The 72089-nt window shown below is 42.3% G+C and overlaps 1 protein-coding gene and 1 long non-coding RNA gene across 2 annotated transcripts; one reads left to right on the top strand and one right to left on the bottom strand.

The window, feature by feature from the left end:
- Positions 1 to 19695: 19695 nt before the first annotated feature.
- Positions 19696 to 31230, bottom strand: LOC141139383 (uncharacterized). The gene is made up of 2 exons (XR_012243758.1): positions 25998 to 31230; positions 19696 to 20363 (listed from the first exon to the last, which is right to left on the bottom strand). It is a non-coding gene; the product is annotated as an uncharacterized lncRNA (long non-coding RNA).
- Positions 31231 to 33061: 1831 nt separating this feature from the next.
- Positions 33062 to 44988, top strand: XBP1 (X-box binding protein 1). The gene is given in 6 exon segments (XM_073625404.1): positions 33062 to 33380; positions 37728 to 37824; positions 40097 to 40225; positions 41877 to 41954; positions 41957 to 42040; positions 43408 to 44988. Coding segments are annotated over 6 exon segments (1308 nt in total). The 5' UTR covers positions 33062 to 33087; the 3' UTR covers positions 44035 to 44988.
- Positions 44989 to 72089: the final 27101 nt, after the last annotated feature.

The raw sequence follows: 72089 nt of genomic DNA, 5'->3' as shown, positions 1-72089 counted from the left end.
TATGAAGCATCAGCGGACTCAATAACGGCGGGCGAAGGTTACAGGGAGTCAGAGGAGGGATGACATAGTGACAGGAGCACAGTTGGGCAGTTCCAAAAGTACCCACAGGGGAACATCTATTGAGGCATGAAGCAGGGATAATTGGGCGATCTGAGCGGCGACGTAATATTTGGCGATGCTAGGAACCCCAAGCCCCCCCTGTGGTCTATGCATCATAAGGGTCGTTCTGGAGATCCTAGGGCATTTGTTAGCATAAATGAACCAGAAAATTATATTCTGGAGCAGGCGTAGAAAGTCTGACGGGACCCGCACCGGAAGAGTGCGAAAAAAATATAAAAGTTTGGGCAGAATAGTCATTTTTACGGAATTAATCCGGCCTATCCAAGTGTGGGAACTGCCAAGACTGCATAAGTGCTGACAAGGAGCGAAATAATGGATAATAGTTAGATGTGAAGAGAGAGGAATAAGAGGGGGTCAACCTAATACCAAGGTAGTCAATGTGGGAGGACGCCCAGTGGAAAGGGAAGTGGCTTCAAACATAAATCCAGATAAAGAGTGTATATAAGGGTGCTCTGAATAGCAGGGCCAGGTAGATAATTTCTATATTGAGCAGAGGTATTCAGATGATGAGGTCTTCAAACACTTAGGGCAGCACTCAAAGAGGGGAGCAATCTCAGGTAAAAGACAAATAGAAGAAAAGGAACCTCTAAGTGCAGAATTAAAACTTTTAATATCCCCAAAAAGGATTAAAAACACTTACAGGATATAAGAATGAAGGGAGCATTTCACATGTTTTTAAGTCAGGTGATCCGGCATCAGGAAGGTCCCAGTGTGTTATAGGTTTCCAGGAGTGTCAATATGCAGCAGCAGAAGATGCCAGGGTGACCAGCAGATGGAAGCCACAATCGGTTTGCAGTCCACGCTGGTTGTTGTCCCCTCCCACTGACGTTATTTCCGGGATTCACGTTCCACGCTGACTCTGACAGCGAGATTCCTCCACCAGTGCTTCCAGAGCTTGTGGCTTCAATCTGCTGGCGAGGCGCCTTTTCTTCTGTTTATCTGAAGGGGAAGTGGGGCTGTAAGCGAGTAACCAGTTCCGGAGGTAAGGTGACATTAGGGACGACCATTTTATCTAAGTTAATGCGTAGGCCAGAGATCGATGGGAAACATGACAGAGTTCGCTGCATGTTGGGAAGGGTGGCAAGGGGGTTGGTCAAGGTAAAGAGGGCATCATCTGCGAATAAGTTAAGCTTATATTCGTGACCTGTGTAAGGGACGCCCAAGACGTCCTGTTCGGCCCATAGGGTCATCGCCAGAGGTTCTAGCTCTAGGATGAAGAAAGCTGGGGACAGAGGGCATCCCTGTGTCGTACCTCTGAAGATCGAGAACGGGGATGAGAAAAACCCTGCGTATTCCACCGAGGCAGAAGGGGACCAATACAAGGCCTGGATCCAGGTTAAGATGGAATAAGCAAATATTTTCAGGTATTAATGTGCACATTTTTTAACAACATATCCATAATGGTAGTTACCAGATATACAGTATCACAGAAAAAGAACCATTCAAATACAAGGATAATGACGAGATGGCACCCATAGTGCAATCAAAAAGCAACCGAATGCTAGATGTAGTGTAATGCACATCAGGCAGGACGGTGAACAGAACATTTATATGATTAAGTACCTAGACTAGCGGTCAACCACCCTGCATAACCTTGTACAATTAACCAATTAACAATGTAGAAAACCAAGGAGCAAGTAACTCCAAAAATGAGCATGTTGTAAAAAAGAAAACTAAGAAGGAAGAAGTGGGAATAGAGGAGAGCAAAGGCGATTGGGGTATCTCCACCCCCATCTCAGTCATCAACAGTAGTTTTTTTTATTTTATATAATTTTTTACATTTTCTTTTTATAATATTACTTTTTATTATTTTTTTAGGAGCTCTTTTGGGGGCATTGGTGAAAAATCAGGGGTCTAAACAGACCCCTGATGTCTCACTTTTGAGACCAAGAAAGGGACCGAGGACAGAGATTCCCCAGTCCCTTTCTCTACAGAGTGCTGTGGGGGATCCAAAGACTTGATTGTTCTAATGATTGGTATAATTAACCCTTTCACTCCACTGCTCTAGCAGTGTTATGGCAGTGCAAGGACTAAGGATCAGTTCACACTATTGCGTTGTAGTAACACATGATAAGGCACCTAACGTTAATCCGTGTTCTGAGGTGCCATTTGTGAAAGCCACCTTAACGCACCTGCACTGCAGTGTGCCACACCAAACAACAAAACCCTGTTGTGGGTTTTTGGAAAAGGTTAAGGAGTGGTTGTTGCCATAATTAGGTAGATTAACAGCCCAATAAAATTAACGCAGTGCACAATAATACACAATGTAATGTGCGTTAACAGCAATGCAATACCACACAATTTCCTCCATTGAGAATAAACCTGAAAGTGCTCAGCTAGAATATACTTGGCATTGCAACTGTCAAAATACTAGCTGCAACATTAGGTAAACGACAGATCGGAGACTGTCTATCTCCAATCTGCATGGGGTACATGGCAGGAGGTGACATCAGGTGACCCTGGTGCCCTAATAGAGAGTACCTGTCACTACTATCACATGGAGGCTGATAACTGATTGTTAGTAAATTAAACATTTGTTTAAACAAAAATACAATATAATACAAAAAAAAAAATTAGAAGCCCCAGTCCCAACGCACATATATATGCGGTTAGGTTTCACGTAGGTTGGCATTAAAAAATACCTACACAAGGATAACACTTCAACAGCTACTCCATTAATGCCACAGAATGTTGGTTATGGGTGATGTGCATTTCAAATGGGTATTGATGCTCCTGCAATTTATCTTGTCTGTTGTGCTTGAGCCATGCACCATATACGTTACCTCTATTTTTGTTTTGTATTTTTCTTATTTTAAGTTGTGTTTCATTTTGTTTTTCTTGATATATGGCAGTTGCCTGTGTGGGCTTACGGTATCTGCAATAGTTTTGTGTTGGTAAAATAAGTGTTTAAAAAAAAAATCATACCTACACAAGTTTAACTCTGAATTAATGGGATGGAACAGATTTTTTTATTGCATTCTCTATATACAATTCTAGCTATCTTAGTTTTTAGCTTTTTCGCAAATAAAAGGAATTTTGAGCGTTGAAAATTTAAATCTTTTAAATAGTCATAGTTTCATGTTTTCGATTTAACTTGTTAGCAAAAGCTAACAATTAACATTATTCAAGGCTGGTGAATTATAGCTATTGTACTGGTAAATGCCTAATATCTAGCAATCCAAAATACAGTATCTCACAAAAGTGAGTACACCCCTCACATTTTTGTAAATATTTTATATTATCTTTTCATGTGAGTGTACAGCTTGTATAACAGTGTGAATTTACTGTCCCCTCAAAATAACTAAACACACAGCCATTAATTTCTAAACCGCTGGCAACAAATGTGAGTACACCCCTAAGTGAAAATGTCCAGATTGGGCCCAATTAGCAATTTTTCCTCCCCGGTGTCATGTGACTCGTTGTGTTACAAGGTCTCCGATGTGAATGGAGAGCAGGTGTGTTAAATTTGGTGTTATCGCTCTCACTCTCTCATACTGGTCACTGGAAGTTCAACATGGCACCTCATGGCAAAGAACTCTCTGAGGATCTGAAAAAAAGAACTGTTGCTCTACATAAAGATGTTCTAGGCTATAAGAAGATTGCTAAGACCCTGAAACTGAGCTGCAGCATGGTGGCCAAGACCATACAGCGGTTTAACAGGACAGGTTCCACTCAGAACAGGCCTTGCCATGGTCAACCAAAGAAGATGTGTGCACATGGTCAGCGTCATATCCAAAGGTTGTCTTTGGAAAATAGACGGATGAGTGCTGCCAGCATTGCTGCAGAAGTTGAAGGGTTGGGGGGTCAGCCAGTCGGGGGTCAGACCATACGCCGCACACTGAACTAAATTGGTCTGCATGGCTGTCGTCCCAGGAGGAAGCCTCTTCTAAAGATGATGCACAAGAAAGCCTGCAAACAGTTTGCTGAAGACAAGCAGACTAAGGACATAGATTACTGGAACCATGTCCTGTGGTCTGATGAGACCAAGATAAACTTATTTGGTTCAGATAGTGTCAAGCGTGTGTGGTGGCAATCAGGTGAGGAGTACAAAGACAAGTGTGTCTTGCCTACAGTCAAGCATGGTGGTGGGAGTGTCATGGTCCGGAGCTGCATGAGTTCTGCTACCACTGGGGAGCTACAGTTCATTGAGGGAACCATGAATGCCAACATGTACTGTGACATACTGAAGTAGAGCATGATCTCTTCCCCTGGGCCACAGGGCAGTATTCCAACATGATAATGACCCCAAACACACCTCCAAGATGACCACTGACCACAGGTGATGGACTGGCAAGAATGTCTCCAGACCTAAACCCTATTGGGCATCTGTGGGGCATCCTCAAACGGAAGGTGAAGGAGCGCAAGGTCTCTAACATCCACCAGCTCCGTGATGTCATCATGGAGGAGTGGAAGAGGACTCCAGTGGCAACCTGTGAAGGTCTGGTGAACTCCATGCCGAAGAGGGTTAAAGCAGTGCTGGAAAATAATGGTGGCCACACAAAATATTGACACTTTGTGCCCAATTTGGACATTTTCACTTAGGGGTGTACTAACTTTTGCTGCCAGCGGTTTAGACATTAATGGCTGTGTGTTGAGTTATTTTGAGGGGACAGCAAATTTACACTATTATACAAGCTGTACACACACTACATTACATTATAAGCAAAGTGTAATTTCTTCAGTGTTGTCACATGAAAAGATATAATAAAATATTTACAAAAATGTGAGGGGTGTACTCACTTTTGTGAGATACTGTATATACACGACAAACATGCTAAGCAACCATACGATGATGATGTCTGTATCAAAATATATTCCCTGTAATAAATTGGAGAAAATCTTTAAAACTAGACATGAAGGTTTTAAGGCAATCATATACCGGTATTAGTCATATACACTGTAGGGTTATTTTTTCACAATCTTAAATTCTACCTGGTAGACATATGCTGGTAAGTTAGAATATATATCGTACAAACATGCCATAGACCAAAGATTAGATAAAAGAACCCCAGCAGGGGTTCTTGTGATGACCTGCGAGAGGCAGCCCTATTGAAAGCAATGGGAGGCTGTTGGCTCCCGAAACTAATTGTGCCAATTCGAATGTAATCACTCATGCAGTGATCACATGCGAGTGATCGACCCTGGACACACCCTAAGGGTACATTCACACAGGCAATTGGCATACCGCATCATTTCCAGAGGCAAGAATCTGCAAATTCCCTCATTTGGGATGACAGGTGTGTGATAATTGTGACCGCTCAGCCCCTAAAATACGACAGCCTGACAGCGACAGCTATTCTTGACTGTTTGCACAGCCAGCGATTACCTGCAGTGATTGTGGCTGGATGCATTTTGCACACACCGCAGTTTCTTGCCACTGGAAATCACAGGGAGTGTTAATCAATGGCGTGAATGGACCCTAAGTCATCAAGGCAACAATACATTTAAAGTGGTTGTAAACCCCAAACATGAAATAAGGATCACGTTGTGCCTTTAAGCACAGATTGGCATGACTGTGGGGGGAGCAGACTGGCCATTATGTCCTATGGAGAGAGGCATGGGGGGGTCATAGCTGTGAGCCCGCCAAAGCCAATGGAAATTACTCCATAGTCACTCCTTGGACCAACGTGCAAAAGGTCACTTGTTTTGTATGATTTGTCATTCACTTTTGTATAGGCATCTGTACGTGTACATGTTTTCTGCTTGAATGTAATTTATTTTGATGAAAACAAAAAAAACTAAAAGTTAAATAAAAAATTACTTTTCCATTTGTCTTCTAATTTTCACATGTATGCTTTGGGGGGGGGGTCCTTGCATGTACACTGTAATTGTATTTTCACCTATAGTAGGCATTATTGTCACAGCAAGAGGTGTCCCTTGGCTGATTGAGATGGCAGTAAAAAGTCTGGCAGAGTGGCCCAGCTTGGAAGTTATTGATGAGAGCTAGAATCTGCACAAAAACTAGTCGGCTTATCGGTCCCAATAACACCAGGGGGAGCGAAAAATGTTGTCTTTTTAGATATGTCAGTTATGTGGTAACATTTATTGCAGACTGAAACTCAGTTAAGCTTCTGAACCAGAATAAGTGGTTGGGGGCAAGATTTTGCTTCATGCATAAATACGTTTTATGTGTTTTTGGTAGAATAGAGTGATTTTTGGTAAAATCTCACATCAGCCAAAAAGGGATTGTTTATTTTCGGTTTTGGTATGTTTTGGACACACAGCACCCCATATTGACAGAAAAACACAGAATTGTTGACATTTTTGCAGATTTATTAAAAAAGAAAAACTGAAATATCACATGGTCCTAAGTATTCAGACCCTTTGCTGTGACACTCATATATTTAACTCAGGTGCTGTCCGTTTCTTCTGATCATCCTTGAGTTGGTTCTACACCTCCATTTGAGTCCAGCTGTGTTTGATTATACTGATTGGAGCAAATGAGAATCATGAGGTCAAATGAACTGCCTGAAGAGCTCAGAGACAGAATTGTGGCAAGGCACAGATCTGGCCAAGGTTACAAAAAAATTTCTGTTGCACTTAAGGTTCCTAAGAGCACAGTGGCCTCCATAATCCTTAAAGGGAAGACCGCTTGGGACGACCAGAAACCTTTCTAGAGCTGGCCGTCCGGCCAAACTGAGCTATCGGGGGAGAAGAGCCTTGGTGAGAGAGGTAAAGAAGAACCCAAAGATCACTGTGGCTGAGTTCCAGAGATGCAGTCGGGAGATGGGAGAAAGCTGTAGAAAGTCAACCATCACTGCAGCCCTCCACCAGTCTGGGCTTTATGGCAGAGTGGCCAGACGGAAGCCTCTCCTCAGTGCAAGACACATGAAAGCCCGCATGGAGTTTGCTAAAAAACACCTGAAGGACTCCAAGATGGTGAGAAATAAGATTCTCTGGTCTGATGAGACCAAGATAGAACTTTTTGGCCTTAATTCTAAGCGGTATGTGTGGTGAAAACCAGGCACTGCTCATCACCTGTCCAAACAGTCCCAACAGTGAAGCATGGTGGTGGAAGCATCATGCTGTGGGGGTGTTTTTCAGCTGCAGGGACAGGACGACTGGTTGCAATGGAGGGAAAGATGAATGCGGCCAAGTGAAGGGATATCCTGGATGAAAACCTTCTCCAGAGTGCTCAGTGGATAGGCCTATCCACTGCCAGAACTCTCCCTTGGTGGAAGCCCTCCCCCTGAAGTGTACCCGGAAGCCTTGGATGACCCGTGACGTCACACCCGTCCTCCGTGCGCTCCACGCTGGCCCCAGCTTCTCCCTGATGGCCATAGGAAGAACCCCTGGCCGAAAACCTTCCATCCACAGCTCTACACCTCTGTAACACCATCCGGATTGGGACTCGAGGAATCCATCACGGACCATCCACGCACAGATGAGCTTTTTACCCATATCTCTCTTGTAAGTGTTTACCATATGATGTGTCATTAAAAGTACATACTAATACTGCACTCAGGTGGCGCTTCCCTTCTTTACCCCCTTATTTCTAAACTCCGTCTGATTTTTCAACAGCTAAGGTCCGATGAAGCCCACACACGATCGAATTGTCCGGCGGATTTGTTCCGTCGGACCTTTGCTGTTGAAATGTCCGCTCGTGTGTACACGGCATTAGTGTCACTTTTGTCTGCTGCTTTGTTCTTCTGCTATCAGCATGAGTCACTTCTGACAAGTTTTCCCGACAACAAGAGAAAAAAGGTGACAGGGGAGGGATCTCCAACTGATTGACAGTCTCCAGCTCTGTTCCTGTGTGCTGTGTGAAGAGGGGTGTGTCCCTTCCCTCCAATCAGCTTTCAGAACTCTCCTCACTGAGCTCTGCAGAGGGTAACTTTGGCTGCCCGACCCTTTTTTCAGAGCTGAGAGGTCTTGTTTAAATCCCAGGCTTTGAATGACTGTAGAGGACAGATGATAACAGATAAACAAGTACACCTTATGAAGGAGGATTTGTTTAATGCCTATGTATTAACTGAGGCTAGTCACATAACTGGGTATATGTAAGGGTTTACAACTTTAAGCTTTAACAGTTAAACCTGGAAGCTGATTGGTTTCTATGCATAGCTGCACAAGATTTTGCACCCTCCAGCTTTAGTAAATCAACCCCAGTGCCTAATAAATCTCTATTCCACAAAGGGCCCCACTCTTCTGTGTCCCACACTATGCACGCTCAGAACTTAAAGTGAAATGTACTGCATATTTCTCCTTGTTTAAAGACACTGCATGTGTAGAAAAATATTTGTCGATCCGCCAGTTATGCACTCAGTTTTTAAATCATATTGTGTGCTGATAACACACTTTTTTTATGGGCTGAGCATTGTCAGCCCTGCCCAATGTCTTTTATTATTATTATTATTATTATTATTATACAGGTTTGATATAGCGCCAACAGTTTGAGCAGATCTTTACAACATGAGGGCAGACATTACAGTTACATTACAATTTGGTACAAGAGGAATCAGAGGGCCCTGCTCGTTAGAGCTTACAATCTAAAAAGGAAGGGTCAATTGATACAAAAGGTAATAGCTGTGGGGGGATGAGCTGATGGAGGAAGTAAAACAGTGTTAGAAGCAGGATAGGCTTCTTTGAAGAGAAGGGTTTTCAGGGATTGCCTAAAGATGGATAGATTAGGGGACAGTCGGACAGATTGGGTTAGGGAGTTCCAAAGGATGGGAGAAGCTCTGGAGGCGAGCATGGGAGTAGGTGACAAGGGAGCTAGAGAGCAGGAGGTCTTGGGATGACTGAAGAGAGCGGCTTGGTTGGTATTTTGGGACTAGGTTAGTGATGTAGCTGGGGGCAGAGTTATGGATAGCTTTGTAAATTATTATTAGTACTTTGAACTTTATTTGTTGGGTGAGTGGAAGCCAGTGGAGGGATTGGCAGAGAGGGGTGGAGAACACTGAACAGTTGGTAAGGTGGATGAGTCTTGCAGCAGCATTTATTATGGACTAAAGGGGGGATAGTCTATGTAAAGATAATCCAATGAGGAGGGCATAGGTGTGCGCAGGAGGTGATAATTCCCCCCCACCGCCCAGGCTTCCCCACGTGTTTCACCCCACCGCAGTGCTGCTGGCTTTCTTCCTTTCCTTTCCCCTCTTGGCCGACTGCTGCGGGGGATATTTTAGGGTAGAGAGTGGAGGAAGGGGCTAATCAATGTCCTTTACCTGCCCTTTCCTTTTCTAAATGAACACACTCACTCACTGTGTTCAATAATAACTGAAGCATATTTAACAGTTTACTATGCTTCAGTTTGTGAATGAACAGGAAGCTGCTCAGCACAGAGCACTTCCTATTCATTCACTGTCCAGTGCAGCTGAGGCAGAAGAGAAAGACGTGTGTTTGAGCTTTGGGGTGCACACCCTAATGCAATGGGCTACGCACACCTATGGAGGAGGGAGTTGCAGTAGTCGAGGCGAGAGATGAACAGTGAGTGAATTAGAAGCTTGGTGGTGTCATTAGTTAAAAAGGGGCGTATTCTGGAAATGTTGCGGAGGCTAAGGCGGCATGATTTGGACAGAGATTGTATGTGGGCCTGAAAGGACAGTTCGGAGTCTTTTGCTAAACTACTTTACCACTACCACTGTGATTTCTACAACTTTAGGCCAATCATTCTGTAGTCCAATATAACAGTTAGGAGGGCTTTGAGATAACACAGAACAGTGATAATAATGCCACCAAGACAGGAAGAGAGGTTATTCTTTAACAAGACAAGCAATAAAAACACTCTGTTCAGAAGGGGGTGGATAGAACTCCTATCAACTTTTTATTGCTGCCCTGTTGGTGATTTTCTCTCCATCACAATGTTATTGATCACAATGTTATGCATATCTGTCCGACTGGATAAGTATATCACAATCTGCACTTTGAGGAACAGGCAGCTTACAGGTACTCAAATTCTAGGCTGGAAAAAAATGTTCTCCGCCATCAATATAGAAGCCCACACTTTTTTTTCTTTTAATCTGTATACATACTTTATTTGCTGTCTTTGGTTAGGTCATGTGATGTCACAGGTTCTCTTCCTCCATTGGGTCCTGAATGCTGTAGAGAGCAGTACCATGTAATCAAGTCGTCAAGCCGGCTGCCCACAGGAGAGTTGATCTTTATTTTACATTTTTCTAGTGACTTATTTTTAATGTAATTTGAGCTTTAAATTTCATATATGAAATACTTGTGTCGTTTGTTATAATGAAAAAATAACTATTTTATGCTGGTGTTGGAGCAAAAATTCAAAGACAAAGCCATATCATTCCTCCCTGTCCTCTGTGATGAATGAAGCCGGAAGCGAAGAGGATTTCATCACTTCCGGAATCGGTTCTGTGTTTATCTGGCAGGTACTGGCCAGGGAAGCAGCGGATCAAACCAATCTGAGTTTCATCAGCTGCCTTGGAGGGCAAAAGAGAAATCAGGGGTCTAACAGATCTTTCAATAAAGAGTACCTATGTTGTTCATCCCTTGTGAGAGCAATAAAGTTTTCTGAAAAAAAAAATGTAAATAAATATTTAAAAAAAAATAATTAAAGTCCCACTGTGCTGACATACAAATGCAAATGTACATGTAGGTCCTGCACCCATATGTAAACAGAGGTTGCACCACACATTTGAGGTAACACTGCAAACATCAGTATGAGAGCAATAGTTCTAACACCAGAACTCTCGCTTAAAGGCAAACTTCACCCTTAGAATATGTTACATGTTCCACCCGTATTTAGGATGGAACATGTACCATGGCCACAACAATCATTCACAGAGTACTGTGAGAGAATGAGCTAGAAGTACTGTCGACCACTGCAGCCGACGGCTTGTAGTTCTCAATGAACTGTAAGGGCACTGGCAAGGGCTCTCATAGTTCATTGATTCTTCCTGCAATTCAGCAACTGCATGCCCGTATCCGAGGTATGGACAGACAGTGTACTGAGAGTCTGCAGGATCCTGGGATTGCACCCGTGATCTGCTGATTGTGGGTGCAATGCTCTACAAGCTCCAGTGTAAAAAAATCAGCCTTTATCATTATTATACAGGATTTATATAGCGCCAGTCACTTTACAATAGGAGGGCAGATAGTACAGTTACAATACAATTCAATACAGGAAGAATCAGAGGGCCCTACTCGTTAGAGCTTTCCATACCTGGGAACTTTTGGTAATTTGGATACCTGAGACTGGGGGGTGGAGTAGGTAGTGGAAATTGCCATGCCAAATTCTGGGTTTGGTAATATTGTGCTGAAAGTGGGAGGGGCTTAAAGGATAGTTCTCCAGAGTCTACAGACCACTCCAACGACACTGACAGTGCACCTGGCTTCTACCTATCCACCATTCCACACTTATAATGTTATCTGGAGGTGACAGCCAGGTGCACTAGAATGATTGATAGAGGGGAGCCAGGTGCATTGTGTGTACACCATTCCAGTGACACGGACAGTGCATCTTGGTTGACACCTATCTACCCCCTACTATTTTGGTTAAATTTCTAGTGTATCTGCCTAGCACCAAGCAAGTGACCCATTTTCCTTGGTCCCTTGCTGGCCAGACCAGACCCTCCACTTGCCCACTACAACCACCCCCTGGACTACAGTGGGCTGAGATCTTACCATGTTGCTGGCTCGGCCCACGCTTACCTTGACCAGTAAGGCCTCATTCACACCTTCGCTCCGCGTGAATGTGTGTGTTTTTTGTGCACTTTTGAGCAACACACATAGGATAGTACCTGTGCCTGCAATGTTTGTAAACATACAGGCAGCAAGCATGATGTCATTCTTGTGAGCCACGTATGCTGCACTGCAATGAGGGGAAGCCAGAGGAGAATACAGGTGGCTGGGGGTCTCTGGGAGCATGCCCACCAGCAGCTCTTAAGCTCCAATTACATTTGTGTAGTGCCATTGATTGGTAATGGCATCCCAAATGCGGCCAGCAGTTTTATGTTGTTGCGTTTGGCAAAAAGCATGCTTCTTTGGGACGATTCTCCCACACAGGGCAGCCCATTCAAATGACTCACAGTGCAGCATCACTCAGACTGTGCATTCTGCAGATGTTGAGATTCTGGTAATGACACAGCAACTGGATCAAAATTCCAGCATTGCCATTACTCTGCCATGCTTAAAACAAGACATTAAGCACTCATTCAGCATCTTTTCATTTGTTCTATACCTCACATAAGTTCTCCTTGATCCAAAACCCTGAAACGTAGACTCATTCATCCATAATGCTCTTTTTCAATCATTAACCATCCAATGTCTGTGTTTTTTTTGTTTTTTTTTTTACCCCTTTTAGCTTTTTTCTTTTTGTTTTAGTTATGACTTTCTTTGAAACTCTGCTCCAATGCTAGTATACAAGAGACATCTTTTCATGATAAAAAATGACATAAGTATTTGGTATGTGAAATTTAAAGCCCAAATGACATTAAGAATAAATCACTACAAAAATGTGAAAAATAAAGATCAGCTTTGGCTACAATACAGACCTCCTCCAGGATGCAGACACACCACTGTGATCCGGTATACATCCTCTTCAGGCTTATCTACTTGCTGTCTGGACCAGTTTTGAGGTTTTCCACTTCCAAAATAAAATCTGCATTTTTTGCTAGAAATTACTTAGAGCCCCAAAACATCATATATTATCTGAAAGCAGAGGTCCTGGAAATTAATTTTTTTTTTTTGTCAGATAATTTTTTTGCAGCCACCTATCAATAGCAATCTTTAAGGAAAAACACAGTTAAATGCATTTTAATGTACACAAACACAATATAATACCCCACATTTTGATAAAATATAAAAGATGATGTTGTGTCGAGTAAATAGATACCAAACATGTCAAGATTTAAAATTTTGTAGACTCTTAAAATGGCAACACAGTGCTGTACCCAAAAATCTCTATAGGCGACACCTTAAAAGCTTTTACAGGTTATTAGTGTAGCCTCCCTGGCGGTTTTCCTGAGTGTGGCTCGGGGTTAAAATTCAGGACCATTAGCGGTAACCCCGAGCCACACTCGGGATTACATCGCAGGATCCTGGTGTGGCTTTACTTACCTTGTCCCCGGGATCCTGCGATATCCCCCGCTGTGTCTGCGGGCTCCGTCCTCCTGCGAAGCCTCTCCGTGCCAGGCTCCATTCCCTGCGAGCGGCGCGACGCACGGGGGCGGAGCCTGGCGGCAAATTCAAAAAAGTGTAAAATGATAACACATACAGTACTGTAATCTTACAGATTACAGTACTGTATGAAATTATTTCACATCCCTTTTGTCCCCAGTGCTTTGTCCTATGCCCTGCATGCAGTTTTATGTTATATATACTGTTCTTTCTGCCTGGAAACTGGAGATTGTCCATAGCAACCAAAAAGTGTCCCTTTACATCAAAAGTGGCTTTAGACCAGCTAGAAAACAGCGATAGTAAATTAGAACACTTGCAGAATTGAGCGATAGTGAATCGTGGGGAAATTTATTTTATTATTAATTTTTTTTTTTTTTTTTTTTTTTTTAATTATTTATTTTTATTTATTATATTATAATTTATGTTTTTGTGTTTCAAACTTTATCATACCCGGGATATCTACTAGACTCTTGTTTGGACAGATTTAAGTGTGTTATTGTTAAGAATTACAGACCTACAATATAAAACGCCAAATTTCCATGCAAAATAATTCTACCGCTTTCAGCACCTAAAATCCGAAATAATCATACCGCCAGGGAGGTTAAAGTTAAAGGATACGTTCACATTTTATAAAAAAAAAAATAATAAATGCACATCTTTTTGGAAATAAAAAAATGTACATTTATTATTTAGTGTTGGTAAGGTGGAAGATTTACTGTTGTACACAGAGTGGACAGAATAATGAACCAGAAAGGTTTCCACTTTATTTTACAATTTCATGCACTCCCTGTGGTCAACACATATAATTAGTTAATTAGCTAGTTTTCTTCTATAGCAGTACAACAATGTAAAGCAAGCATCTAAGCTATGCAAAGCCTATTTGGTGGAAAAAATGGAAGCATATCTACTGTCTGATGGACTGACTAATGCAATCTGCAGATCTCAATTCATTTAAGCTCTGTGCAGTAATTCCACTAAAGGATTCTTTAGGCACAAAATCTTTGGCACCCAAAGCAACACCCTTCTTCTTTAGGGACAGGAAGAAAAAACCTAGGCTTAAGACGATTTCACAAAAAAACTGGTTAAACCACTCATACCTGCTAGCTTTCCATTAAGTAATAAAAAGTTTAAGGAAGAAGGAAGTTGGACATGAACTGGGTGTAATCCTTCTTAGTGCTTGAACATACTTTGCATATGTTACAACGCACCTTCACCTATTTACCTGTCTAATGTATATCTACATAACTATCTGAAAGGGAAAGAAAATACAGCTTTTACTTAACAGCTGTTTAATAAAGAATAGCAAAATCATTACTTTTTCTTTTGCCCTATTTTGCTGTAAGATTTTTCCCTTATATTACAAGTTGGATAAACAAGAATAGTCCATTCTCTGGCTCAACATCACAAACAATAAACTGAGCATATAAAAATATATAAATCTTGCGAGTTACTCTATCTAGAGCAACCTGAGACTGCAATCAGCGTCAGGTATAAAGTAACCTGAGGTTACAACCTAGCGTCAGGTGGGGTATAACAATTCCTGTGAAACAAAGTGCAAATTCACAGCTGCTAAGCATTGATCACAATCCCATAATCTGTGAAAACATATATACAAAAAACAAAAAAATGCAGCGCTGTGTGATACTGAACCTTACAAATGCATAAATAGTGCCATAAACAATGAAAATCAATATTGCTAAAAAATGTAACTGTGAATATAAAAATATATATTTTTGTGTAACAAGCAAGCTCTAAGTGAAAAATTGTAGTATTATTCCTTAATATCAAGTGTCCAAAAAAACAAAAACAAAAAAAAAACAAAAAAAAAAAGAAATATTTTTTCAAATTTACATCAATCCACAGAGACAAAAGTGCAAATCAGGGTATTATACGTATTACTGGGTATTATACATATTAATGTCCAAAAGGTGACTCTAGTGATGATAATCCTGATCAGAAGAGGGTGACTTCACACATGTGCTCCCTCCCTTTTTGAATGCGCTCACCTCCAACAGTGTGACTGCACACTTAAGTTTGGTCCACATAAGCAGTTGAACCACTCCTGGGCTCTGGAAGTGAAACTGGTTCAGCAGGATCCCACAGGAAAATCCAGAGAAGTTGTCCTCAATTTAAAACAAGAAAGAGGCTGGATAGTGCATTATCACTAGTTTAAAAATGTATTTAGAAAACATAACATCAGGGTACTCACATATTTTAGGTGCTTCCAGTGCACCAAACTATAAAAGCATTAAGCATAGGATTCCTCTCCAAACGACTTCCAAACTTGTATGTGTCAGCAGCTTGTACAAACAAGCATGTATCCAAGCTCCTCCACTGTCCTGGCCCCTTCTCTGCATGTGGCGACACAGGGCTAATCACGTGTCTTCCTCAGGGGGATCTGAGATCCCCCTGAGGAAGACCTCAGATCCCCCTGAGGAAGACATGTGATTAGCCCTGTGTCGTCACATGTAGGGAAGGGACCAGGACAGTGGAGGAGCTCGGATACATGTTTGTTTGTACAAGATGCTGACACATACAAGTTTGGAAGTTGTTTATTGGAAGATTATGTCTAATATGGACTGTAATTTGTCCAGCACAGTGGACTTGTGGTAGCACATCTGCCTTGCAGCACTAGGGTAATCAGTTTGAAATAGTAAACCAAAATACTGTGCTCAAACTCTCAAATAATAATACAGATTAGAATGGGACTATTAGGAATAATAATCAGCCCAGTAATAAGGCAAAGCTGCTGCCCAGAACTGAACCTGTTATTAGATAAACTAGCAAGATAATGTTAACATCTGCTAATGTGTGTAGTAGTTGAACAACCACATCAAACATTAAAAAAATTTCCTCCTCATTTGTCCCTCATTTTGGTCTGATCTATATAGTTGTATACAAAATGCACTTTTTATCTTTCAAAAAGTGTTTCCCAGCGCTAAACCTTTCATCCTTTTTCTAAATTGCTGCATTTGTAAGTTTCAAAAGCCAGTAAAAAGGAATAGTAATAGTAAAAAAAAAAAAAAAGACACTCGTGGGTTTAACTAATTTTTTTGTATAATTCTCCTTTAACCACTTCTGGACCGCCTTCCGCACATTTACTGCTCTTACAGGTGGGAGGTTGCGCTGGCCTGACTACCTCGGTTGAGGGTCTATGAGTGAGTGGTGGTAGGAGCGTGTTGGAGAAGTTCGCTCCTGGTGAATCAGGCCCATCTTGGCAGAAAAGGTGGCGGTGAGTCCTTTTGAGGGGTTTGAGCTGCCACCTCTGGGTACGACCTTGAGGTTGTTTCCATGTGTACTTGTGAGGTAAAAGGAGCGCCCAGTATCCAATTAGAAGTGGAACACAGGTGAATATGTAGTTGTTTTATTGAAAGTCGTAAAGCATGATAAAACCAACGTGTTTTGGGGGAACAAAGACTCCCCCTTCTTCAGGGCTGCTGCTGTATGTTATGATGAATGGGGAAATACCCACACTGGTGTGCCTGTGACACTGAAATCGGGAGAACCGTAGAATACAGACATTCTCCCGATTTCAGTGTCACAGACACACCAGTGTGGGTATTTTCCCATTCATCATAACAGGGGAGAACATAGAGATCTCGTGTTCCTGCTAAGCAGGCACATGGATCTCTGTGTTCTCCCTGTCAAAGCAATCCCCACACAGTTATTAAGCACCCCCTAGCTACACACGTGACCCTTTCATTGCCCCTGGTGTTAACCCCTTCCCTGCCAGTATCATTAGTACAGTAACAGTGCATATTTTAAGCACTGATCAATGTATTTGTGTCACTAGTCCCCAAAAAAGTGTCAAAAGTGTCCGTTAGGTGTCTGATTTGTCTGCCGCAATGTCGCAGTCCCGCTAAAAATCGCTGATCTCAGCCATTACTAGTAAAAATGAAATAAAAATTCCATAAAAATATCTCATCATTTTTAGACGCTATAACTATTGTGCAAACCAATCAATATACACTTATTGAGATTTTTTTACCAAAAATATGTAGCATAATACATATTGGCTTAAATTGATGAAGAAATTTGATTTTTTTATTGGATATGTATTATAGCAGAAAGTAAAATTATACTGTATATATATATATTTTTTTTTTTAAATTGTCTATCTTTTTTTGTTGATAGGTGGTATGTAGTAAATACAATGTGAAATAAAGGTTTGAATACGCTATAAATAATAAACATTATCTACATCAGTTCGTGTTTAAACTAGCATATCTTCAATGTAATCAACAGACCTAAATTCAATAATCCATGCTATAGGTATATTACTTTAGCAATTTCACGAGCAAGGCATTTAACTATTAATGTGCTCTGATGTTATGTTAAACTAGATAACTACTTTTTTCCTGGAACCATTAAATCTCCTAAAAAGAGTGACCTACTGATGCATGTTGCACACCCATGTTCATGGAGGTTTTCATTACCTTCAGCCAATTAGCAGCTTTCCTGGTTTCTGATCCATGTCATTATAGTGCAACTTTGTTATTAAATCAGATTAACCAGTATGCAAATGGATAACCGGATTAACCAACAAGGACTAGTCTTTCTCATCTCTTACCTGCCATTTAGGCCAGACAACAGGCTCTATTATTAACCACAGTATGATTTTTTTTTTTTAATACTTAAGGATTTCTGTCAAACCTACTGTGCTAATCTGATCACTTTATTAAATATATACATAAATTAACTTTTTTGGTGTGGAAAGAAGACAGTAAATAACTTTTAAAGATGCCCATAGACTTTACATGACAGTATTCTGCTCTTATTTCAGAAGGATTGGATGGCAACTTAATTTCTGCTGGGCTTGGGATCCTTGAGACAAAATTGTCTGAAGTTCCCAGGGGAAAGAATGATAAGACAGGTTACCATAAATGCTCCCAAACTTTCAAAGGCCTTTACTGTGCACTTTTCTGTGGAGAAGGCCATGTACGGTGCCTGGCAGCATTCTGAAAGAAGTTCTCCTTCCCCCTAAACAGTTTGATCAACAATATCTGATAGAAGAGGGGCTTTGTAAAAAGATTCCTTCTGTGTATACTGCTACATCCTGCTTTAACAAGTCTCCTAAGTTTCTGGTAAAGGACATTATAGTATTTTAGAACCAGGTGTACAAGAGACCTAAATCTCTTTTTTTTTATGCTGGCCATAGATTATGCAATTTCCTTTCCTTCAACCACGGGTTGAACGAAAGAAAATAGCTTGATTTCCCATCAACAAAGGCAGTGTTGACTGTCAGGGACATTACCTTGGCTGATCTTGCAAGTGGTCTTGTGGTTTTCTTTGTCGCAATCACCTCTGCTAGGTGGGTGTTAGAACTGGCAGCCATGTCAGGAAACATTCATAATGTTAAACAAGATAAGTTTGTTTTGAGACCTAAAGCGCGTACACACAAGCAGAATGTCCGTCAGAAAAAGTCCAACGGAAGCTTTTCATCGTCTATTCCGATCGTGTGTGGGCTTCATCTGACTTTTTTTTTTTTATTCGAAAATTCTGATGGACCTAGAAATAGAACATGTTCTAAATATTTCCGACGGAACCAATTCCTATCGGGAAAACCGCTCGTCTGTATGCTGTTTCGACGGACCAAAAACGACGCTTGCTCTGAAGCAAGTACGAGACGGAAGCTATTGGTTACTGGCTATTGAACTTCCTTTTTCTAGTCCCGTCGTAAGTGTTGTATGTCACCGCGTTCTGGACAGTCGGACTTTGGATTGACCGTGTGTAGGCAAGACCGCTTGAATGGAATTCTGTTGGAGTTCCTTCAGAGAAACCTTCGGAGTTTATTCCAACGGCAAAACTGGTCGTGTGTACGTGGCATAAGTCCTCATTTTTGCCAAAGGTGGTCTCTTCTTTTCACCTCAACTAGAACATCGCCCTGCTGTCCCTTTGCTTGGATCCGAAGTATCCTAAGGAGGTTCCTCTCCATCGTTTGAACGTTGACCATGTTGGGTGAGTTTACCTCTTGGCCACATCTACTTTAAGGCAGCAGGAGGCACTGGAAAATAGGATTTTTTACTTACCTGTCAAATTTGTTTCTGGAGCCGTGTACACACGATCGGATTTTCCGAAGGAAATTTTGTGGTGACAGGCTGTTGGAAGAAAATCCGACCGTTTGTATGCTCCATCGGACAATTGTTGTCGGATTTTCTGCGGACAAATGTTGGATTGCAGGCTTTAAAATTTTCCGTGTACAAATGTCTGTTGTCGGATTTTCCGAGCGTGTGTACACAAGTCCGTTGGACAAAAGTCCAAACTACAAACATGCATGCTCGGAAGCAAGGACAAGCCAGAATCGTTCTGTCTTGTAAACTAGCGTTCGTAATGGAGAACTGACATTCGTGACGTGGCAATTATGAAATCTCGAAATGCAGCGGACAAGTCTCTTCTTCTTTAATGGGATAATAATGAAGCTGCTTTGCTGGTGATACTGATAGAGTTATTGCAAACGTATTTTAAAAGGCTTTTATTTTCTAGTGATATCAAGAATAATATTATTATGCTTTTTTTTTTTTTTTTTTTTTTTTTTTGGGCGAGTTACCCCAACACCATTATCCTGTTGTTTTTAAGATCAAAGATACAACTATGTTGGTGTCCCTTGTCAATTTTACATTGTATTTTTTTTCACTGTAAATGCCTACTCCCAAACTGTCATTTAAAGTAAAACACATAGCTAAGTATTATTCTCCACATTTTTTTTTATTGTGCATTAAAAAAAGGAAACAAATACAGTTAGACATGCTATCTGCCAATAGAACTTAACCAAAAAGTGCATTCTATGCATCCAAAAATATAGAAAATATACCAAATCAAATCATTATTCAACCAAAAAATAAAATAAAAGCCTAATGCATGTGTCCTGCTTCTTAATATAGGGGGTCACCAATGCCAAGAGTTGGTGAAAGCAGGGGTCCGTCATCCGGAGATAATTACGAAAATCATCCGGATTATTCTCCTGGAGCTCCCACAGCAAAGGCATATAACATAATTGGTCACGATTAATAAAGCAACCAATTTTTGGTCCAAGAAATCCTCCTCCTCCTGTTCCTGGACTGGATTTGGGTCAAAGCAATAACTCCAAGGCCAATAATAAATAACACGTTATCTCCTCCGATTCCGCAACATGGCTGGTTGACGAACGGCCGTTCAGAAAAGAACTGAAAAGCCAAAAAAAGGAAAAGCGCAAACTGAAAAGTGCTAAATGAAAAGCGCGAAATGAAAAGTGCGAATCAACACTCACCAAACTTCTACTAACATGAAATTAGCAGAAGGAGCCCAAAGGGTGGCGCTAAAGAGCTGAAAAAACACGTAGTATGTCACCTCCGGAAGGTTTTACCCCCCTTCATGACCAGGGCAATTTTTGCTATTCAGCTACTTTAACTGCCAATTTCACAGTCAAGAAACACTGTACCCAAAATTACATTTATATATTTTTTTTACATAAATATAGCTTTCTTTTGGTGGTATTTGATTGCCACTTTTTATTATATGAATGAAAAAACACAGAAAATTTTGAAAAAAAAACCCAATATTTTTTGTTATAAAAACATTTCCAATAAAAAAAAAAAAATCAAAAAAATGTATTTCTTTATAAATTTAAGCCAAAATGTATTCTGCTACATGTCTTTGGTAAAAAAAAATCCCAGAAAGTGTATATTAATTGGTTTGTGTGAAAGTTAATGGATCTGCAAATGATCATATATATATACTGGAATTTATGCAGCTATGATGCTATGCTAGTAATGTCAGTGATCAGCAACATACTGTGATAGTGTGGCGGCTAAACTAACTGACTGCCACAGACATCATTAGCGACACTAATACAGTGATATAATAATATCAGATATAATACTGTACAATGTAATAATGACACTGGCAGGAAGGGGTTAATATCAAGGGGCAATCAAAGGGCTAACTGTGTGCCTAACATGTGTAATATGTGCTGCTTTACTAACAGATCTGGCTCTCAACTTTGCAGGGAGAAAAAACAGCCAGATCGCTGATCTGTATACAGAGCCCTCTATGTATGTAAACACAGGACTCTGTGCTGTGATTGCTTACAGGACCTGTTGACAAAATCCCACTGTGGCCAGTGACAGTGTGGGCTAGCAGGGGGTGTGCACATGCACACTAATAACCTGAAACAGTCTGGATGATGTACATGTATATAATCCGGCCTGCCTGTGCTGCCCTGCCGCTGTAAATGTACTATGGGTGGGCGGGAACTGGTTAAAAAACTGAGGATTTCTGAGAGTGGGAGGGGTTCTATGGGGGTCCTTACAGTTCTGCTTTGCCAGTGTTCAGTCACTTGAAGATAGCAGCATATAACCCAGTCATTTAAGACTGGTCTGAACTATATGCCAAGAAACGACATACTTACCTGAGCCCAATCTTCCTCCAGCGATGTTCATGAGAGCCTCGGCTCTCCGGGGACTTTCCCACCTCATTAGCTAAGACAGCAGCAGAAGCTATTGGCGGCTCTGTGTGTGAATGGACACGCAGAGCCGTGGCTCCAAAGCGAGACTGCTTGAGTGCCCCCATTGCAAGCTGCTTTCGCTGGGGGCACTTGGCAGGAGGGAGGGGCCAGGAGCGCCAGCGGGGGGAGCCGAGAAGAGGAGGATCGGGGACGCTCTGTGCAAAAACACCGCACAGAGTAGGTAAGTATAACATGTTTGTTATTTTTAACAAAAAATACTTTATTATCACTTTAATATGAGGCATAATTATACTTTTCCTCCACTCTGTGTCCAGGGCCAATCGTCAGGCCAGAACACCATCATATAGGGGCATGCCCAATGCTAACCACATACCAATTTACAGAAAGTTTGAGCAGCTCTGAGAAGATACCCAGTGTATAGCCCCAAGTTATTTTTTGGTACACAATCACTTTTCCATGTTATCACACATCTTTAAACAGCCATTGGGACACAGAACTGTCTCTGCTGAATGATGCAAGACCTCAGCAACATTTCACAAACAGGAAAGAGAATACAATCTCTAACTACTAAAAGTAACACATTTTATGCTTAACAGTTGTCAGAAACTTCTTATTTTATGAGTCATAAACAATAGGTAGAATTACTGTTTCTGCACCAACAATCTGAAGCTCATTGAAAAGCATCAATAAAATCCTGCACGTACGCTGTGTAAAAAAGTACTACAAACTTCTGACACATTTTTAAAGTGGACCTGCCACTTATGTACAACAGCATTACATATAATTAAACACGTGGCCACCCTACAGAAAATGTTTTTTACAAGTGATGATTTCTACATCATTTCCGATTATTAGTTGGCCTAACACCTGTCACAATGCTCTTCTAACATGTTAAGGCTCATGTACACAGGACGTTTTACAACCTCCCCTGAACAATTTAACTTGACAGATAGTAAACAACGTTTAAAAAAAAAAATCAATCTTTCCATGTTTACATACCGCTTTGCGTTTAGGAGCGTTTTTTTTCAAATAGTCAAAAATGTATCTCCATTAAAAATGCCTGTAAATGAAACGCAGTTAAATGCTTGTTATCACGTTTACACACGTTTACAAGCTGTTACAGGCATTTAGCATTTCAAATGCCTCTAAACATCCGTCCTGAACGCATTTTTTTGCTTTCCAAAAAATGCTTCTAAACTCAACTGCCTAGAAACGACTATAAACGACTCTGTGTACATGTACTGATAAGATAACATAGAGGAAAGTTCATGGGCAGCTGAAAAAAACGTCCGACTGCTCCTAAACGTCCGTTTACCAGCAGCAATGTACATGAAGCCTTAAGGATCTTTGCATATGTAACAAAGTCCCGAGGCCCCTGAAGCCCAATGGTGACCTCCAGATTTAAGGACAGCTGACATCCTTCAGTGTAGAGTGGGTTACAAGACATGGTGGGTGTAATGCAAGATGAACAGGTGAGCGCCAGACACTTTTTGAATGCAAAGAGATTTATTGTCTCTTAAACAGAACTGTGGGAGAGAGGATTAGGGCCGGGACACCCTTAGGTAGATGCAATGTTAATTGGCAGACTCCCAGACTTCTATAGGTAGACAGCTATACAGGTGAAGGCCTCCAGCTGGACATGACTTCTGTATAGGTAGGACAGCTGTCTCCTATGGCAACAATCTTGTAGCTGTTACTAATGGTAAATGTATTCAACTTCTGCAATATGAACAGTTCTCTTTACCCCACACTCACTCGCTGTGGGTCTTCGCTCAACGAGCTCCCAGTCTCTCTCACTGGACTCCAGATCCAATAGAGCTCTTTCACTGTAGAACTCAGTATCTTCCCCAAGCGTCACCCCCCGCTTCACTGCTGGGTCCCTGGCTTGGTACTCACAGATACTTCTCAAGCTTCACCCCTGCTGACACGTTAGGCCCCTGGCTTGGCACACCACAAGCGTCACCTCTGCTACTGGCCTCAGCTCACTCACTGTGGTCTCCGGTAGCAAGGTGGATGGTCTCTTTGTGGCAACAGCTTCCCCTCTACCTCTGACCACGACAGGTTCCCTGGCCGGCGGAACCGTTACTTCTGGTTGGACTACAAGCCCGCAGTCCCAACCCGGGCTGAGACACCCCATTCATTTCTAATCTGTCCTTGCAATGCCCTTGTCTTATCTAATATCGCAAGATACCCAACCACCTAGTGACAGAAAAGAGAAGTGCAGCAATTCCAGAATTAGGGTGAAATCAATTGACCTCCTATCAATTGGCCAAGGCAACTATCACTTGGCAAATAAATTTAATAGCAACCCTGCCTAAACATCAGGGTGCTACACATACATACTTATGACTGTATGTGTGACATACTCCATATTCAGTCAAAAGGGGAAGACAAACTGTTGCAGGTCCCAGTGTAGCACAGTTGGTACAAGGATAGGTAGGTAGACCGGGTGGTCAGCTGGCCACACATCTTTGACATGCAGAGGCTACTTTCCCTAAGTTATGCCTACACTTACAGTACTGTGCAAATGTTTTAGGCAGGTGTGAAGAAATGCTGTAAAGTAAGAATGCATTTTAAAAAATATATATTTGTATAATATAAGTGAGCAGACAAAAGAAAAATCTAAATCAAATCAATATTTGTTGTGACTACCCTTTGGCTTCCAACCAGGATGAATTCTTCTAGGTACAGGTAGGCTGCTCCAAAAGTCTTGGAGAATTAACTACAGAACTTCTGTGGATGTAGGCTGCCTCAAATCCTTCTGTCTCTTCATGTAATCCCAAACAGACACAATGATGTTGAGATCGGGGCTTTGTGAGAACCAAACCATCACTTCCAGGACTCCTTGTTCCTCTTTATGCTGAAGATAGTTTATAATGACATTGGCTGTATGTTTTGGGTCATTGTCTTGCTGCAGAATAAATTTGGGGCCAATCACACGCCTTCCTGATAGAATGGCATAATGGATAAATATCTGCCTGTATTTGTTAGTATTGAGGACACCACTGATTGGGCAACGCTGAGGATCGTAGAAGCAATGGTCGGTGAAGGAAACTTAATACAGCAGATGAAACACACATCATACTTACTTCCCTTCCGCATCGGAAGATGTCCAGCAGTGCCATCAGCTCAGAACTGGTGGAAACCAGTGAGACCCAGGTTCACTCATCTACTATCTGGAGAGGTCTGGCCTCAAGTGGTTCTTAATGGAAGAATTGCTGCCAAAAAGCCATACATCTGACATGGAAACAAGGCTAAGTGACTCCACTATGCATGAAAACATAGGAAATGGGGTGCAAAAAAATGGCAGCAGGTGCTCTGGACTGATGAGTCACAATTTGAAACATTTGGCCGTAGCAGGAGGTAGTTTGTTCGCTGAAGGGCTGGAGAGCGATACAATAATGGGTGTCTGTAGGCAACAGTGAAGCATGGTGGAAGTTCCTTGCAAGTTTGGGGCTGCATTTCTGCAAATGGAGTTGGAGATAGGTCAGGATCAATGTTGTCCTCAATGCTGAGAAATAGGCAGATACTTATCGATCAGGGAGTCGTGTGATTGGCCCCAAATGTATTCTGCAGCAGGACGATGACCCCAAACATACAGTCAATGTAATTAAGAACTATCTTCAGCGTAAAGAAGAACTGGGAGTCCTGGAATTGATAGTTTGCCCACCACATCTCTAAATCATCATCGACTCTTTCTGGGATTACAGGAAGAGACAGAAGGATTTGAGGCAGCCTACATCCACAGAAGATCTGTGCTTAGTTCTTCAAGATATTTGGAACAACCTACTTGCTGAGTTCCTTTAAAAACTGTGTACACAAGCACTGTGTGTACCTAAAAGAATTGATGCTGGTTGGAAACCAAAAGTGTAGTCACACCAAATATTAATTTGATTTGGATTTCTTTTCTCTTCATTTACTTTCCATTTTGTTAAGTGATAAATATAAACTATTAACAACTCTACTTCTGAAAGTATTCTTAATTTACAGCATTTTTTCACATCTGCCTAAACAATTTGCACAGTACTGTACATGCCCATATTCTATGAGTAATGGAGCCCAAAGCCTCAGATCAATTTTTGACACTTGATGCACTAGCCAACAAACATGGTACTTGTTGTTATGACATTGCCATCATCTAGACAGCAATAAATATAACAATACTAGGGAATACCAGTGAGAGGTTCCCTTTCACTTCCTGTTGGGTCTCCAGGAAAGAGGTGATGTAAAATCTCCCCATTGGGACACAGATAGCAAGATACCTTAACCATGCTATTCAAAAAAAGTTTTGGCTTTTCACATACTTTTCAAAAATACAGGTTGACCAGGACCACTTTTATGTGCATATACTTACTTGCAGAAGTGGTGTTTTCCCAAATCATTAAACCTTTTCGTAGTGCTAATAAAGTATCCAACATTACATTCAAGACTCATCTGCTAGTATTTCTGATCATCCACACGCACCTCACATGGAAAGACAAAACACAAATTATCACAAATCAAGCTTACAAAGTCATAATACATTTTATGGTATTATCTTTTTTTTTTTTTTTTTTTATGCATGTTAAGAAAACTTCACTGTACAGTGCATAGAAAACTTCCTTCTACTCATTTGCTGCTAGAAATCACTGCCTTATGCTTATCTGCTATATTTCCTGTCACCCCTATATAGATTTATAAGAATTGTATAACATCCATCATAAGGCAGCAGTTGGAGGCATCTGCTCTTGAGTTTGAATAATGAAGATGGCATTCCAGTACCCATAGGCAGTAATATTCCACCAGATTAGATACCAATCCTCCAGTCAGTCTGTACACCTTATCCCCCCACCAAACTGTCCAATAAGAAATTATCAGCAATCAGTTTCCTTGGATACTTTTAGTGAATCAGTATTGATTTCTCTGATATAAGCAGGTGCCAGAAATGGTCTAATATGCAAGTTTCTATGCACTAATCTATACATGTGAATTGAAAGATCCATAGAAGCCTACGCAATGTATGTGTCCTTTGTGTAGGCAAAAATAATGTTGTATTAATTGCTAATGGTAGCACCCTTCTCAATACAGCACCTTCAAAAGGTAAACACATGTATGCACATTAGATTTAATTAAACACTTGTATGGGAGGAGTGGGCTTTGAAAACAATGGCACTGTCTGTATTGATTGAAGGAATTTACTTTGATTTGGGTGTCATAGCCTTGGGCATGTCCCCTTATCTCCTTGTTCCTCATGCCATGAGTATGTTGTATAAGCAGTGTGCAAAAAGTAATAATAATACATTTAAAGTAACAATAATACATTGTCAAAGAGTTCAAATTTGCTAATCAATCCATCTGATTCCATTGCTGCTTCATTCAACATGAAGAAGAAACTTCTTTATGTGTGCAGGCGGTCCCCGTATTACAAAGATGATAGGGTCTATAGGTTTGTTCTTAAGTTGAATTTGTTTTGTAACTCAGAACAGGTACATTTTTTAAGTGTAGCTCCAGCCCAAAAAACTATTTTTAAGCTTTTTGGAAAGCATAGGGAAGGGTTAACACCCCTGTAACGTTTGTTTTAATGTCTGCGCCCCGTTCAGAAGATTTCACCTCACTTTCTGTCGCAATGACAATTGGATTTTGAAAATGTTGGGTTGTTGTGGAAACAAGCCTTGGTGATAAAGCAACAGTGGAAATACCTTTTTCCCATAATAACTCTTATAGGAGAGAATTTCCCTTCCTATGGGGTAGATTTTCTCTCACTTCCTGTTGTCACCCTCTGTTTGTAAGTAGGAGTCGTTTGTAAGTTGGATGTTTGTAACTAAGGGACCACCTATAAATGGAATCCTATTCTGCCTATACATGATAAATAATCATAGTTTTAAGGTCACTTTCACATGGGGCAGATTCCGTTCCGATCAGCTCACTGATCTCCTCCTGATTGTAGCACAACGGGCAGATGACACATCCATGTCCACTCAGTTTCTGCACCAGACTGCTGTCTGTTTACACGTGACTACCCTCCAAACTGATCCACCTAAATGGAATAAGACGAATGGCCTTCTGTTTTTCTTTTTTTAGTGGACTGGATTGGACCCGGAGGTAGGCAAGTGTAAACGGACACAAGTCTGTTTATACCCGCCTGTCTTTAGGCATGCATGGCCCTTCTGATCAGGTCCACCTGAAAGACTGACAGATGGACTTGATTGGATCGCCCATGTCAAAGGGACCTAATTGTTTCCAATTTATTTACTTATAAACATCTGCGGGACACAACAAGAAAAAGATCAGGTCAAATTTTACTGTAATTGTCATCATATTGTCCCTTTTTGATAACAGTAATTGCTTTAAACTAGAAATGATGGCTTTGTGTAATTCTTTTCTGTAAAGCCACATTCGCACAGGGTGTACATAAACTTACATCCGTAGAGGGTGGTGTTTGTGATGCACAGGTGTTCCTTGCATCCCCATGCAGTCAGTCTCATTGCTGTCAATTGGGGCGCAGCAGCTGCACCAACACAGCCACTGCTCCCAATGTGACATCAATAGGTGTGTGTTGGGGGCGGGGGGTCCGAAATGCATCCAGGACGCATACAATTACACATGTCCTATGTGAACAAGGCCTTAGATGCAATTCTTTCCTAAAAATTACTGTTGCAGAAGATTAAGAACTGAAGAAGTAAGAACTACTAGAATTTCACACATGTCAATACTAACATTGAAAATCTTGCTCGGGTTTTATGAATTTGGTGCTAGGCTTCCAACTACATCCACACCACCAGAAATGTTTTGCAAATGCCTTACTGAATTGCCCTGATACTTTCTTTCTTGCGGCATTAGAGATGTGTTTTTTTTTTTTAATATTTTGTAAGTAAAGGCAGATTTATGTATTCAAATAGATGGCATATGTACTGAAGAAAAACATAAATGGCAAGTGTAGCCAATATGATTACAACAGAATAAATGCATTTTGGAGAGTTCAGCAGGATCTCTTGAGTTGATGCAATTGTTTGTGTAGGTATAGGATGAAGAAATAGGTGCCTGAAATCTCCATTCCATTGTCTTTGGGTTTCCTTTACTGATTGTCTAAAAACATTTTCCATCTATTAGATCATTAACCCCATGTCTACCAAGGTATATTTAAAAATGTGGGGTTAAAACAAGCACATGACTGCTGCTGCTGCAGCCATCAGCTTTGTTTGTTTTGTTTAGCTGGCTTCTGTCTTTCATGTAAAAATGCCACCCAAATACTTTTACAGTACTGCAAAGAGCACAAATGTAATATATTGCAGCTTGAAGTTTTTTTTACCTTAATGCATTCTCAGGTCCAGTAACCCCCCTAGCACCCCCAAATATTTACCTGAGCCTGATTTCGTTCCAGTGTTATGCATGAGAGCAGAGGCACTCTCAGCTCTCTCCCTCCTCATTGGCTCAGACATAGCCATAGGAGCCATAGGAGGGAGCGGGGGGCCGAGTCAAGTCAAGGTCTGTGTGTCTTATGGACATCTAGAGCAGGGCTCAGGAGCAAGCTTGTACGAGTGCCGCCATAGCAAGCTGCTTGCTATGGGGGAACTCGGCGGGGGGGGGAGCCAGGCGCGCAGGCGGGGGACCTGAGGAGGAGAGGATCGGGGCTGCTCTGTGCAAAACAATTGCACAGAGCAGATAAGTATGACATATTTGTTATTTACAGACAAGCAAAGTGGATGGAGGAATCCTCCCCACTGTGTTATTGTATTATGATGGCAGGGACTCCCCTGATTGGCTACAGTGCTGATCGTACAAAAATTTTCCAGCAAGCCTGTTCATGAGAGGTCGATCCTTAGATTGACTTCCCACAAACAGGAATGGCCATATACGGATCGAAATTTGGCTGGTCCCTGCTCAACCAGCCAAATTTTAATTCACCTATGGTCAGTTTCAGTGTTCACTTTTCAGGCTAAAGCCAGCCATAGACGGTTCAATTTTCTTTCCTGCAACATCGCCCAATTCCCCCATCAACACAATCAGTGTTGATGGCGCAATCCCTCCCGTGGAGCTATTGTCTTCTCCCAGCTGGGGAGCGGGGATAGGAGGTTGGGGCACAGGGAGCTGTCCCTGCCAGGCTTTAGCCACTGGCAATAATCTCATGAAAAATCAGACAGGCTGTTTGTACCCAAGTTGATTGATCAATCAACTTGGGTACAATCATCCTGTCCATACATGGTTCAAATCTCGGCCGGTCCCTGCTGAACCAGCTGAGATCTGAATGGTCTATGGCCGACTTAAGAATATTTTCATCATGTACATGCTTCTCAGAAATGTAGTGTCCTTCTCACATCTTGTAATCTTAAAAGAAAACACAAAAAAACTCATCTTTCTTGTGTAAAGTGCTAGTCCCATCAATCCACCATGTCTTGGACAGGCAGACATGTTTGGTGTCCAAGATGTGTGACAACCATGGCTCTTTCCAAAGACTGTGGAGAAAAAAAAGCATAGGCAAGAAGAGAGAGGGCGTGTGTTATTAACATGATTACCATGAGAAAAAAAAGAATAAAACTAACGCAACCACCACATCTAAGGATTGGTAAGCTGCAAAATTTTTTTTTTTTGGGAGTATATATGCATTATTGTATCTATGTTTTTTTTTTTTTCTATTGGATGACTATGCATCGTCTCAGCTTTGCCACTACTAACTGCCAACCTATTAATTGAAACAAATGACATTTGCTAGCTGCAAACAAACTGAAGGCAATGCAGAATTGTTCACCACTAGTGTCAGGTCCCTGCAGCAGCTAACATTTACATTGATTATTTACAAAGACAGGCGTCACTGCAGGAGAGCAGGGAAGATTTTCCAGTCATTGTATAATGCGGTGGTCAAACAGGCTCGACAAAAACAAACAATGCAGCAGATCCAAGCATTACATTCACTAATTAAGCTGTCTTTAGGTTAAAAACAAAAACAAACAGAGCAGTAACTATTGTTTTAGTGTGGAAAAAACTTATTATTGCATACAATGATCCTCCAGAATAATTCTAAAGCTATTAACACCCTTATGCTCATGTTTGCCAGTATTAGACCATCCTTGCCTTGGCGACCCACTGATTTGGAAGAAGCATGTGCACAACAGGCATCATATACTTTCACTAGCTGCATGCTTCTTCAAAAGCAAGGCAGCTGCTATAGCTCATGGCTTCTTCTGACAGATGCATTGTCAGATAAGTCTGGAGACTGACTCGTGGCTAAAGCTGTGTAAAGTCCTACTGATTGTTTTTAGAACACAGCCACAGACTGAGTAAAAGAAAATGTCTGTTGCCAGAATGCTGCAAAGAAGGACCCCTGCTCTCTGTCTGGAAGCGGTGGTCTCTCTGCAGATGTCTGATACACCCCCTGCTGAGGTAGAGCTTCCCAATCAGGGAGTAGGAAGTTTGAAGATTAGAGGGTTCTAGGTGCAACTCAGAAAGGGAGGTGTTGGACCTCTGCAGAAAGATCTCTGCTTCCACTCATTGGGGGTTATTTATGAAAGGCAAATCCACTTTGCACTGCAAGTGCACTTGGAAGTGCAGTTGCTCTAAATCTAAGGGATAGATCTGAAATGAGGGGAAGCTCTGCTGATTTTATCATCCAATATTGTGCCCCCCCCCCCCCCTCAGATCTACAGCGACTGCACTTCCAAGTGCACTTTCAGTGCAAAGTGGATTTTCCTTTAGTAAATAACCCCCATTATGTTGCTGCTTTCAAACAAAAGCAAATTGTAAGACAGTGCACACATCTTTTTTTTGAAATGGATAAAGTAAAAGTTTACTTGTATTTTAAACCTTACAAATACTCCATAAACCAGATAATTACAAAAGTGAGGACTGAAAGGTAGGAAGGGAAGGACAGAAGGAATGAAAGGAAGGAATGGAAAGAAACACAAATTAATTAATTTAAGGGGGAAGAAGTTAAATGAATGAAAAAAAAAGTAAATGAAAGGAAAAGGATAAAGGAAAGGAAATAAAGAAGAGGAGAGAAAAGGGAGGAGAATGAAGAAGGGAAATACAAGGAAACTAAGGAAAAGAAAAGAGGAAAGAAGAAAGGCAAGAGGGTTAAAGAAGGCAAGGGAAAGAAAAAAGGAAGGGTAATGAAAAATGGAAAAAAATGGGAGAAAGAAATAGAAAGAGGAAGGAAAAGAAGGGAATAAACAAATCAACCGGAAAGGGAAAAATGGACATATGGATAGGAAGGAAGGTAGAGAAAGGATGAAAGACAGGGAAGGGAAAGAAAAAAAAGGTAAGGAGAGGAAAGAATAGGAAGGAGAGAAGGAAGTAATAAAAGGAAATGAAGGAAGGAAAGGGGAGATAGGAAGGAAGGTCAGGAAGGAAAGAGAGGGATGCAAGACAGGAAAGGGAAGGAGAAGATGGAAGGAAATGTAATAAGAAAAAGGTAGGAAGGAAGTCAAAGGGAAATAGGAAGGAAGGTTAGGAAGAAAAGAAAGAAGGAAGTAAAGGAAGACAAGAAAGGGAAAGAGAAGAGTGAAAGAAAAAGGAAGGGGGGAAGTAAGGAAAAGAATGAAGGAATATATAGAAATGAAGGAAGGTAAGGAAGATAGGAAGGAAGGAAGATAAAGAAGGAAGGAAAGGGAAAGATAAGAGGAAAAGAACATGGAAGGGAAGGAGGGGGGAGAAAAGGAAGGAAGGAAAGGACAGGAAAGGGAAAAAGAAGAAGGAAGAAAAAGAAAGAGAAGAAATAAAAGGAAGGAAGGAATAAAAGTAAATGACGGAAGGAATAAAAGAAAATGAAGGAAGAAAGGGGTGGTAGAAAGGAAGGTTAGGAAGGAAGACAGGAAAGGGAAAGAGAAGAAGGATAGAAAAAGGAAGAGGGTGAAAGAAAAGGAAGAAAGGAATAAAAGAAAATGAAGGAAGGAAAGGGGAGATGATAGGAAGGAAGGAAGGAAGGAAGGAAGGAAGGAAGGAAGGAAGGAAGGAAGGAAGGAAGGAAGGAAGGAAGGAAAGGAGAAGGAAAAAAGGGAAGGGGGGAAAGAAAAGGAAGGAAAAGAAGAAATGAAGGGGAAATTGAAGAAGAAAAGGGGAGGTAGGAAGGAAAAGGAAGGGCCAGTTCACACCAGAATCATACAGACCCTTAGGAAGAAATTAATGGGGAGTGAAGAAGGAAAGAGAATGAAAATTGAAAATGAAGAAAAGGAAGGGAAGAAAGGAAACAAATGAAAAGAGGGAAGGAGGAGGAAAACGGTAGAGAAGAAAAGAGAAGGGAGAGATAGAAGAAATGGAAGGGGGAAGAAGAAAGAGACCAGAGAAGCATTCCTCTCCCTCCCAGCTCTCTATAACACAACCCCCACACGGATCCCGTGCACCTCTTCCTGCATAAAGCCTATAGCCCCACCCACACCCCCGGGCACTCCGCCCCCTGCCCTCACACCAATAGCGGCAGGCTGGCCGTGACATCACGGGGCTTGTCCAATAGGGAGGAGACACGCTGGGTAGATATGAATGGCCGCAGTGCTCAGTGTAGTAAAGTCTCTCCGTCTAGTCTGCCGTGCTCCTCCTCCCGTCCCCTCTCCTCCACCCTGACACCCATCCCGACCATGGTGGTCATGGGAGCCCCCAAAGTCATCTTCATCCCCGGAGGACAGTCCGAGCAAGGGGAGTGCCAGCAGCTCACCTCCGTCATGTTACCCATACACAGCCCGGACAGTCCGGAGTCATCGTGCAGCGACGTACCGCCGAGGAAGAGGCAGAGACTCACTCATCTCAGCCCGGAGGAGAAGGCGCTCAGGAGGTGCGACCCCCCTTATTACATTGTGTGTGTGTGTGTGTGCTGGGACTTGTAGTGCACCTATGGTGATCTCATGTGATTGGTTGTCAGCTGAGATGAATGGAGGAGGCGATGACAGGTCCCCATACGGTGCAGATGCCGGCTTCTCTATGTAGGGGGTCAGTGCTGTGTGTGTGATCCCTCTATAGCTATACATATAGATATATATGTAGATATACTATATATATATCTCCCTTCTCTCTCCCAGGTATAGATATGATGGGCTGATGTCTTATTACATCTTCTAATAGAAGGAAAGCATGGCTTGTCCTAGAGCAGCCACATTCCAACTGTCATTGTCCAGCACATTCATTTCTGTGTGTCATCGATGTATCTGGCTTCATTCCATATTAGATCAGTCTATCCCTGGACACTCGCCCAATCGGCAGTGTCACCCACTTGTATGGTTGTGGGATTTACCTATCACACCCACACCCTGTCCTAGGGGAATGTCCCATGCCCCCTATAGATCCTGACACCAGGAATTGTCCCATGCCCCCATAGATCCTGACATCAGGAATTGTCCCATGCCCCCCATAGATCCTGACATCAGGAATTGTCCCATGCCCCCTATAGATCCTGACATCAGGAATTGTCCCATGCCCCCTATAGATCCTGACATCAGGAATTGTCCCATGCCCCCTATAGATCCTGACATCAGGAATTGTCCCATGCCCCCTTATAGATCCTGACATCAGGAATTGTGCCATGCCCCCTTATAGATCCTGACATCAGGAATTGTCCCATGCCCCCTATAGAGCAGGGATTGCCCCATGCCCCCTGTAGATCCTGAGATCAGGGATTGTCCCCCTGTAGATCCTGAAATCAGGGATTGTCCCATGCCCCCTATAGATACTGAGATCAGGGAATGTCCCCCTGTAGATCCTGAGATCGGGGATTGTCCCATGCCCCCTATAGATCCTGAGATTGGGGATTGTCCCCCTGTAGATCCTGAGATCGGGGATTGTCCCATGCCCCCTATAGATCCTGAGATCGGGGATTGTCCCATGCCCCCTATAGATCCTGAGATCGGGGATTGTCCCCCTGTAGATCCTGAGATCGGGGATTGTCCCCCTGTAGATCCTGAGATCGGGGATTGTCCCATGCCCCCTATAGATCCTGAGATCGGGGATTGTCCCATGCCCCCTATAGATCCTGTGGGTGGATCCTGAGCTCATGTTCCCAGTATATCTTGTAATCAGGGATAGATCTATAAAAAAAAAACATTTTTTGGTAATGTCCTATATTTCCTGAGATCAGGGAGCGCCCCCTATAAATTCTTTGGTCAGGGAATGTCCCCTATATACCCTGTCTTTAGGGAATGTAGGCAGCTGGAGGGGGGGGGGGGTGAGCTGATCCTGCCTGCGTGGCAGCTCAAGGAACTGGCTGCCTTGACGTCACGTAGAAACGATGAATATCTGTTGGTTTTATGCCAGACCACCTCTTCCTGGAACTTTTAAAGCTTGCACAATTTGTAACATTTCTCAACCATGTGGTTGCTATTTGGTTAGCCTTTTTAGAATTAATTTTTTTCGTAATAGGGTGTAGGTAGATGAGTAAAATCCTAGTAAACTAGGTTACTAGTGATGGGTGTTGCTGCTGCACCTAGTTAATCGCTCTTTAAAACGTGTGTGCAGCTTAAAATGTGCTCCTTTACACAGGACCTCAAACACAGATTTTTCTGTTTTTTCTTGTTTGTTTGTTTTTTTCTTTTTTTTTTTTTTTGTTCTTTATGCAGAACAAGTTTACTGATTTGTTACACAGCTGTGTGCACGGGTCCATAGAAAGCTATACAGCTGTGTTCAGATCTTAAACATGGGCACAGATGTTTTTGCACCCATGTTTATGATTTTTAATTGTCTGGCTCTCCTTTTTATTCCCATAATATTTGAGTGTATTTAGTGTTCTTTTTGTAGCAATGATCAGAGCAGATCTAGCTACAAGTTGTCTGTACTATGAGCCCCTGCTGTCTTGTCAGTAACTTCAGTGTTAATCCTCTGAGGACTAAAATAAAACTGCCAGTGTGGTCAGACCCAGCCTATCTCCTGATCTGAGAATAGTATCCTGTTTTAAAGAGAAGTGAAGCTTCCAGTTATCTGCTGAAAGAGGAAATGAACTTTGGGTTTTACTCAAAAAATGCTTCTGACATATGTGTCATTCTTTTGTCCTTGCAGCCAGGAATGCAAAATGTGCATTTCAATTTTTCTTCAAATAACCTCCTTGAAATGGATGATCACCCTGGGTCAGTGATGGGAAACCTTGGCACCCCAGATGTTTTGGAACTACATTTGTCACGATGCTCATGCACTCTGCAGTGTAGTTGATCATCATAGGAAAGGTAGTTCCAAAGCATCTGGGCTGCCAAGGTTCACCATCACCACCCTAGGTCTTTCATACAGCTCTACTTAAAAGGATAAAAGGCTAGATCAAAGGAAAATATGTTGGTCATGGCAGCCAATTAAAGTCAATCAGATGACATATGGGGGTTGATTTTACTAAAACTGGAGAGTGCAACATCTGGTGCAGCTCTGCCTAGAAACCAGTCACCTTCCAGGTTTTACTGTCAAAACCGAATTGAACAAGCTGAAGTTAGAAGCTGATTGGCTACCATGCAAAGCTGTACCAGATTTTGCACTCTCCAGTTTTAGGAAATCAAACCATGACATACGTGTCTATTTTTCTCTGTACCTGAATTTGCGCATGAGGCTCATTTTATAATCTGTAGGAAGTGGCAATTATACCCAGGGGATGTTCGGCCCCTGAAAAGACTTGCAAAACATATGTTGTGGAATATCTGTAAATGCTATTAGCAGGATGGATATACACTTAATCTCTAGACTGCAGCCAACAGTAGGCTTCATCCAAATGCTTCTTAGTAGTTTGGAGGAACATATGGTTATCTGTCCCTTATAATAAATTAGTTATGACTTAAGAATGTGTACATAGCTCCTGGTTGTAACCTCCCCTGCAGTGCAAATACCCTCACACCCATCCGAGTATCCGCCACTGAACACCCCTTATGTTAATATTTGGACAAGTCACAATTTTGCTGCTTGTGTTCCATTTAAACACTGTAGAACTGTACAAAGCCATAACAATGGTATACCAGATACTGATCTTCCATTGTCCCTTTAATACGGTTTCCTTGACTTCCAGTAAACTTTAGCCTTTGCAATAAAGTCAGTCCTTTGACGCAAAGGTTTACTTGAGGAAACTTGTGATTTAAAAAACCTAAAATCACGTGGATGGCCAGCTGTTTGATTTTGTAGGTTAAGGTCGGTCAAAGCTTGAACTTCTGCTTTAACCAGATGTACAGAGCAAAGGCGGGATTAAGACCATTGTCTATGTCTCACCTATTACAGCTATGCTGTGTAGATTTCCTATAGATTGTATCTTTTTAATACAATGGATTGATGCCGAGTGGTACATGACTCAGTAGTTACCAGGCCATCTGTTTATTACTTATTCAGCAGCAACACTTAGCTGATGCAACTCTCTGTAATTTGTTTCCTTCAGTACAAGAGGAAACTTGCTCATGAGTGACATTTAACTGGGGCTGGCAGGAAAAAAAATAACCTTTTCCGTTTTATCTCTTCCTGATGTTCTAGAAATTCCTCAGCACTAATTTCTTATCATTAGAGGAACTATGCATTTGTATAGTTCCTCTATCTGTATAGAATGCATACTATTGTTTTCTCTAATAGTATGGTGGGTGTGGAGTAAATCTGCTATTTGTCTTCACCGCTTTTGCTGGTTTGCATGCTCACAATTGGTTGAGTGTATGTAAAGTTTGGACATAGACATAAGAGATATCTATCCTTATGTTTATGGGGTGAAAGAAGATAGCTGTCCAATTGCTCTCAGGGGAACATTGGCTGGATATGTTTTTATAAAATCTCTGATGAGGGGCACTAGCGGCATTTGCTTGTGCATCACCAAATTCTCAGCCAAAAAGAGGGAGATCACATCATGTTGGTTATTATGGGCTTCCTATGTCTTTGAAGACCCTGATCATCAGCCAGATGTGATTATGCACAGAATAGCATAGCATGTTAAATAGCAATTTAACAAACAGATATCAGATATTTATGTTTTTTGTCTTCTCTAAAATCCAGATATTTAGGCAGATGAAACCAGGTGGTAAAGTTGTGCACTCACTATATGTTTTACTACCACAGTCTGGTGGCACATAGATGCCGTGTGTGTGGTTGTGTGTGTGGTTGTGTGTTTGTTTTTTGTTTGTTTTTTTTGTTTAAGCTTAGCTTACCATGATTCATTATTTATTTTTTTTATTTTTATTTTTTTATATAGGAAATTAAAAAACAGAGTAGCCGCACAGACGGCACGAGACAGAAAAAAAGCCAGAATGGGTGAACTTGAGCAACAAGTTTTGGATCTAGAGTTGGAGGTAAAGTCAGCAGTATGGTGTTTTTTCTTTATCAGCCAGTGTGAAAGCCTTATGATTTAGTTGCGAGAAATGTTACATTTATCTCATTTTATCCGGAATTACTATATATATAGATATATATATCTATATCTATATCTATAGATATAGATATAGATATAGATATAGATATAGATATAGATATATATATATATAACTCTATCTCTCCTCCTTTTTCTCAATGGATTTACTGGTAGCACATCCTCTATTATTACATTGGTACGGGGGGGGGGGGTGTTAAGAAAAGTCACAAATTGTTGAAAATCAGTAAACGAACATTACACATGTGTTTTTATAGTGCTCCTATATCCAGGGTGGGTTTAAAGTCCTATTTAATGTTTTTCACCGTTTAGGGAATGTTTTCTGTACCAATTTAGCCAGAAATAACCTTATGTCTTGACTGGTGTTTAGTGGCGGACAGATCTAATGGCTAGGCTTGTCTTTTCGCAGCCCCTTTCAAATCTGTAGCAGTATTTGTTTAATATGCACAGCCCACACACCATGGATATAGCAGCACTATACAATGTATATGCAATGTCAGTTTACTCATTTACGACCCTTTTATAGACCCCTGGGGTGGTGGTCTATAAAGGGTGTTTACACACATTCCAGGTCAAGCTTGTCCTCTAATTTTTAGCTGTGCTAAATTCAATTCCCTTCTATTTTATGAAGCATGATTATATTTTTCTCTTCCTTATGAGATTCTACAGTTCAAAGTACACACAGCTTGCTATTGCTAACTTCATTCAGAAATATACGTTTCTCGGCTGTCATGCTGGAGCTCTTAACACCTCCTGCCAGAGAAAGGGTTCACTTGTCTTGAGTAATAGGGTTCCAATTATATAAATTTTATGTTTATTCTTTTGGCTCTATTGGTTCAAAAACCTTCCATATGTATGCCTGCTCATTTTCAAATTGGTGGCCTCACTCAGAACATTTCCACACAATTAGTATGCATCCATTCACTAGCTAAGATTTCCTTTTGATATAAATGGGTGACAAGTGGGTTTCATGCATCCCCATCATCTTGCTATTTAAAGCTCTTCTCAGTCCCTAGTATGTCAACAATTACAGCTTATGTCTCCAACCCTAGGCCTTCTCCCAATAACTACTTGTGTCCAACCCTAGACCTTTCCCATACATCACATGAGTCAAACACAAGGCCCAAGAGCTGAATCCAGGCCATTTCATGTCGCCCTCGCACCCCTACTGCAGCTGCGGCAACCCCCACTTTGTTGCCCTCACCTTGTCTCAGTAGTCAGCAGCAGAGTAGAGGACAGAACTCCTCCTCCACCAGATCCTGCACTTTTCCATACAGCCATGGAGAGGCATGTATCTGCCCCCCCCCCCACCTTTCCCCACCTCAACAGTCAGAAGCAGAGAGGAGGACAGAAATTCTCCTACAGATCCTGTGCAGCTGCAGCATCCCCTCACCCCCTCTCCTCCTCCCCTGGTCTCAGCAGACTCCAGCCGTCCTCTGGCCCTTCTCCAGACTCTGCACTTTCTGCTTCTCAGCTCTGCCCCCCAGCTTCTTCCCAGCAGCAGCACTGTGAGGGTCTTCTTTTGCCTTCTGATGGTAGGGGGTCTCTTGACATCAGATGGGGGGGGGGGGGGGTGCTCCAGACATCTAGTGTTACAGATACAACCGGCTGTTTGACAACAGCCATAATACTGATGCGGCCTGCAATTAAATTCAATTTGACACCCCTGCCATACATGGTACCAGTACAGTGGTTGCTGCTGTAAGAAATGGTTCTGCAGCAGGTGGTTACATCAGTGCTGTGATATACCTCTTCTATCATTGCACACCCCTAATGCAGTGTTAATTGAAATGCATTGCACCAATGGAGGCTTCATTTTATCAATCTTTTTCTATTTGACTTTACTAGTCAGGCAAGAAAAACCTGTCTGTCAATACCCCTTTCACCCAAGTGAACCACCCCATTCCTTGTCATGAGGTCTTCCACTCCTCCTAATTAGCTGGCAGAGCTTGTTTTAGCCTGGTGCAGTCATCATACTATTACTTTTTTATTTTTTCAGTAGTTTCAAATTATTACAAGCCTTAATTAGTGCCAATTAAATATTACTACTGCTTTGGAAAGTGAAGTGATGTTTGAAACCTGTTCCCATTCATGCAGTTTATAGAGCATGGTGGTTAGGGAGGCATTTTTGTCTACTTTACAGCTTCTTTATGATGTTCTCCATGCTCTGTGTTAACACATTGTTCCTTTTCCAGAATGAGAAACTCCTGATTGAAAACAAGCTTTTAAGAGAAAAATCCCACGGTTTGATAACCGAAAACCAAGAACTACGTCAGAGATTGGGCCTTGATGCCCTTGACGTAAAAGGGGAAGAAGAAATCGAGGTAATTATCATAACGTGATCTCATATTAACCTGGGCCAGCAGTAACCGATTCTAGTAAAAATGATATGATAACAAGAGCAGAAAGTAGAATGTGCAGCAACCAGCTAAAATCCAGTTAATTGCAGCAAGGCCAATACCAGAAGGATTCTGATGGTTTATAATGGGTACTGTACTTTACACTTTTCTACTTGTGTTATGTTATTGATTTAGTCCATAAATAACACTGAAGCTAGCTCATGGAATATGAATGGGGACTTTAATCTCTTTTTAGAGCTGTACGAATGTTGCTAGGTTTGAAAATCAAAGTCTTGTCATAATCTGATTATAATAAAGCTTCTGTAGCACTCTGTGGAATGCTGAACAGAATTCTCTCTATCAGCATTCTAAAACAAACTGCCAAGAACTCAGACACTCGTTGGATATTAAAAATATATAAAAATGATGATTTATTACAGGTACTTTGTATAGCACCATCCATTTAGCAGTGCTTTACATATATATTGTACATTGACACCAGTCCCTGCCCTCAAGGAGTTTACAATCTACAGACCCTATCTCCTATTCATATATACTAGGGACGATTTAGACAGGAGCCTCTTTGGAGTTAGTATGTTTCTTGAACTTGCAGAGCTGGAAAAGCTTGCTGAGTGACCCTGTTGCTCCGTAACACTAAGACTCCATTCACACCTTGGCTTTCGTTTTGCGGGTGGAATCTGAAACGCCATAATTTGCAGGACGCCCTTGAGATCCCTGCTTTTTTGAATGGCACCAAATGACGGCGCAATTGTGCCGTGATTGTCGCCCGGACCAGTCGTGGTAAAATTGCGGCAAAGGCGCGCAAACAGAATTGCGGGACACCTGATGCCCAAAATAAGTTCTTGTACTTTTTTTTTTTTTTCAGGCCTCCTGCGATTCTGTTTGCGTGTTTTTCCGTGATTGGTCGGGCAAGAATCGCGGCAGAATCGCACAGCGAATTGGTGCCGTTCAAAATAGCGGGGATTGCAAGCGTGTCCCTGCTATTTGCGGCATTTTCGAATCGCAGCAATTCCTCCCACAAAACGGAAACGCCAAGGTGTGAATGGAGCCTTATTGCAGGACTTCAGAACTTTTGTGTTCTAGTTTGCAAATGGTTGCAATGTTTGGTTCAGAAAGAGAGGAATTTGGAAGGGTAGTACATTGTATCAGATGATTTGGGAACAGGCTGTAGGCCAGCATTTATTTTATTTACGTACTATAGCACAGTTGGAGAGCGTGGGATGCTCATATTTCCTTGTCTTTGCGGAAAGTAAAGTTTTTAGTATTTATTTTCTCACAGGTTATGAATAAGGGGTGGGTGCGCTGAAACTATTTTCCTTGAAATGGATGCAATGTTCTATGTACTGTATTGTGGCATTATGAGTCTCTTGAGACTGACCTACTGTGCACAACAGACAAATCTCATGTTGTTGTTTTGTGTGTGTGTTTTTCTTTTTTATTGGGAAGCAACTTTTTGATGCTTCTGGAGGCACAGATGACACAACAGCAATGCATTTCATGTTCATGCTAACAGCAAGCTTTGACACTTAATACCTAATTAGTGCTATTTTTATGACAGTTATTTAATATCTGCTTTACTGCCATTGTTGACTCTTAATCTTTATATTTGCCGTAGGTTTTTGTACAGTCCAGAGAAGATGAAGTCAGTCCGGTGACCGGGTCCGCTGAGTCCGCAGCACTCAGACTACGTGCCCCTCTGCAGCAGGAGCAGGCCCAGACGTCCACGAACTTGACAGCATCTGCATGGATCCTGACAGCCCTGATTCTTCAGACAGTGAGGTAAGCAGCCAGATTCTAGTCTTTAGACTTTCATGTCATCTATACAGTATATATTTTCAAGACTGCATGCTGGACACTGGCAGATAATGTTGTCCATGATAAAATAACCAGTAATTGTCCATGCAATAACCATGAAGGCTGCAGCCTCTTTAAATTCAAAAGATTTATTCTTTTCGTACAGTAGTGCAGTCATTTCTTTTTGTCAGAAAACTACCACTCTTTTCTGCAATATAGTGCTTAAAGACTTGGTGGGATTGAGATTTTTGACAAGAAACGTTCTTGTGCAGATCCGCAGATGTTTTCCAGTAAAAGATGGTAACCCTGATTTACTAAAGGAGTAGTGCATGTTCATGAATTTTCTTCTTCACAATGCCACATAAAGGGATTGTAAGAAATCCATAATATGTAATGAGCATAAAACTAGCCTACTTCAAGAGGTTTAGGCCTCATACACACTGGACCTTATATTAAATTGATAAAAATGCCAGCAGCTTTGCAGTGAGTCTTTCAAAGTTTTTTTTTTTAGCTTTTTTTGACGTTGGAGCATTTTTTACAGCTGAAAAACGCCTCTCAGAACCCTAGTTTTGGTTGTGTGTTTTTTTTTTTTTACAGCCAAAAAATGCCCCAGCCAAAAAACAGTTTAAAACAGCCTGTGTGTGCATGGACACACAAGATAATGTGCTGGAGAGTTTATTGACTGCAGTAAAAAACGTCTGAAGCCGAAAAACAGCAGCTGTAAAAGACATCCACAAATGTCCAGTGTGCATGAGGCCTTATTGTTTGAGATGCAATGCTACATAAGTAATTTTAATTCATGCCTAGAGAAAGAGCTTGTGAATATTTAGGTCCCCTGTATAAATTAGTCTGTCTGTGTTGGGTGTGATTGCAAACATTTTAGATTAATCATGAGACCATTAGTATGTGTCTACAGCCCCCAGCTATTGACACCCTCCCAGCTGAGTTGCACTGTACAGTCAGCTGCTTAGTTTGGTGACAGGATGCACCAGGGCTTAGTGAAGCAAGAACAGCAAACAGACTGTTAAATCAACAGAGGCTTCAAACAATAAGACATTGAAAACCTCACATTTTTAAGAATAAGTTGACCTTTTTAAATGTACCATGAAACGCTGAATGAGGTGGTGCCAAATAAAACATATGAACGTGCCCTTACCAAATTCTAGGTTGTCCTGTAATGTTGGTTCATTTCAGAACAATACTTATTGTATATAAAACAATTACACATTGTCTCAGCAGTGAAAAATTCAATGATGCCTTTTTTTTTTTTTTTTTTTTTTTTAATGTATATCAGTATATTTTATCAGTTTTTGGATGTGCATTAAGTAAGTTATACCATTTTATATCTTTAGTCTGATATCTTGCTTGGCCTATTGGAAAGTCTGGACTCAGAAATCTTACTTGGCTACCAAGAATCACTGTCCTGGGACCAGCAGCAAGAGGTTAGCAGTGAATCAGATTCCATACCCACCGCCCCCTCTTCTCCTGTGGGGACCCCATCAATCAAGCTGGAAGCCATTAATGAACTGATTCGATTTGACCACGTCTACACAAAGCCCCTGTGCTCAGAGCAAGATGCAGAGCTAGGAATTGAGTCCAGCGTAGTCATTAAAACAGAGGAAGCATCTTTCAATACTACTTGTGTTGCCCCCATCTCCGTGAAGGAAGAGTTCCAAGAAGAAGAGCCCACCCCTGCCCTTGGCATACAGAGCTTATTGTCCTGTTCAGAAAACAACACAGAAAAAGCAGTAAACCTGCTGGATACAGGCAGTGACTCTGGCTATGAGGGCTGCTCATCCCCTTTAAGTGACATGTCCTCTCCTTTGAACTGTGGCCAGGCCTGGGAGGACTCTTTTACAAGTGAACTTTTCCCTCAGCTCCTCAATGTCGACTTGCACCAGTCCTGTGCAACTTCACCCCTTGCTGATCCTACTCTCTTCTGGAATCCCAGCCCAGAATTTGAAGATGAACCGTTTTAAATATCTGTCTGTGTTGTCTGACTCCTACGAACTGGTTATTTATACATATCTAAGCGTCTATTTTTTAATCTAAAGATTATATTGGAAAGTAAAGTATTGTTAAATGTTGACAATGTAATGAAAATCGGTGCCATCCCAACAGATTCTTTAATGAACTGTGTTTTTAAGTTGCTTCTTCAGTCCGTGTAAAGCTGTTTAATAACTTTTAAGCGTTTCCTTTGTAGAACTGGTAGAAGCATATTTTCTGTAACATTGTGGAGATCTGTTCGGACGTGGGTAGTCACCTAACGGCTTTGCTGTAGACCATGCTTGAGTAATTGTATTATGGAATTGGCGCTTATCTGAAAAGTCTATACAGGTTCCCCTACCCCTTCTTCTCATATTGGGTGTGTGGGAAGTACAACACCTGCAGGTTTTTCATCACTGTTCTTGATAAGTTCAAAGTCAAGCATAATCTAAAGAAACCTCTTTCTACTAACCACAGTCCTAACTGTGGTGTTTAAATGTTTATCTTCAGGTAATTTGGTCATTGTGTAAAATCAATATACCTGCCTCATTAGAAACACTTGCATATAAAGAAAAAACTCACATACACATTTCAATATACAAACTGTTCCGCCACCCATGAATTTTGGGTGCATGAAGCAGAAGGAATGCAAGTGAACCTATTCCCTTTTTTGTTTTTGCCTTTGGTAAAGGCAATTTTGTTTTTCTTCATTTGGTGGAACAGATGTCCTGCTATATTGATTAGCTTACAGGTAGGGGTACTAAGCTTTGAATTGTTTAATTCAGCAATGTGTAGAAGTTGGAATACCCCAATAACTCGGATTTATATTTTGTAAAATTTACTATGTAAATTAATTCATCGATTTTTATATCCCTCCCTGTATATGAGTTGCTTCCTCAGTTTTAATATTTAAAGAAAAAATAATTAAAAGAGCATTAACTATTTAATACATCTGTGCATTTATTAATTCCTGTACAAAATAATTTGGTGGGTGTATGTACAGTATGAATGTTTGTATTTCGAAATCTGTACAGGAAAGCAATGAGTAGCGTTGCATGTGACTTTACTCCTGCTTTTGGGGTTTTCGGGCAGTTTTAACAGTCTACATTTTTTACCAGGGCTGATGCTGTGCAGAAATTTGTCAAATTCATACAGAAAGTCATTCTCCAGGACGATTCACTTGAGTGGTGGATCTGCCCGCCTGCAGAAAACACAAGACCTAAGGAATTGAATTTAAAAGCTCTCCTGTAGCTCCTAGCCCTCCATTCTTGTGGTTCCTGCCTTCTGAATATATACCTTCTGTTTGTTCCCCTTGGTCTTTCTGGAATTGGCAGACCCCCCCCCCCCTTTCCTGCCAGCTAGCCAACAACCATGTGAGCAGGCCAGTGCCACTGCTGATGGGTTACATGGCACTACCTAGGGGCTCTCCAATGGTTTCAGTGGCAGCCATAAAAACTTCCATGAATTCTGGGATACTGTTCTGCCCCACTTTAATGTTTTTTGTGTGTATTATTGATCTGCATCAAGATGTTCTTTTGTAGTATGCCGACATCTGCTTTGGCTGTGCTTTTCCAGGGTGACAAATGCGCATGAAAACTATTCCCCAATAAATCCTATGTAACTGTTCATACTGCAGGTGCCCTGCGCTTTGAAAAGTTCTGCAGGTTGTATCTTTGGTGCAGTTTCTCAAAAGCGCACTAAATAGGCACCTTCCATTGTAAGTCAATAGAAGCGTATTAAAAGTGCATCAGTGTGAAAGGGCCCTTAAGCCTAGTACACACATGCCAAATGTTGGGTGACATCAGCCGGTTCAATAAAAACCGTCTGACATTCGGCCCGCGTGTATGGCAGCTGGTCTGATAGAAGCCGGCCGAACAACCGACATGCTCTGTCAGACGAGCATGCTGGAAAGTCAGCAGCCGACTGGCTCTCGATCAGTGCTCTCAGCTAATGGCAAATGGCAGTAACCAAATTATTCCCAACAGTAAAATGCAATCGAGGTGGTTGTTGCACATGCAATATGATCATGGTTGATTTTACAAAAATCCTTTTTTCCAGTCCTTTCGTAGAAATACGGTTTGTGTTTCCCGTCTTCTGTTCTTGTATTGATGCACTCTGCTGTATGTGTACCCTTGCATATTTTATGCTATGGAAATCCCTTCTGCATACCTGCAGGTAAGAGTATACTGGTGTTTCCAGTTTTTCCTGCTGTGATTCCCTAAAGATTACAGTAGTCTGATTTACCTGACTTGCCTTACTTTCCCCTTAGTGAATCCCTCTGTGTGCCCTGAAGTAGTGGATCTTAGCACTCACAGTTAAAGGTGGTTTCTCTTTTCAGTTCCTTGGTGGCAATATAGGAAATAGACTGAGTTTCCAATTTTATATTCTTGTATTGATGATTTAGCCCTTGTAATGGAGAAAAAAAAAAATCTCTCTATGGTAACCTTGTAACATACGTACATGGTAAAGCTTCATGTATTCATAATGTGAGTATTGCTGTTTACTAATTTTGCATTCTCAACAGTTTTCTCGATGTGGAATGTTGCTCCAGCAATGGCTTTATCGATATAAGCCATTCATTCATCCTCTCGCTATTTATGTGTTGTTTTTGTTAGACTCCAAACTGACAAAACGGGGGAGATTTACTAAAATGGAAGCATTCAGAAGATGTCACCGCTGACATCCATAGAGGTGAATGGAGCGTCCGTTCAGGTCTGCCTAAAAAAAAAAACCTGACAGGCGGACATGAATGGTCTGCCGTGTGAAAGGGGCTTAACACCCTAAATTTGGGTGTAAAGCTAGATACACATTATACAATTTTTGTTCAATTTCCTTTTTAGATTTGCCTTCAACCATAGGCGTCGCCAGGGTGTGGCTATCGAGGCTGGAGCCCCGAATGTGGAGCCCATAGCCCCGAGTCTCAGTGGGTCGAGGCGGGCAGCATTGGAGGTGGAGGAAAAATGAGCGGGTGGACAAGCAGTGATGACATCTTCTCTCTCTGCCCACCCGTCGCCACTCTTCCGCCCTCACAGCCAGGCCACTTCAATGTGGGAGCTATGTGCGGCGGGGAGGAGAGAGATTACACCATCCCTCACTGCCCGCCCCGCATCTCCGCTCTCCTGCCCTCACTAAATGGACCAGTGCTGCCAGCCTGCCACCAATGAAGCGACAATGCACATTTGGTGGCACTGGCTGGCATAGCAAGTGACAATCTGCAAATGGTGGCAGTGGACCTGACAATCCATATCTAGTGGCAGGTGACGGTGGAAAGTGACACGCCCAGGGCTCCCACTGATTCTGCATTATGGTGAGTTGAACCACTTCATTATATACTACAATATAACAATAGAAACAACGCGCTTCGATCACCCTGACACCATATCAACCATGGTGCCATGAGGATTGAAACGCTAACACCAGCCTTCCGCTGCTATGGGTTCTAGCCCTAGATCTTTTGCAGAGCTAGCAATGCCCCTGCCTTCAACTATGTAGTGCAAGGGCCTGCCTGATTGCATACAATTTGAAAGTGTTTAGGTTTGACCTCCTATTATATGGCTTTGGTAAATGTAAAGGAAAGTTGTACAAGAAAGTTGTATAGTGTGTGTGTGTGTGGGCAGCTTAACATATTACAAAAGGTAAACTTATGCTTTGGTGATAAAAACCTGGAGCCCAATTGTCTTCTGTGCAGAGCTGCACCAGATTTTGCATGCGCAAGTTTTGGTAAATCCCCTCCAACATGTTGCTTTACTGTAGTATAGTTAGTATACGATAGGAAAAGTTAGTAGTTTAGTATACTAGCCTTTAGCACTGGGACCCTGGATTCAGTCCCCATTAGGATTACAATTGGAATGAGCAGACACTTATTACAGGTACTTTTATATAGCACCATCAATTTACACAGTGCTTTACATACGTATTATACATTCACATCAGTCCCTGCATTCATGGAGCTTACAATCTAAGGTTCCTAGCTAGCATTCATACATACTAGTGCCAATTTAGACATGTCTTTGGAATGTTAGAGGAAACCCACACAAGGGGAACATGCAAACTCCAGGCAAGTAGTGCTGTGATTGGGATTTGAACTGACAGCCCTAGTGCTGCCAGGGGGAAGTGCTAACCACTTACCCACTGTTCTGCCCACTTTATGAGAGAATAATGTTATGGAGTATTGTTTTACATTTTTATATGCAGCATATGAAGTCTATGTAAAACTAAAAAGGGGAGTTTTGGCTAAAGTTGGGCTTTTTAATGGAAAACTAGTGTGAGATATGAGTTGCGTGGGGGGGTGGACTACAAGTAAATTACACAAGGATCATGCTATTAATTACAAAGAGGCTAGATCGCGGCAGAATCAGATTAACTAGTCAATACCTCTAGTTAACATATTGTATCTGCTATATTAAGGTGAATTCCTGCCTTATTCTAAGGAGCCTGATATAATAGAAGGAACAAAAGTGGAATGGGTTGAAAGAGGAGTTGACATCAGTCATGTGCCTAGACTGGAGCTGCTGAAACAAAACTGAATGAGGAAAGATGCTGGAGTGGAGCATTCTGACGAATGAGATTACATCACAGTCATGTTACAATCACAAGATTGGGCTAAGATGCCAAAGGTGACAGTAGTTTTATTTTTGCTAAGCAATCCGTCCAGCTCAGTTAGTTAGGGTACTGTACCTAATAACAGTGAAGGTGTTACAAACACTTTTGTGTATTTATTTTAACTTTCATTTAATCTTTAAAAATGAATATTTGGCACTAGGGGCAAATGGATGTGGCTACTGGTAACAGTAATGTTTGTTTTATAGTTAGCATTAAAAGCTAAGGATTATGATTAGGTTTTAAGGCAAATGGTTAGACTTTGTAGTTAGTGCCTAGAATAGTAATACAGTTTTGAATAAGCGTTGCAGGGATGACCTCCTATATAGAAAAGAATAATGTAAGTGTTTGCTACCCCAACATTTCATATTCCTGATATGTAAATGTAGTACCTGTGTTAAAAACTATCCTGTTCTCTTTGTATTTCTTGTGTTGAAATACCTGGTGATGCTTCCAGCCCCCCTGCCCTCCTATTTAAAACTGACAATGCTAGGCATAGAAGCACATCCGTCCCAGTGTAGTCAGTTTTCTGGCAATGCTGGGAGAACAGCCTGCCTGTCCTCCAATGATCAAGCTTGTGCTGACATGTCCCCCTGTACAACCCTTCACTGGGAAGATGAGTGTACAGCTGCTTCCCTACCTCCTGCTGACCACCCCCCCCCCCCCCCCGCCTCTTATGCAGGTGAAAACATGAGAACAGAGGTCATGTGATCACTCATTAACCACTTCCCTACCAGGCCAATTCTGACATTTCTCTCCTACATGTAAAAATCATATTTTTTTTGCTAGAAAATTACATAGAACCCCCAAACATTATATATGTTTTTTTAGCAAAGACCCTAGAGAATATAATGGCGGTTGTTGCAACTTTTTATCTCACACAGTATTTGCGCAGGAATTTTTCGAATGCGTTTTTTTGGGGAAAAAAACAGTTTTGGGTTTAAAAAAAAACAAAACAGTAAAGTTAGCCCAATGTTTTTGCATTTTGTGAAAGATGAAGTTACGCCGAGTAAATAGATACCTAACATGTCACGCTTCAAAATTGCACACGCTCATGGAATGGCGCCAATGTTCGGTACTTAAAAATCCCCATAGGCGACGCTTTAAATTTTTTTACTGGTTACATGTTTTGAGTTACAGAGGAGGTCTAGTGACAAAATGATTGCTCTCGCTCCAACGTTCGCGGCGATACCTCACATGTATGGTTTGAACACAGTTTTCATATGTGGGCGGGACTTAGGTGTGCGTTCGCTTCTGCGTGCAAGCACACGGGGACAGCGGCGCTTTAAAAACATTTTTTTTTTTTATTGTTAATTATATTTTATTTTTTTTATTTTGACACTTTTTTGAAAAAAAAAAATTGATCACTTTTATTCCTATTACAAGGAATGTAAACATCCCTTGTAATAGCAATATGACATGTCAGGTGCTCTTAATAGTGAGATATGGGGTCAATAAGACCCCATATCTCACCACTAGGCTGGGAAGCCTGAAATAAAAAAAAATAAATAAAACGATCGCCGCTTCCCAGCCGAAGTGGCGCCTTTTTTTGAATGGAGAGGCCGGCGTGACGTCATAACATCTCGCCCGGCCTCCGACGATCATAGAGACTCCGGCGACCATCTGGTCCGCCGGAAATCTCTATGATCTACATCCGGCGCCGGCGGATCCGCTCTCCACCTCACCAATCATAACGGTGAGTCGGAACAAGCACCGGAGGGCGCCGGGAGGGGGGGGGGCATCCCCTCTCACCTCCCATAGGAACGATCAAGCGGCGGAACGGTCACTATGATCATTCCTATGGTGTAGAGATCCGCCGGCTGAAACCGTCAATATCTGAATGATGTCTGTAACTCCAGGCATCATTCAGATATACCCGCCCAAAGCCCAGGATGTCATATGACGGTGGGCGGGAAGTGGTTAAAGAAAAAGGGTATTTTAAAATAAATATACACACACACACCTTTTTTTTTACTAAATACTTTATTTACAGTATAATCTATGTGTGTGTTTATATACATACAGTGGGAACGGAAAGTTTTCAGACCCCCTTAAATTTTTCACTCTTTGTTATATTGCAACTATTTGCTAAAATCATTTAAGTTCATTTTTTTCCTCATTAATGTACACACAGCACCCCATATTGACAGAAAAATACAGAATTATTGACATTTTTGCAGATTTATTAGAAAAGAAAAACTGAAATATCACATGGTCCTAAGTATTCAGACCCTTTGCTGTGACACTCATATATTTAACTCAGGTGCTGTCCATTTCTTCTAATCATCCTTGAGATGGTTCTACACCTTCATTTGAGTCCAGCTGTGTTTGATTATACTGATTGGACTTGATTAGGAAAGCCATACACCTGTCTATATAAGACCTTACAGCTCACAGTGCATGTCAGAGCAAATGAGAATCATGAGGTCAAAGGAACTGCCTGAAGAGCTCAGAGACAAAATTGTGACAAGGCACAGATCTGGCCAAGGTTACAAAAAATTTCTGCTGCACTTAAGGTTCCTAAGAGCACAGTGGCTTTCATAATCCTTAAATGGAAAGCGTTTGGGACGACCAGAACCCTTCCTAGAGCTGGCCGTCCGGCCAAAACTGAGCTATCGGGGGAGAAGAGCCTTGGTGAGAGAGGTAAAGAAGAACCCAAAGATCACTGTGGCTGAGCTCCAGAGATGCAGTCGGGAGATGGGAGAAAGTTGTAGAAAGTCAACCATCACTGCAGCCCTCCACCAGTCGGGGCTTTATGGCAGAGTGGCCCACATGGAGTTTGCTAAAAAAACATCTGAAGGACTCCAAGATGGTGAGAAATAAGATTCTCTGGTCTGATGAGACCAAGATAGAACTTTTTGGCCTTAATTCTAAGTGGTATGTGTGGCGAAAACCAGGCACTGCTCATCACCTGTCAAATACAGTCCCAACAGTGAAGCATGGTGGTGGCAGCATCATGCTGTGGGGGTGTTTTTCAGCTGCAGGGACAGGACGACTGGTTGCAATTGAGGGAAAAATGAATGTGCCAAGTACAGGGATATCCTGGACGAAAACTTTCTCCAGAGTGCTCAGGACCTCAGACTGGGCCGAAGGTTTACCTTTCAACAAGACAATGACCTTAAGCAAAGTACCACCACACGTACCACTACCTGTACCACGATCGGTACCACCACACAGGCCCGCCATTAATACCACATTGGTACCACCACTACCGCCAGCAGTACCATTACATAGGCCCGCCAAAAAGCACTACCATAATGTCGCAAAGGGTTTACACACCTGAGGAGGCATATGCCCTTCTTACCATGTCGGATGATGAGAGCAGCTCCCATCATCCGATTCTGGTTCAGAATACGAGCCAGTGGAGGATAGTGGATCGGAGTCCGAGTCCTCGGAGGAAACCATCCCTCCTAAAAGAATGAGATCAGGACCAAGATCAGGAGATCTGCCCACCACCAGCAGCGCCAGACCCCAGGAAGAGGAGCCCAGTACAAGTACTGGAATCACACGCCCAACCCGAAGAACCCAGCCCCAGTCCTACCTTCCCGATGCCCTGGCAAACCCCTTATGGTTGCCTGCCAACTCAGGATCCGCTATCATCCCCCCTTTTACTGCACAGCCAGGTGTGCAGCCCGACACTACACATTTTTCTCAATTTGATTATTTTTCTTTATTTTTCCCACAAGATTTGCTGCAGAATATGGTGGATCAAACTAACCTGTATGCATCCCAATTTATTGCTGCCAACCCTAATTCTTCCTATGCCCGCATGTTCCAGTAGCGACGCCTAACACTGGATGAATTTAAATTATTTTTGGGCCTTACATTCAATATGGCGCTTACAAAAAAGAACAAAGTCCATGCATATTGGTCCACCAACCCCAGCCACCACATGCCCATATATTCCGCTGTCATGTCCAGGACAAGATACGATATGATTATGCGTTTTCTCCACTTCAATGACAATTCACAGTGCCCTCCCCGAGATCATCCCAACCATGATACAATACCACGTACAAGATACGCCCCCTAATCAATTCCTTTTCCCAGCGATTTAGAGACGTTTTTATCCGAGACCAAAAAAATTTGCGTGGACGAGTCCCTCATACATTTTACTGGACGACTGCACTTCAAGCAGTATATACCAAGCAAGAGAGCCAGGTATGGGGTGAAATTAAATAAATTATGCGATCGAGCCACTGGATATGTCTTCACATTCCGGATCTACGAAAGGCAAAGACTCCCAGCTCCAGCCCCAGCCCCATGATTGCCCCACATATATTGGAACCAGTGGTAAAATTGTCTGGGAGCTGGCATACTCCCTGTTCGACAAAGGATACCATTTATATGTTGACAACTATTATACCAGCCTGCCCCTTATTCGTCACCTTTATAGTAAAAAAAACCCCGGCCTGTGGTACTTTAAAAAAACAAAAACGGAAGGGATTCCCACAAAATTTGTTGACCAAAAAATTGCAAAACGGAGAATCGGCATTCATGAGGAACGAGGAGGTGTTGGCCATGAAGTGGAGGGACAAGAAAGATGTCCACATCCTCTCTACCATCCACAATGACACCGTGGTGGAGACCCAAAGAAGAGGCGGCCCCATTGTAAAGCCCAAATGTGTCCATGATTATAATATGTACATTGGGGGGGGGGGGGGGGGGGGATTTAAACGATCAGATGCTACAGCCTTATTTATCAACTAGAAAGTGCTGTTATTGGTATAAGAAAGTTGCGATTCACCTGTTTCACATGGCCCTTTTTAATTTGTTTGTCTGCTACCAAAAAGCTACTCAAAACCAACAAATCACCTACCTGAAGTATATTGAAGATATCATCACTGCCCTCATTTACAAACAAGGTCCCGCCCCAGTAAGCATTCGCTCTGATAGCATGAGTCGACTTCACGAGCAACACTTTCCCCATCACATTCCCCCCACAGAATCTGGAAGAAGACGCCAAAAGAAATGCCGTGTATGCAGCAGAGGAGGAGTAAGAAGAGATACCAGCTATTATTGTCCCCAGTGTCCCTCCCAACCTGGCCTGTGCATCGGAGATTGCTTCAAAAATTATCATCCATCCATCCAATATTAGTTCCCCTTATTATTAACAGACTGCCATTTCCCCATTTGCCTGCTACCATGTTAATTAACTGACCCTGGCCTGTTTACCGACTATGTCTCTGCCAGCCGATTTAAACCATGTTTCTGACTTCCACGTGCACCGACCTTGGCCTGTTAATCGACCATGTTTTTGCCTGCCACTTGGACTGATCTTTTGGCCATCTACTTCAGTACACAGGGGTCTCACATATGTGAGGGGCTTCAGAATAGCGTTCTGAGTAGAGAAAAACAGTTTTTCGTTTTCTGTGCTCCCAGAACAGGGTCTGGTTGCCTGGAGGCTTCAAAGCGATTTGGGTGGGAGAAGCCTCTACCCCTGGCCCTAAGCTTGATGGTGCTTCCTGCTGCCTGGACCAATACTTTGGCTGTGCTGACCATATTGCTGCCTGTAATGACCCATGACATTATGGACCATGTTTCTTCCTGTTGCTTGGACCAATACTTTGGCTGTGTTGACCATATATCTGCCTGCTGCCTCTACTGACTTTGGATAGTATTTCTGCCAGGACACCTCTGCCTGCGCTTTGGCTGTGCTCTGGCTGTGCTGACAGTATCTACTGAACTATGGACAGTATTCCTACCTGCTGCCTGGATGATTGTTTTTGCTGTCGCTGACCTCATTCCTGCCTGCTGCCTGGACCGATGCTCTCCTCTGTGGACCACTGCACTTCTAAAACCACAGTTAATCTTTTGTTATTTGGCATGTACCTGCTATGTGTTAGAAATATGAAGGGCCTTCAAAAATGTAATCGGTAGTCAGAAAATTATATGTGTAATTAATGCTACTAGAATGCCTGGAGGTGCTACTTCACTGTTGGGCCTCTGTATGTGGCCAGGCTGTGTAAAAGTCTCAAACATGTGGTATCGCCATACTCAGAAGGAGTAGCAGAATGTATTTTGGGGTGTCATTTTTGCTATGTACATGCTATGTGTTAGAAATATCTTATAAAGGGACAACTTTGTGTAAAAAAAATGCATATTCATTTTTTTTTCCACATTTTCCAAAAACTTCTGGAAAAAAATGAACCGTTCAAAAGACTCATTATGCCTCATAGATTATACGTTGGGGTGTTTGCTTTCCAAAATGGGGTCATTTTGTGGACAATTCCATTGTCCTGGTGCTCAAGGGCCTTCAAAAGTGTAATAGGTGGTTGAAAAAGGATATGTGCAATTTATGCTTGTAGAACGCCTGAAAGTGCTACTTCAATGTTGGGCCTTTGTATGTGGCCAGGCTGTGTAAAAGTCTCACACATGTGGTATCGCCATACTCAGGAGGAGTAGCAGAATGTATTTTGGGGTGTAGTTGCAATTATGCATATGCTGTGTGAGAGAAATAACCTGTTAATATGACCAGTTTGTGTAAAAAAAAAAAAAAAAAAAAATCTTAATTTTCCCAAGAATTGTGTGAAAAAATTACAACTTCAAAAAACTCACAGTGCCTCTTAGTAAATACCCTGGACTGTCTACTTTCCAAAAAGGGGTCATTTGGGGGGTATGTGTACTTTACTGGCTTCTTAGTGTCTCAAGAAATGAGATAGGCCATCAGTACATCAGGTGTGATCAGATGTGATCAATTTTCAGTGATTGGCACCATAGTTTGTAGACTCTATAACTTTCACAAAGACCAAATAATATACATTAATTTGGATTATTTTTACCAAAGATATGTAGCAGTATAAAGTTTGCCACAAATTTATGAAGAAAAATTACGTATTTGCAAAATTTTACAATAGAAACTAAAAAAAAGTGTGTTTTTTTTCAAAATTTTCAGTTTTTTCGCTTATATCGCAAAAAATAAAAACCCCAGTGGTGATTAAATACCACCAAAAGAAAGCTCTATTTGTGCGAAAAAAATGGTAAAAATTTTGTTTGGATACAGTGTAGCATGACTGAGTAATTGTCATTCAAAGTGTGAGAGCGCTAAAAGCTGAAAATTGGTCTGGGCGGGAAGGTGCATAAGTGCCTGGTATTGAAGTGGTTAATAAGGAAAAAAATGAACTTAAATGATTTTAGCAAATGGCTGCAATATAACAAAGAGTGAAAAATTTAACCACTTGCCGACCGCCTAACGTATATATACGTCGGCAGAATGGCACGGGCAGGCAGAATCACGTACCTGTACGTGATCTGCCTCCCGCGGGCGGGGGGTCCGATCGGACCCCCCCCCGGTGCCAGCGGCGGTCGGCATTTGACTGGGAGCGTCGGGAGGCGAGGGGGAGACCATCCGATCGTGCCCCCCCCTCGCGATCGCTCCCAGCCAATCGGAATCCTCCCCTGCCTGTGTGTAGTTTCACACAGGCAGAGGATGTGATGTCATCTCTCCTCGGCTCGGCAGTTTCCGTCCCAGCGCCGAGGAGAGAAGACATGTAAGTGCACAACACACACACACACACACAGTAGAACATGCCAGGCATACTTTACACCCCCGATCCCCCCCCCCGATCGCCCCCCGATCCCCCCCCAATCACCCCCCCCCCCCCCGTCACAAACTGACAGCAAGCAGTATTTTTTTTTTTTTTTCTGATTACTGCATGGTGTCAGTTTGTGACAGTTACAGTGTTAGGGCAGTGAGTATTACCCCCCTTTAGGTCTAGGATACCCCCCTAACCCCCCCTAATAAAGTTTTAACCCCTTGATCACCCCCTGTCACCAGTGTCACTAAGCGATCATTTTTCTGATAGCTGTATTAGTGTCGCTGGTGACGCTAGTTAGGAACGTAAATATTTAGGTTCGCCGTCAGCGTTTTATAGTGACAGGGACCCCCATATACTATCTAATAAATGTTTTAACCCCTTGATTGCCCCCTAGTTAACCCTTTCACCACTGATCACCGTATAACCGTTACGGGTGACGCTGGTTAGTTCGTTTATTTTTTATAGTGTCAGGGGACCCGCCGTTTATTACCGAATAAAGGTTTAGCCCCTGATCGCCCGGCGGTGATATGCGTCGCCCCAGGCAGCGTCAGATTAGCGCCAGTACCGCTAACACCCACGCACGCAGCATACGCCTCCCTTAGTGGTATAGTATCTGTACGGATCAATATCTGATCCGATCAGATCTATACTAGTGTCCCCAAAAACAGTGTTAGCGGGATCAGCCCAGATACCCGCTAGCACCTGCGTTCTTCCCCTCCGCCCGGCCCAGCCCAAGTGCAGTATCGATCGATCACTGTCACTTACAAAACACTAAACGCATAACTGCAGCGTTCACAGAGTCAGGCCTGATCCCTGCGATCGCTAACAGTTTTCTTGGTAGCGTTTTGGTGAACTGGCAAGCACCAGCCCCAGGCAGCGTCAGGTTAGCGCCAGTACCGCTAACACCCACGCACGCACCATACACCTCCCTTAGTGGTATAGTATCTGATCGGATCAATATCTGATCAGATCTATACTAGCGTCCCCAGCAGTTTAGGGTTCCCACAAACGCAGTGTTAGCGGGATCAGCCCAGATACCTGCTAGCACCTGCGTTTTGCCCCTCCGCCCGGCCCAGCCCAGCCCACCCAAGTGCAGTATCGATCGATCACTGACACTTACAAAACACTAAAAGCATAACTGCAGCATTCGCAGAGTCAGGCCTGATCCCTGCGATCGCTAACAGTTTTTTTGGTAGCGTTTTGGTGAACTGGCAAGCACCAGCCCCAGGCAGCGTCAGGTTAGCGCCAGTACCGCTAACACCCACGCACGCACCGTACACCTCCCTTAGTGGTATAGTATCTGATCGGATCAATATCTGATCCGATCAGATCTATACTAGCGTCCCCAGCAGTTTAGGATTCCCAAAAACGCAGTGTTAGCGGGATCAGCCCAGATACCTGCTAGCACCTGCGTTTTGCCCCTCCGCCCGGCCCAGCCCAGCCCAGCCCACCCAAGTGCAGTATCGATCGATCACTGACACTTACAAAACACTAAATGCATAACTGCAGCGTTCGCAGAGTCAGGCCTGATCCCTGCGATCGCTAACAGTTTTTTTGGTAGCGTTTTGGTGAACTGGCAAGCACCAGCAGCCTAGTACACCCCGGTCGTAGTCAAACCAGCACTGCAGTAACACTTGGTGACGTGGCGAGTCCCATAAGTGCAGTTCAAGCTGGTCAGGTGGCAAGCACAAGTAGTGTCCCGCTGCCACCAAGAAGACAAACACAGGCCCGTCGTGTCCATAGTGCCCTTCCTGCTGCATTCGCCAATCCTAATTGGGAACCCACCGCTTCTGCAGCGCCCGTACTTCCCCCATTCACTTCCCCAACCAAATGCAGTCGGCTGCATGAGAGGCATTTTCTTTATGTCCTCCCGAGTACCCCTACCCAGCGAACCCCCCCAAAAAAGATGTCGTGTCTGCAGCAAGCGCGGATATAAGCGTGACACCCGCAATTATTGTCCCTCCTGTCCTGACAATCCTGGTCTTTGCATTGGTGAATGTTTTGAACGCTACCATTCACTAGTTGAGTATTAGCGTAGGGTACAGCATTGCACAGACTAGGCACACTTTCACAGGGTCTCCCAAGATGCCATCGCATTTTGAGAGACCCGAACCTGGAACCGGTTACCGTTATAAAAGTTAGTTACAAAAAAAAAGTGTAAAATAAAAAAAAACACAAACAAAAATATAAAATTAAAAAAAAATAGTTGTCGTTTTATTGTTCTCTCTCTCTATTGTTCTGCTCTTTTTTACTGTATTCTATTCTGCAATGTTTTATTGTTGTTATGTTTTATCATGCTTGCTTTTCAGATATGCAATTTTTTATACCTTACCGTTTACTGTGCTTTATTGTTAACCATTTTTTTGTCTTCAGGTACGCCATTCACGACTTTGAGTGGTTATACCAGAATGATGCCTGCAGGTTTAGGTATCATCTTGGCATCATTCTTTTCAGCCAGCAATTGGCTTTCATGTAAAAGCAATCCTAGCAGCTAATTAGCCTCTAGACTGCTTTTACAAGCAGTGGGAGGGAATGCCCCCCCCCCCAACGTCTTCCGTGTTTTTCTCTGGCTCTCCTGTCTCAACAGGGAACCTGAGAATGCAGCCGGTGATTCAGCCAGCTGACCATAGAGCTGATCAGAGACCAGAGTGGCTCCAAACATCTCTATGGCCTAAGAAACCGGAAGCTACGAGCATTTTATGACTTAGATTTCGCCGGATGTAAACAGCGCCATTGGGAAATTGGGAAAGCATTTTATCACACCGATCTTGGTGTGGTCAGATGCTTTGAGGGCAGAGGAGAAATCTAGGGTCTAATAGACCCCAATTTTTGCAAAAAAGAGTACCTGTCACTACCTATTGCTATGATAGGGGATATTTACATTCCCTGAGATAACAATAAAAATGATTTAAAAAAAAAAAAATGAAAGGAACAGTTTAAAAATAAGATAAAAAAATAATAATAATAAAGAAAAAAAAAAAAAAAAAGCACCCCTGTCCCCCCTGCTCTCGCGCTAAGGCGAACGCAAGCGTCGGTCTGGCGTCAAATGTAAACAGCAATTGCACCATGCATGTGAGGTATCACCGCGAACGTCAGATCGAGGGCAGTAATTTTAGCAGTAGACCTCCTCTGTAAATCTAAAGTGGTAACCTGTAAAGGCTTTTAAAGGCTTTTAAAAATGTATTTAGTTTGTCGCCACTGCACGTTTGTGCGCAATTTTAAAGCATGTCATGTTTGGTATCCATGTACTCGGCCTAAGATCATCTTTTTTATTTCATCAAACATTTGGGCAATATAGTGTGTTTTAGTGCATTAAAATTTAAAAAAGTGTGTTTTTTCCCCAAAAAATGCGTTTGAAAAATCGCTGCGCAAATACTGTGTGAAAAAAAAAAATGAAACACCCACCATTTTAATCTGTAGGGCATTTGCTTTAAAAAAATATATAATGTTTGGGGGTTCAAAGTAATTTTCTTGCAAAAAAAAAATATTTTTTTATGTAATCAAAAAGTGTCAGAAAGGGCTTTGTCTTCAAGTGGTTAGAAGAGTGGGTGATGTGTGACATAAGCTTCTAGATGTTGTGCATAAAATGCCAGGACAGTTCAAAACCCCCCCAAATGACCCCATTTTGGAAAGTAGACACCCCAAGCTATTTGCTGAGAGGCATGTCGAGTCCATGGAATATTTTATATTGTGACACAAGTTGCGGGAAAGAGACAATTTTTTATTTTTTTTATTTTTTTTTGCGCAAAGTTGTCACTAAATGATATATTGCTCAAACATGCCATGGGAATATGTGAAATTACACCCCAAAATACATTCTGTTGCTTCTCCTGAGTACGGGGATACCACATGTATGAGACTTTTTGGGAGCCTAGCCGCGTACGGGACCCCGAAAACCAAGCACCGCCTTCAGGCTTTCTAAGGCCGTAAATTTTTGATTTCACTCTTCACTGCCTATCACAGTCTCGGAGGCCATGGAATGCCCAGATGGCAAAAAACCCCCCCAAATGACCCCATTTTGGAAAGTAGACACCCCAAGCTATTTGATGAGAGGTATAGTGAGTATTTTGCAGACCTCACTTTTTGTCACAAAGTTTTGAAAATTGAAAAAAGAAAAAAAAAATTTTTCTCGTCTTTCTTTATTTTCAAAAACAAATGAGAGCTGCAAAATACTCACCATGCCTCTCAGCAAATAGCTTGGGGTGTCTACTTTCCAAAATGGGGTCATTTGGGGGGACTTGTGCCACCTGGGCATTCCATGGCCTCCGAAACTGTGATAGGTAGTGAGGAGTAAAATCAAAAATGTACGCCCTTAGAAATCCTGAAGGCAGTGATTGGTTTTTGGGGCCCCGTACGCGGCTAGGCTCCCAAAAAGTCCCACACATGTGGTATCCCCATACTCAGGAGAAGCAGCTAAATGTATTTTGGGGTGCAATTCCACATATGCCCATGGCCTGTGTGAGCAATATATCATTTAGTGACAACTTTGTGCAAAAAAAAAAAAAAAAAATGTGTCACTTTCCCGCAACTTGTGTCAAAATATAAAACATTCCATGGACTCAACATGCCTCAAAGCAAATAGCTTGGGGTGTCTACTTTCCAAAATGGGGTCATTTGGGGGGTTTTATGCCATCTGGGCATTTTATGGCCTTCAAAACTGTGATAGGTAGTGAGGAGTAAAATCAAAAATGTACGCCCTTAGAAATCCTGAAGGCAGTGATTGGTTTTCGGGGCCCCGTACGCGGCTAGGCTCCCAAAAAGTCCCACACATGTGGTATCCCCATACTCTGGAGAAGCAGCTAAATGTATTTTGGGGTGCAATTCCACATATGCCCATGGCCTGTGTGAGCAATATATCATTTAGTGACAACTTTTTGTAATTTTTTATTTTTTTTTGTCATTATTCAATCACTTGGGACAAAAAAAATGAATATTCAATGGGCTCAACATGCCTCTCAGCAAATTCCTTGGGGTGTCTACTTTCCAAAATGGGGTCATTTGTGGGGGTTTTGTACTGTCCTGCCATTTTAGCACCTCAAGAAACGACATAGGCAGTCATAAATTAAAGGCTGTGTAAATTCCAGAAAATGTACCCTAGTTTGTAGGCGCTATAACTTTTGCGCAAACCAATAAATATACACTTATTGACATTTTTTCTACCAAAGACATGTGGCCAAATACATTTTGGCCTAAATGTATGACTAAAATTGAGTTTATTGGATTTTTTTTAGAACAAAAAGTAGAAAATATCATTTTTTTTCAAAATTTTCGGTCTTTTTCCGTGTATAGTGCAAAAAATAAAAACGGCAGAGGTGATCAAATACCATCAAAAGAAAGCTCTATTTGTGGGAAGAAAAGGACGCAAATTTCGTTTGGGTACAGCATTGCATGACCGCGCAATTAGCAGTTAAAGCGACGCAGTGCCGAATTGTAAAAAGTGCTCTGGTCAGGAAGGGGGTAAAACCTTCCGGGGCTGAAGTGGTTAAGGGGGTCTAAATACTTTCCGTCCCCACTGTACATAAACACACACACAAAAATGTATTGCCTTGCATTTCTATTTTAAACTGAATGGATTGTTTTACAAGGTAAGGGTTCACATTTACTGTACGTCAGAAGGGAAGGGAAGACCTCCTTCAAAGTCCTCTATTCTAGCCTTCCATATTCTTAATGAAATTAGTCCACAATTATGGTGTTAAAGTGGAGTTCCACTCCTTTTTAAGTTTATTAAAAGTCAGCAGCTACAAAAAGTGTCACTGCTGATGTTTAATAGACAGACACTTACCTGTCACGTGGTCCAGCGATGTGGGCGCTCCTCTCTGCAGCGCCATCAAAGCAACTGGGGCACCCGGTCGTGACAGCTTACAGCTTCACAGCCAGGCACGCACTGCGCATGTGCGAGTCATGCTGCACTCTGCTATTGGCCAAGCAATCTTCTGGGACCTGTGACGTGTCCAAGAAGATTGCTGGCAGGGAGGGGTCGCCTAGGGCGAGAGGAGGAGTCGCCTAGGCGGCCAAGAAGGGGAAGGTGAAAGTGGGACAGGAAATCCCACTAAAAAGAAGGTACCCACTCCCCCCCCCAAAAAAAATTACATGCCATTACAAACCGGCTGACAGAATACAATAGCTCATCAGGGAGGATTCCCTCGACCACATTCAGTGTGTGGAAAGGGAAAGCAAAATAGTTTTATTCATTCAACCCACTCATTGAACAAAAAAAATAAAAATGGACTCATCTATGGGATGCTTTAGCCTAAGCACAGGAGCTGAATTAAACATTTCTTAAGGAGAGTTCCAGGAAATGTCTGCATACACCACTCCAACGTTACACATCATGAATATTTTCCGAGAACTGACTTGGTGTTTACAAAGCTATTTATTGAACTTTACCCGTTTAGCAAGCACAGGCCTGCAATCTGCTGACCCTGGGAGGAGATGCAGATAACAGGGTACATGTAAAAAGCCAACCATCTAATGCAGGCTGTAAGGTTTTATTGCTATGTGCCAATAAGATAATCTTCTAAACCTCTGTTCACTTCAACTACATTTTTAGAGAAGACCTGTGCATTGCATACAACTGCTCTGAAATCTATTTACAGTAGTTTGTTTTTATAGTTTTATAGGAGAATAAAAATTTGAGTTTTCAATTCTGTTATATTTATTTATATATCAGATCGTTTATGATAGATACAGTAGTAAAATGGATAAATTATGATGCAAATAAACTGTTCAATTTCTACACAGATTATGTTTAACCTGATGTGTGGAAATGAGTAGACGTTTGAGGGTTTTTTGTGGCCTGTGACTCCAATGGGTAAACTTGATCTTACTTCCTCCCCCTGTGACAACAGGACAACGATTGAGGTGATGTTGTCACCTTGTGTCCCGATGGGAAATGTTACCAATTACCTCCTGTCCTGACAGGAAGTGAGGAGAAATCTTCTCAATAAGGACACAGTTGGCAATAAAACCATAAAAAGAGACACTAATCTTTCCCTGCTCTGACCATGAAATGAAAAGTATTTGCTGGGACTATGCTGATTATGACTGTGCCTGAAAGCTGCTGGCAGTAGATACTACCTTGGTGCTAGGATATCCAACCACCAGAACAGAAAACAAAGCCTTAGGGATAGCCACAAGTGTAAGTTGTTACCAAGCTACATCTTCTCGTATCCCCCCTTAGTTATTCTGAAGTTTGTGGACCAAGGGTACCTACAGATGAGTTCAAGCATCTATCCGAGAACAGTACAGTAGGTAGTAGAGAGATAGCTGCTGCTAGGTATCACCAAAATGCACAAATTTAAATGGGCCCTTAAAGCGGAGTTCCGCCGAAAAAAAAAAATTCAAAGTCAGCTCAGCAGCTACAAATACTGTAGCTGCTGACTTTTAAAATAAGGACACTTACCTGTCCAGGGCGCCCGCAATGTCCTCACCCGAAGCCGAATCATCCCCCCGTCTCCAGGTGCAGGCGCTGGCATCTTCAGTAAGGGAATCAGGAAGTGAAGCCTTGCGGCTTCACAGCCTGTTTCCCTATTACGCATGCGTGAGTCATGCTACATGTTCTGAATGGTCCCTGTCTTCTGGGAACTGTGTGTCTCCCAGAAGACAGTGGGGGGGAAGGAGGAAGGGCCAGACATGGCGTAGTTCGCAGCGGATTCTGTGGCGCTCTTTCGCTGAAAGTGGGAGCAAATACCTGTATTAGACAGGTATCTGCTCCCCACTCCCCCCTGAAAGGCAACAAATGTGACACCAGAGGGAGGAGGAACTTGATCAACGTAAGTTCCATGGAGGAGGGAGAGGAGCGGGGGGGGGGGGGGGGCAAGGAGAAAACTGTCAAAACTAGGTACCTCCAACATTACATGCTAAGTTAGGTGGGGGGGGGGGGGGGGATGACCTAAAGCAGAACTTCCCCTTTTGGGTGGAGCTCCACTTTAAGTGTGAATGGGCCTTTAAAAATCCATTAAAAGGTGCTTGCAAAAACCCCTCTGAATACTTGCTTCTCAATCAGGCAGTGAATCAGAACTTCACTGTCTTCTTGTTACCTCACTTATATAAGAACTGTCCATTTCACAGCAAAGGGCTCATTCCTAAACATGCAGAGACAACACAGTTCATCCCTGCCAGGTGACCACCCCTCTCTGGCCTATTTAACCCTTAAGGGCTTAGTCGTAGAGATGGACTAAGGACTAAGCATGTAACGGTGAAACATGTCAGAGAGGGGTGATCACCTGGTGGGGATGAACTGTTGTTGCTTTTATGGCTGATTAAAAATTGAGACAACTAACATCATCATGTGTGGCTTTTCCTTTTCAGGACTATCAGGTGTTTGCCGGCAGCCTGTACAAATCAATAACCGTTTGACAGATGCTGATGCTATACGTACATCCGAGCATTTACATTTGCACAGGCAAGGATGAGTGATCTTGGATACAAACTGTCCATATCCAGATCCTCTCATCTATAACTGTATGCATGTATCCACTCGGAAGTGCGTACAGCCATGGCATCTGTCGGCCTGTCATTGATATGTACAGGCTACTGGCCACACCTGTGTAGAAATACTCTGAATTCTGGTGGTGCATGGCCCTCTGCGCCTGTGTGAACCAACCCAAAGCCACAATCAAAGAAGTCAAATCTTTTCTTTTCCACTGGTACAAGTGGAATTACTAAGAAGAGTCCCACTATGGCCGATAGATTTTTGGTGGTAAAAAACATGTTCAGTAAACACCTGTACAGGGGAACAAGCCAGCGTCAGTGTTTACTGCATTTCATTCAGTTGCCCCTGCTAATCACAAAGGGCATAATGTGGAAACAGCTGGAGAGCTGAAAGTAAAACCACATTATTATCCGTGACTGATTCTGAAATGAACAGCTGAACCACAAATAAACCAGTACAACATTCATACACATCACAGAATCCGATGCTTCATCTTGGAATTTACATTGCTCTCGGATTTCACTACCTCTGTGCCATAGTTTTGTTTATCAGTTATTATAAGAAACTATCAGATAGCTGGGGATTTTACTGGTCGCCTTTGTGCCAAGCTGATTTTTACAAAAGATTTTAATGACTCCCCTGCCTTAAACCAGAGCTTCAAGCAAAGTGTATACTCTCAGAAGCTCAAATAAATGGACCACATACAGTACGTCCTTATTTTTGAAACCGAAAGCATCCCCCATGTGCACAGTTCAGCATCTGTCTTCCCTTTAATCATGAAGATGGTATTCACACATCTGATATATGTAGCACCCTCCTAGATAGGTGCTAGGAATTAGATAAGTTAGTGTTGGGTTTTTGATGGGTAAATTTAGTTGCCACACTGTAGTTAGTGTGGCTGTATTCATTTTGGTAGGCAAAAGCATATTCTGCTCACTGTAATCAGTGAAGCTGCAATTTGCTAGTCAGGTATGCTCTGTGTGTTCAGCTTCTGCCACTAAAGCTATGCAGATGGCAGCATGAATAATGATTCAGCCCTGGCCTATACCAGAGAGGCAGATGGAATGATGGGTAACTGAGCACACTGAGTTCTGGGTCTTTTCCCAGAGTGGACTAGTCCTGTCTGTGGGGCACGCTGCCCTCCCAGGAGGAAGCTGCTGTTGGTGATACCTTAGGTGGGCAACCTGAAGAGCTTGGATGCTAAGATGCCGAAGATCTGGTCTGATATCACAGGAAGGTTTCGCTTGGAAGTTGGATGGAGGCTACCAGCTGCCCTAGGGCATTGTGAGTACAGACATGTGATAGATTTTGGGGACCATTGTGCTTCTGCTACCCCTCTGGTGCTTTATAGTCAGCCATTGGTCTATTTAAAGGTGACACTGACTGATGTCCTGAAGACCTTGTTCAACTACCGAGCTTATAATATTTCCTCCCCCATGTGCCTCTTCCCCTGATTTGTCTGTCAAGAGCAATGGCACAACCATCCACCCATCCCCACATGTCAGGGTACTAGGTGTTATCCTGGATTCTGAACTCTCCTTTCAGCCCCACATCCAATCACTTTCCAAAGCTTGCCGCCTCAACCTCCGCAACATCTCTAAACTATGTCCCCTTCAACCAATGAAACTACAAAGCTCCTGATTCACTCCCTGGTTATCTCTCGCCTCGACTACTGCAACTCCCTCCTCATTGGCTTACCTTTAAATAGACTATCCCCCCCTTCAGTCCATCATGAATGCTGCTGCCAGACTCATCCACCTTACAAACCGCTCTGTGTCTGCTACCCCTCTCTGCCAATCCCTTCATTGACTGCCACTCGCCCAACAAATTAAATTCAAAATACTAACAATAAGTTACAAAGCCATCCACAACACTGCCCCCATCTACATCACTAGCCTAGTCTCAAAATACCAACCTAATCGCCCTTTCCGTTCCTCCCAAGACCTCCTGCTCTCTAGCTCCCTCATCACCTACTCCCATATCCACCTCCAGGACTTCTCCCGAGCCTCGCCCATCCTCTGGAATTCCCTACCCCAATCTGTCAGACTGTCTCCAAATTTATCCACTTTTAGGCAATCCCTGAAAACTTTCCTCTTTAGAGAAGCTTATCCTGCCTCCATCTAACAACTGCACTATTTTCTCCGTTAGCTCATCCCCCATAGCTATTACCCTTTTGTATAACTTGACCCTCCCTCCTAGATTGTAAGCTCTAATGAGCAGGGCTCTCTGATTCCTCCTGTGTTGAATTGTATTGTAATTGTACTGTCTGCCCTCATGTTGTAAAGCGCTGCGTAAACTGACGGCGCTATATAAATCCTGTATAATAATAATAACTAATCTCCTACTTAAAGGGACTCTGCTCTTGCTCTAACTACTACTACTAAGCTGAAGTCAACTGTTTGTTTTAAGCCCAGACTTCAATATAGCTTCTCCTGAAGAATACTCCGTTGTACATAGTTCTTGTTTTTGGAGGATCCCACCACTAACCTCTGCCCAAGTTCTCCAAAAATAAAAAACACAAAAACAATATGCCCTAGACTGGTTATTAAAGAGACGTGTGAATGAGCCTGTGTGCCTGGCTGCAGGGCAAAGCCTATGGGGAAGACCTGGACAGTAATCCTGTGGCTCCTACAGGGGTAGTGCTACATATAGGAAAAATGGCTGTTGGAGTTTGGCTTTATTAGGACTGCTCAGAAACCTACAAGGAGCAGACAAATGTATATGCACAACCTACACTCCCTCAGGTACCAAGAACAGAAATGTTCAACTTGGCCCAAAATGTTTCTTTTCATGTCAAAGAAGGATGGGGGAGGGGAGTATCACTAGTACTTCCCAATTAACATTTCCCCCCAGACAGCACCTGGCTGATGGCGTAGGGGTCCCCCATAGAGATGAAACTGTAGATCGAGCTGAAAATGGCTGAATTTGCTGACGTAATTTCATGTCTATGGGTAATTTCAGCCTGCTATCTGGACAATAAAGAAGCATCAGCATATTGATGAGGTCATCCCAGGGCTTATGCATATTCACAATGCAAGACTGACAACTTTCTATAAAGTCTCCCTCTCTGACTATTAGCTCAGAGAATTATTACCAAGTGGCAGTGTATTGCAGCACATTGAGGCACCAATAGACATTAGGGGACAACCAGAAAAGGCCAATAACAGAGTAGCAAAAATGACATTTGACTCTGGCCCATTAGGACTGCAGAGTCACCATGGCAGTTGCAAACAATAGAGCTTGAATTGTGGACGAGTAAATAATTCATAGTTGAGCCTTTTTAGCCGTAGAATGGTCAAATGTGCAAGCACATATTTTCTCAGGGTAAAGTCTACCAATTATTCTCTAACCTGTTTTTACTGATTGAAGTGTTCACAAACACACATACATGTCAAGGTCCATCTTCTAACAAAAAAAAAAAAAAGATGGTTCAAATCTTATGACTATCGTTTTGGATAGAGTGGAGAGGGATTGGGACTCCTGACAGTATTTTTTTTTTGCTGTCTGTGCCCTCCTTAGCGAGATTCACTCTCTCTATTTGTCCTGTTTACCATTACCATTGAAAGTGAAAGTAAAAGAAAATCACAAATTTTGGACTGTCCCCAGAAAAGTAATAGAGGGGAAATCTTCCAACAAGGACACTAGTTCTGATGACCTGGGGGTCCCCCAGGAATTCCCTTTATTTGCAGGGATTTCCTCTCACTTCCTGTTTGGCTAAGGGACAGGAAGTGAAGCAAAATCTCTGCAATGGGATGCAAATAGCGAGAAAAAAAAAAATCTGACAGGGGTTATAACCCTCCCTTGCTCTATCCAAAATGAAAAAAATGTATGTATAGTTCTACTTTAATATTGCCAAAATAATAAATATACATTGACTCATTTTAACAGATGTGTGATATCCCTAAAAAAAAAAAAAGAATTGTACAATGTTGAATATACACCTTCCTTTTTCCTTGAAATGAAAAAATCGTGTCTAAATCTTGTTTTACGAAGATGGCCAAGGCCTGATCTTTGCCCTGGGATCACTTATATCATAAAGTGGCTCTGAGCCAAGCAAACAGCTTACCAAACATTCTGTGTGCAATGCTACTATTATCCTGGAGAGGAGACTTCTTGCTAAAAATCAACCCAACTCAGCTTCTTTTGAGATCCATTGCCTAGGCATGTATGGTGAAGTCTGAAAAATAATTTGCACTTGTTTAGTACTGTACATAACAAACAAAATACTGTACATGTTACAGCCCATCACCCAGACAAAAAAAATAATTTAGCTGTTTAGTTTATTCTTACCTTTTAAAGCAGATTCTATTCACCTAAATCTGCTATCTGGTTCCCTCTCCAACACTGCTTCTGGATGCACTGGTTTAGTTAGTCCCTGGTAGTAACACACGCTGTGGTCATTGCTGAGGTTCTTCTGGATTCTGAGAGCACCCCTGCTACTGGTATTCTGAAGACAGACTATGGCCTGGAATGTCACATGATCATGGATTTAAGTAAAATTGGCATTTAGTTAAAGGGAGTGGGTAGAACAGAATTCAACTTTTACATTTTTTTTCTTTAAGGTATCTCTAGAGGTAAATATGAAATACTGCAAAATTATATTTGGCATTCCACTATTGAGTCAGCAGAAGGAGTTTTAGGGTCCTTTTCACATACACTATATTACCAAAAGTATTGGGACACCTGCCTTTACACATGAACTTTAATGGCATACCAGTCTTAGTCCTTAGGGTTCAATATTGAGTTTGCCCACCCTTTGCAGCTACAACAGCTTCAACTCTTCTGGGAAGGCTTCCCACAAGGTTTAGGGGTGTGTCTATGGGAATGTTTGACCATTCTTCCAGAAGCGCATTTGTGAGGTCAGGCACTGATGTGGATGAGAAGGCCTGGCTCACAGTCTCCGCTCTAATTTATCCCAAAGGTGTTTTACCAGGTTGAGGTCAGGACTCTGTGTAGGTCAGTCAAGTTCCTCCGCCCCAAACTCACTCATCCATGTCTTTATGGACCTTGTGCACTGGTGCGCAGGAAGGGGCCATTCCCAAACTGTTCCCACAAAGTTGGAAACATGAAACTGTCCAAAATGTCTTGGTATGCTGATGCCCTAAGAGTTCCCTTCACTGGAACTAAGGGGCTAAGCCCAACCCCTGAAAAACAATCCCACACCATAATCCCCCCTCCACCAAATGATTTGGACCAGTGCATAAAGCAAAGTTCATAAAGACATGGATGAGCGAATTTGGAGTGGAGGAACTTGACTGGCCTGCACAGAGTCCCAACTTCAACCCGATAGAACACCTTTAGTATGAATTAGAGTGGAGACTTTGATCCAGGCCTTCTCATCAAACATCAGTGCCTGACTTCACAAATGCTCTTCTGGAAGAATGATCAAACATTCTCATAGACACACTCCTAAACCTTGTGGACAGCCTTCCCAAAATAGCTGAAGCTGTTATAGCTGCAAAGGGTGGGCCAACTCAATACTAGACCCTACTGACTAAGACTGGGATGCCATTAAAGTTTATGTGCATGTAAAGGCAGGTGTCCCAATACTTTTGACAATATAGTGTAAGAATATTGCCTGAATGGACCCAAAACACCCCGATCAGGAGACTGTCCTCTCATGTCTATGGGTGCCTTAATCGTGGCAATCTACATGAAATGTCTAACCAAGAACAATGCAATGTTTATCCTCATGACACATCACAGGGAGCACCCTCATGGCTAACAGAGGACAGAATTAGAAATAGATTTGAAAAAGGTAGCATTAATTAGTCACCGGGACCAGATAGCTTGCACCTGAGGGTCCTTAAGGAACTCAGTCAAGTAATTGCCAGACCATTGTTCCAAAATTTTACAAACAGTCTACTGACTGGAATGGTACCCCAGGTGATTGGAGAAAAGCCAATGTAGCACCAATATTTAAAAAGGGCCAAGATACATCCCTGGGAATTACAGACCAGTTAGCCTAACATCAATAGTACGCAAGCTTTTGGAGGGGATGATAAGGCACTATATACAAGATTTTAGTAATGAAAACAGTATCATTAGCAGTAATCAGTAGGGATGAGCTTAGAGTTCGAGTCGAACCCATGTTCAACTTGAACATCGCATGTTCGACAGTTTGTCGAATTGCGAACGATATGGGCCATTCGCGCCAAATTCGAGTGGCGCGTCGTGGCCCATAATTCACTGCGGCATCGCAGTGCATTGCTGGCTGATGATTGGCCAAGCATGCACTATGACCCGCATGCTTGGCCAATCACAGTGCTGTCTGTACAGAGAGCCGTAATTGGCCAAAGCCAGGGTGGCTTTGGCCAATTATGGCTCAGAGGGTTTAGTACACGCCCCTCACTATATGAGGCCGCCTGCACGTCGGCCCTGTGTAGTGTGTTCTGGCATTGAGAGAGAGAGATAGAGAGAGAGAGAGAGAGAGAGAGGGAGACAGTGTCGTTTGATTTAAGTTAGAGTAGGCAGGCGAGTCAGTTAGCTGCACTTACAACAGTGTATTGTGTGTATATATATATATATATATATATATATATATATATATATATATATATACATCCTAGGTGTTGTGTGTGTGTGTATATATATATATATATATATATATATATATATATATATATATATATATACACTGTATTCCTGTTATTCTCTTCCTACTGACAGGCAGGCAGGTTTTTTTTTTTACAGTATTTACAGCTACCTGAAGAAAATTGCTGGTGTTCTTCTGATCTTATTAGTACCACAGGCAGCTGCAGTATTTACAAGTTAGTGTAGTGCGTCCTCTGCGCATTGTGCACCTAAAGCTACCTGAAGAAAATTGGTGGTGTTCTTCTGATCCCATTAGTACCACAGGCAGCTGCAGTATTTACAAGTTAGTGTAGTGCGTCCTCTGCGCATTGTGCACCTAAAGCTACCTGAAGAAAATTGGTGGTGTTCTTCTGATCCCATTAGTACCGCAGGCAGCTGCAGTATTTACAAGTTAGTGTAGTGCGTCCTCTGCACATTGTGCACCTAAAGCTACCTGAAGAAAATTGGTGGTGTTCTGATTCTATTACCGCAGGCAGCTGCAGTATTTACAAGTTAGTGTAGTGCATCCTCTGCACAGTGTGCACCTAAAGCTACCTGAAGAAAATTGGTGGTGTTCTTCTGATCCCATTAGTACCGCAGGCAGCTGCAGTATTTACAAGTTAGTGTAGTGCGTCCTCTGCACATTGTGCACCTAAAGGTACCTGAAGAAAAGTGGTGGTGTTCTGATCCTATTACCGCAGGCAGCTGCAGTATTTACAAGTTAGTGTAGTGCGTCCTCTGCACAGTGTGCACCTAAAGCTACCTGAAGAAAATTGGTGGTGTTCTTCTGATCCTATTAGTACCACAGGCAGGCAGCTGCAGTATTTACAGTTAGTGTATTGCGTCCTCTGCACAGTGTGCACCTAAAGCTATCTGAAGACAATTGCTGTAGTTCTGCTCCTAT

Source organism: Aquarana catesbeiana, linkage group LG01 (genome assembly GCF_042186555.1).
Source record: "Aquarana catesbeiana isolate 2022-GZ linkage group LG01, ASM4218655v1, whole genome shotgun sequence".
NCBI lineage: Eukaryota > Metazoa > Chordata > Amphibia > Anura > Ranidae > Aquarana > Aquarana catesbeiana.
This window is presented reverse-complemented; position numbering and strand designations above follow the sequence as displayed.